The sequence below is a fragment of the Atractosteus spatula genome, chromosome 9 (assembly GCF_055471065.1).
Source record: "Atractosteus spatula isolate fAtrSpa1 chromosome 9, fAtrSpa1.hap1, whole genome shotgun sequence".
NCBI classification, from domain to species: Eukaryota; Metazoa; Chordata; class Actinopteri; order Semionotiformes; family Lepisosteidae; genus Atractosteus; species Atractosteus spatula.
Window position 1 is genome coordinate 50,005,377 of NC_142714.1, and position 72,089 is coordinate 50,077,465.

Consider the following 72,089-nt stretch of genomic DNA (forward strand, 5'->3'; position numbering starts at 1 on the left):
TATTTATATTTATATATACTGAAAAGATTAGCATGAAGCACGATTCTAAAGCACATACAAGCACTACAGCTAATAACAGAGAAAGAGTAGAGAAAAAACTCAAAAGCATTTAGTTCTCTTGCTGTCTGCAGTGGAGGAGAGGGGTCTTGGTCAGATATGGCTTTGAGACAACGAGGACATTCTTCTTGCTGTGTGGTAAGCAGCAAGCCAGGAAGGGCACCAGGGTTGTGTTTATAACTACCCATACCAGCAGTTATTTCTATATAGAATACAGTGTAACTGTCATCCTAACTGTCCTTGACTTGCCTTACCAGTCACACTTAACCACTTCGCCGCTCATCAGGGAAGCCCTGCTGAGTCGCGTGACTCCGGGCAAACAGACTTTCTGCTGAAAACATTTTCTAGCGATGTGCTCTCTCTCTCTCTCCTGGCATGGGCGATTTTCATTACATCTGACTGACATCCTGGACAGGGATGGTGGCTTGTATGGCCCAGCAATTTGCAAGGACCCCCTTCGACTTCCACTGGTGTAAGTATTTGCACTAGACAAACAGAGGCACAGTACTGAGTTATTCACGCTGCAGTGAATTGTTTTAGGCACACAAGGATTTACTGGATTCATCTTCTCCATACAGTATTAACATACAGAACAGCCACAGTGGGAGAAAAGTGCTAAGTTTGCATTTTTGCTGTGCGCATGCATCTATGTGAGGAGAGTGTAATGCACTGTCCCTCTTTTTCGTTTCTCACGCAGCTGTCCACTCATACATGTAGTGCTTGCCTCTGCTAGTCTACAATCTTGGACTGTATGAAGGCTGTGAACCAAAAGCTGGGGTCCAGGGGTCTCTCCCCTAGCAACCCAAGAAGACTCCTCTCCACCTCTGCTAGAACACAAGCGCCATGGCAACAAAATTATTGGCTTCCAACACTATCAAATAGCATCAAATGTACAATATCGCACAAACAGAGCCTGTCTCCTGGATTGGGTTTTATTTCTGTATGTGTGTGTTTTGTTTCCAATTTATAAGGACTAAAAATTACTGTGTTCAGGTTGATTTTGTTGTTGTTTTGACCGGAAAGCACAAAAACTATGGTTTAAAAAAAAAAAGGAAATGAAATAAATGAGTTCACTGCCTGAATACTTGTATAAGAGTTCTCTACTGCACACTGATGCTGGTAAAGATTGTTAGCGTAGATTTTTTTTTTATTCCACACCAACTGCAAAGGGGTTCAAAAGGCACTACCCGATGCTCAGTGAAGACGAGACACGGCAAGGGTCTGGCATAAGGCCTCTGCGGTCCCACTCCGAGACATTCTAATGGAGCAGACCAGTAGGTGGTGCTCTTCCCTCTAGCTGAGAATTTCCAAACCCATGCCATAGAACAGTGAGTGGGATCGCCGTGTTGAAGAAGGTGCTGACATGAAGTGGACCACTTGGTTATTAAGGTCCTGTGGGGGTGTTAATCCTGGTTACAGACCTTCCTTGGCTTGTACAGTCTGGAGTTCCTAAATATCCCCTTTAATACAGTCAGAAACGTCTCACTTCTCCACCTCACCTGCTGTGCTGCCATGCATCACCCCCGTAGGGGCAGCACTTCAGTGGAGGAAGTGGGTCCCCTCCTGTATGGAGGCCGCTTGGGCTGAAAAGCGCCACAATCAAGGCCAGGAATTACCTTTACCTGTGTTTGTGAGATCATGGCAAGGGCCACTACTTTTTCAGAAGCCATATCAAATTGTTCAAATCGATTTTCTTTCACCTCATTTTGGCCCAAAATGGTGCACCTACAATAAGCCGTACTATGACCAAAATGGCCATCTCGGCTTCTGGATTACTTTGCTTGCCGCTGCTTTATCAATCAAATATCAGCCTTTAATCCAAAAGGAAAAAAAGTTTTCTTAAAGGTTCAGAGCCCAGTTCCACCCTGTTCTCCACTTTTCCCCTGAACTCTTAAAACGAGCTTCGTCTTCAGGGTCTGTTTTAGAAAATGCATGATCACACCGCGAAGAAAAGGAGAACCTCACCCTCAACTACCATGATGAAGCGCAATTATGTCCGCGCTGCGGAAAACCACGTTTTTTTCCCCAATTAAAGTTTAAGACTCACTGCCATGGGTGTCAACAGTGGCGCTTTTGAAATACATCTGCGTACGGGGGCCTGGAATGGCCTCAGGGCAATGCAGCGCGATGCACACTGAACAGCCTGCCCAGGGATCTTACAAGCAGCGTGTCCAGAGTTGGTCTCCCTCCCATGTGTGTGTGCACTGCAATTTTCTAATGTAGTACCACCAAGCATGATCTCAGGTTTGTTTTTTTGCAGTAATAAAATTAGCATATCGTTTTCCTAGGGAAAACCCGATTAGATTTTTAAACGACGTGCTTTGCGGTGACAGCAGGACCTTCATACAGTACAGACACCCACCCAATTCTGAGGAAAATGGAGCAGCCTGATTTTGACTGAGGCTGGCCTCAGTTATGAGCAGGTTGCTGACACCCTACCCCTCCCCTTTCACGACGAGTAAAGGAGGAGACTCAAGGTTTTGGGCAGAGACACCTTCAAGTTCCTTTCCTTGGAAAATCTAAAGAAAAGAACCCAGATAAACTTAAAGAGGGACAGTTCCGAGCATCAGTGACAGTAGGACTCTGTGTGAATGGACCTGTAAGTCACATTTTTAAGCTATGGCAAACTACAAAGCTATTTATTAAGATTTTTTTTTTTTAATTTTAACAGCAAAGCAATGTCATGCTTTGAGATAAGGACTATAGCAAAGGAAAAAAAACAACAAAACCCTCAAAAGCCATAGTAGCATCTATCTCTTTTACAAACTCTTTGCCTGTATTAACAACAATACAGTCCTGTTTTTTTCAATATTCAAAATAAGTTCTGAATATTTCTTTCATTATTTATGTACATAAGTGCAAATAGGGTGAATATCACACATTCGTACACTATCTGAGTCACCTGGGCTTCAGCAGAAGCCAGTGCCTTCAACACAGGGGGAGGCAGGGGGAGGATGACTTCACTCCGGCCGGCTGAAGCCCACACAATAGGGATCGCATGACTGCACCAGGCCCAAGCCCGCTCTCAGTGCCACTGGGGGGCGTGTGGCCTGGTGCACGCTTGCACGCTCGCTGCCAGTTCTGCAGGAGCGCCGAGCGAGGCCTTTTCCGCGGAAACTGGTGGCAGGAGCCGGAATGCTTTGGTGTCAAGAGGACAAGCACAAAGGCCAGCGTCAGAACAAAGTCTCCTCACCCCCACGACTGGTCCTTGCTGCTGTAAAGCCCAGATGCTAAATCCAAATCACAGAAAACTCCTGGTTTTGTACATAACCAACCCAAAAACAATAAAGCTAAAAATAAAAATAGAACACACCTGGTCTCCCACAAGGGCCTTTGGATTTTTTTTCTTACAAAATATTCAATCTGTTTATCTGACACTGTCTAACTGTACCCTTACTTTTAAATAAGTTAATGCTGTTGTACATTATTTAAATTTACATGTGAAAAATTTCACAATTAAGGTATACAAAGGTAGCCATGTTGTAGTTTTGTTGCCATAGCAACAACAACTTAATATCATACTTAACAATGAATCTATCATTGTAAAGAGTTAACATACAAATTTATTTTTTTAATTTTGTTTTTTTTTGTTCTTAAACTGCAAACTACACAAACTACGTATGAACTTAGTTAATATTTCATTATCATGCTTTCAGATATTATTATGTTCAGAAAATAAAACGGCTATAATTGTTTAGAAATACATATTGTTTGAAACCCCTAAAATATCACTTACACTCCTTCCAAAATATTAGTCACTACTTAACTGCAATTTAGAAAATAATGAAAAAGGCTACAAAACAAAAAGAATAGAATTACAGAAAGTAGAATTCAGAACCTGGTGGCAAAAGATTAGGAGAACAGTTATAAGTGTGCTATAATTGTATTTACACTTGGATTACTCTAGCTAAATAACTCCTCATGAAGGACAGTACATTTTTAAAAACTTGTACTTGAACATCTAAGGCCCCCAGAGAGGCACATGGTTAAAATCAAGTAATTTTATTCCCAGCAAAACTGCAGGATTAGAAAGGCATGGTTTGCAGTGAGATTCCACCTACCAAGTCTGATGGAATAGCATTTCCAGAACAAAAAACAAAATTTTTTAAAAACCAAACCGACATGAACATCGACATGAAGGTGAAGGTAAAACATTTTTTTTAATTGGGATAATTGACACAGTGTCTGTGTGTGTGTGTTTGCCCTCCAGGCTCATTGGCAAACCTCCCCGAGGGACACACTAGTGAAAGAACAATATATCCGAGCTCCGGAGAGCTTACCTTAAGAAAACCAACATTTTTTTTTTTGCTTAAAAAAAAATCAATAAACTGCAAAATTGTGAAAGAAAGAAAGAGGATTGCTGCGTGATGTACCAATCTTCACTGGGAGGCAGTGTTTCCTCATTTGAAATTACAAAAGCAGATGATCTGAGCATTTCACCGCCAGTTTTGTGGGTACTTGTCTCCAGAATACAGAACTGTTTCAACTGTTGAAGCGGAAGTGATTTTTTTAAACTTAAAATCACAACCCAAAATGGACATGCGATCATAAAAAGGGTACTGTCTAATCCCGGCAATTCGCAGGATTGGTTTTCCTCTGCTGGCTGTTGAGCTGTTCCCACATTCCCCAAACGAGACGCACTAACGTCACATTACAGAGTAAAATGGTCTTTGCAGAAGGATGTTTGCTGCCACATCAATACTCAATCTTATTTTTTTCAGAACTATTCTGATCAGATGTGCATTCTTCCCTTCTATAATCTTGTGGCACACTGTCAGTAACAGAATGGCAGATCTACTGTCAAGTACTTTTAAAAAATAACTGTAATCCCTCCCATCACAGACATGCACTCACTGAGGAAATTAAAAACGGATCGTCACCACCATCCCCTCTTGGCTGTAACGTGCCCTGCAGATCCGCATGGCTTGAATATATGGTTTGCATAAGGCCGAAAGAAAGAGATCAATCAAAGCAACAAAATGACTATTAATAAGAAAGGTAACAACAACAACAATAATACTAATACCAATGTCCAAAAAAAAACAAAAAATAAATTAAACTCAAAAGCATGAAATGTAAGAATCGGATTTCTTTCTTAAAAAAAAAACATTTACAAAAATAATAATGTCCACTTCGGACAGTGTTTCAGTAAATATTTAATTCCTTGATACGTTGTTAAATATATTTATGTCTTTTATCTTTGCAGGAGCAGGCATTGCAGCTGGTGCTGGCTGTGTTTGCGTCAGGAGGGACCGAGCAGAGGCCTGGCTGTCAGGTGTCAACAGGACATCCCATCTTAGACCACCCTCTCCAGGGCTCTCAGGGGTCTGAGAAATGTGGAGGCTGCCCAAGAGTCTGCTGTACTGATGTATTAACGGGCCTTGCAAAAAGCTCTTCCGATCAGTTTGTCTGTGTCACAACCTTTGCTGCAAACATATAAGAGTGGAGTGCTACTAAACTAAAGCAGTTCCCTCACTTCGATGCAGCCCACGTTACAACGTTTCCAGGATAAAAAAAACGTCTGTCATACCCCTCAGAAAGCAGGGAAAGGCTTGTTATACACACCTTGTACTAACTGCTATACAAAAAAATAAAAAAAACTCAGGAAGATTTATTTATAACTGCAGCTGCAAAGGGAGCCTGATAATTAGGCTATTATGTATATAGACACGTAAATATTTTATTTTGGGCTTTCAGTTTAGAGCCTCTTGAAAAAAACACTCAAGCAATAAGTTCTAGGGGCGAAAGTCTTGTACAGAGGTATTAAAGTTGACAGCAGACTACAGCAGTGACACGAGTGGGGAGTTTCAGCCCAGGCTGACTCTGCTTACAGTTTCCCGGCTCTCTGGCCTTGCGGCTCTGCTCGGCTGAGCCCCCCCCGGACACTCCCACCCAGTCCGGCTTCGCCAGACCTGCACAGCGCCAGCCTGCGGTGGCCATTTAGAGTCGCCGTCTCAATTGGGCGACTTTTGAAAGCAAAAGAACGCACGAAAGATTAAGATCCAATTTAAAGTCTGGAGGACTTCATAACATTGAAGACAATTAATAATTAAAAAGCCAAAGAAAACAAAAGGAACAAGAAAGTGTAGCAAGTGATTGCACAACCAATTAAAATAGTGCGACCTTAAGATGATAGTTCAGGTAATGTCTTTTAAATTAATTTTTTTGCTCTTGAAGTGAGGACACCTCATTTTTGTACTTCAGAGCTCTTTTTCTGCCCTGATTCTCATTTGGCCTCAGATCTCCAGTCCCAAGCTGTCTAAAGACTAGCAGTAAGGAGACGGATGATCCACCCTGAACACCCCTATTCCCATTAACATTACCAACCCACAGGACATCCCTGAGGGAGAAAGGGTAAGACGGGCATTGAGGGGGACAAAAGCAAACCCATCCCAAATAATTTAAGCCCTGTTTTCCTACAGGTGAGCTGCACAGTCACACAGCTCACCTCTACAGCATTATCAACACTCCAAAGCACTCAAGCAGTACAGCACACACACACAAATCTTCACCCTCCCTCTGATTGTACTGCAAAAACAACGTCAGGCAGACTTTCTGCACGCACCTCATTTAAGTTTCAATTTAAGGTTCGAGAATGAGATTAAAAAAAAACTGTCACTGTTCAGAGCTCCAAGGCAAAATCAAGTTTCATCATACAATACAGAAGCTTGAGCCAAAATGACAGAAACATGAGGTGCGTTTTCACAGCAATTTCTGCTTTACCGAAGATTTATACATTTCTTTCTCTTAATTTTTTGGACATCTTAAAAAGATTAACAACTCAACAACCCCCCCCCCCCCCCCCCCAGTTTACCAAAAATGTTGAAAAAGCACCGTGGGGAAAAACAGGAAAAAGATACGAATAAAACTTCCTTTCTGTACAGAATATGTCCAAAGGGACAGCGAGTGTCAGATCCTCCCACCCTCCACCATAACCAACAAGAAACAGTTTTTGTGTATTATCTTTAAGTCACTCCTTTCTCAGGCACTAAAACAAGCTGCTGAAAAGCATGGGCTCACGACATCAGGGCTTCTGCTCAAACAGCACGTGTTTGAGTGTTGGCACACTCAAAGAACGTGTACAGTGCTTTCCCCACATTGTTTCGTGTCCACGGGTTTAAACGGTGACTGGTGCTGAAGGAAGAAGGGCCGAAGAGAAAGCCGACAAAATCGTAATATCACTCGTGGGACCGTTCTTCTCAAACGGGACCCTTTTCGTAGTTTGGGATTCTCTCCATGTCCAGCACCAGAAGGGAGCTGGTCTGCTGTCTGCAGAAGTGTTTTGATCCATGTGAGAATCGAAAGGCATGATGCCTTTTTATTTCAAAGCCATTTTCCTTTTCTGTTGTTTTTCTTTTTCTTCTAATAGGTAGGTGAGGGGAACCCTTGTTCTATAATAAACCAGAGATGAGACACCAAGCTGGACCCGTGCGTCAGCAATACGTGCTCGAGTGAATGTGAGAGAGTGCGAGACCAACACGCAGGCAGCGAGTGAGCAGAAGTCCTCGTCTTTCGAGTCCCAACGCAAGAATATACAGACATACGGTTTGCGCAGCAGAGAAACCCTCGACCATCACCTGCACCCAATCACACGTGTGGTTAAGGCTGGGCTTTTACTCCTACAACCCTGGTCGGGTGACAAGAAGCCACCCTTCTGGTCAGAAGGCCAGCTCGAAGCATCGCCCCCTCCCGGACCACCACTCCCTCCACCCACCCCCCCAGGCCAGGCCCTGCGGCAGCACGACGGGGGGCAGGCGGCTCATTAACAGGCCAGCGCAGACATCCCACGAGCAGCACAGGGCCCCTGCCGAAGCCACCCCCACTCACGACGCGGTGTCACTGAAATGATCGCCAGAGCAGGGCAGGGGGTGTTGATCTCAGGTGGTCGCCTGCACCCACATCACTAGTGATAAAGCACTTGAGGAGACAGTAGTGAGACGCACGCTGGACTTGATCACTGGGAGCTTTTTGGTGATGACTATCTCAAATGAACTCTGTGGGCACTAAGAAATATATGCTGTTTAGGTGCTAAGTGCTCCTCGTGATTCACCTGTGCATCCTATATATCTACATTTTTTTCCCTGTCCAATCAGTTCAATACCAAATGGATTGGCCATGCTCATCGGCCCTATCTCTAGTATATATACCTGTACATGTTTGGATTTTTTTACCATGAAACAAAACGTACTTTCAATGTAAACATAACATAATAACACTTTTTTTAAAAAAAATCAAATCTAATAGTTACAGCACGATTTAAAAAATACCCACGTATAATCATGCTCTTAAAAAGCAACAGTCTCTTTCTTTTCTGCGCACAGTACAAGGTCCAGTCTTCCCGTCTCCTCTGTCGCTGGCCTCCTTTGCTAACATTCAGGTCCGCTTGGTGAGGGAAACGTGTCTGCCCAGCGGTGAGACTACAGGGTGGGTTTGCACTACCGTACCAGTGGGCGGCTCCGGCTAACATAAGGGCTGGATCAGGCTTACTGTGGAGACGGCGGTGGGGCCCACTGGCACGAGCTTGGGGAGTGGGCTGGGCTGGGCTTCCATGGAAACGCACTGGAGGTCCATCACGCTGCCACTCAGAACCTCGGGGGGGTCTACTGGAAAGACACCGGGGGGCAGGGGTTAGGCGAGGCGACCTCCGGAGTACAGGCCAGATTGCTCTTGCATCTTACACAAGGCTAGCTTGACTGTGAGCTACGGCTAGACACTGGGCGACTGGGACAGTGCAGAAAGCGGGTTTCAAACAAAGGAAAAGTCAGTGATCCCGTTTAAATCCGACAGGCTGTTTGCGTCTATGATGCTTTGAACTGCTCAAGGCTTGGGCCCCTGCCAGTCTTGGGGCACATGCACATCACTACCAAGAGACACGTTTCATAGATCTTGAACCGTTCTCATGCTCAACGGGGCATTCAATCTCAACTACAACATTGGAGGACATTAAAATGGCACGAAATGAGAACTGGAACCCACAGCAACTGTTGCGTGTTTAATGCCCCTCCTGCACATGTTGTGTGTTCATACCAGAGGGGCCATAATGAAAATCCAAAAACACACGAGTAGTGTGGAACAGTTAAGATTCCACTGAGAGAGTGACGGAGCACTGCGCGGTCGTACGCAACGATGAAATGTTTTTGTTTTTTTAATGTTGCTTTGGTGCTCAATGCTCGTGTCAGACATGCATGCCCACAGATGTACTCCTTATGCGTGTCTGGAGGTGCCGAGACCGACACAGCTCCTGCAGGTCTGTAAAGGGGGCACCTGCTCCACACGTCTGCAGGAGAGGAGACGAGGCAAGGGCAGGCAAGCCGAGAACATTCCAAAGGGGAAAAGGGAGTCAAACATCATAGCAAGGAATTCAAAAAGCACATGCCCCCCCCCAAATACCCGCTTTGCAGAGCAAAGCAACACATTCCAGGAACAAATCTAGTCACAGGCAGAATAATCTCTGAGGTTGGAGCAGTTGTAACATTTTCACCCAGAGGGATTCTCTTGGCGGCAGTCTAATGACAAGTGAGTGTTGCTGTATAAGCGAGAAGCCAAATATAACAGCAAATAGAGAGGAGAGTAACGGAATAAAATAATTAAACTGGGGGTCGCACTTTCCGAACAACAAATCACTGCTGAATTGAATTTCTCAAAGAAATTGTTAATTAAGACGGTTGATTTTTTTAGATCCGGATTCAGCTGTTAAATTTAAATGTAAAAGTTACAAATCGTGTTTTCATCCAAATCTCATTAAAACGAAAAAGAAATTTGATGCATGTTTCTTTTGTTGCTGATTAGGTCATTTTTAAATCTGGCTTTTCCGCTTGAATTTACAATCGGTCCCTGAGCTAATACAGACCAAGACATCACAGCCCTGTCATGAGACAGCCTTGCAGGGAATACACTCCAATTCAACAATTTATTATTGATATAAAATATAACTTACTGTTCTATTGGCAATGGTTACATCTGTGAAACAAACATGTTGCTATTCAGTTCATCTACAGATAATTGGGAAATCTACAGTGAGAAAGACTTCATATTAAAATGAGGTTCTCTAAAGAAATAATTTTAAGATATACAATGGCAATGCTTAGTGTAAATAGACAAGAATAAGGCATTCAAACATCAAGATAAAATACTAATTTCAATCACATTGTTCTATTATTAAGTTACTTTTTCATTACATTGCATTCATAAGAACACATGTACTTCAGTTTCTTCCACACGAGCAAACAATGGTAACTTCAGCAAGCGCTTCTTGGAGATGGAGTGAAGGCACTGATTGAAATACCACAGACCAGTCACTTCCACTATCTCCGTTAAAATAGTGGGAGAGCAGCAACGCAACAGCGACACCTAGCAGGCATGAAGTGGTACTGCATGTGGTCTAGGAAACCTGAGCATCCTGCAAGCGAGGCATCTCAGCTTGAGAGAGATGGCAGTTTAAGAGACCTAATGCCGGAATCACAAAATCTTGAAAACAAGAAAGAGTCGCTTTCACTGTCACATATGCTATAATACAGGCATGAGATGAGGGAAACCTCCACAAGAATAAGCTTTGCAGTGAAACCATATCATCGGTAGTCAAGAATTTCCACGTGTTCAATTTTGTGCAAGTTAACTGGTGAATTATTAGACAGAAGGGAGTCCGAATTAAAATAGCAGAAACACCGAGGAGGCACTGCCGAGTCTTAATGGCTTTCATTTCACCTTGGATGTAAAGAAGCGCCTGCTGCTTCTACCTTTCTGACAGCACCCAACACAGCAGACAGGACAGACAGACAGACAATGCTCTACGCTAACAAAGCCATATGAAAGGGCAAACCTGATTGGCTGCAGCAGTGTCAGCGAAAGGGACACTCGTGACAGGTGTTGTTGCCGACGTAACAGTGGAAGGCGTAGCACCGTGCATCATGGGAACTTTCAGAAGGGAACCATGGGAGCGAGAGACAGGAGGGGTGGAGCGTTATGGTAACCATGGCAACGCGTGGGGTGCGGGAGGAGGAGGCGTGGCAGGATTCGCAGCGACAAGTCATGTGACACCGCCATGATGGTTTAACGAGGGCACAGGCATGCAAAATGAAAATAAAAACCAAACAGAACAGAGCCACCAAAATAAAAAAGGCAAAAAAAAAACACAAAGAGAAAAAAGGGAAAAGCGGATTACAATCATAATAAGAAAGGAACTGAAACCATTTAGTACATTAGCACACAATAATGATGTACATCTGAAAGTTAGGTATTTAGTTTTGTTTGGATGGTTGCAAAATCCCAAAATAACCGAATGTAGGAATTAAAAACATAACTAAAAAAAGGGGAAAATAATGTCGTTTTGTATCACAAAAACACGGACAGATAAAGCCATCATCCTGGCTGAGGGGGGATGAAGGTTTTGTAAGGAAAGGAGGCTAGTTAACAAACACACTGTTCCTCTCTGAGGCCCCAGACAGTGCGTGTTGGCAGCCCTTGGACTAGACTGATGTTACAGACTGTGGTCGAGGTCAGCTGATCACGAGCCACTGGACGCTGACCGTCGCCTGTCGGCCAGGGTCTCTGATGCTGGTTGAAGTTTCTGAAGAGGACATCCAGGTCTCATTTCTCATGATGAGCGTTATGGGCACTTCATTGTTCGCTCCATTAGTACATACAGCATATGAGCAGTGCCCTTCTGCCTCCACAAGTCTTTTGCGTTATCAAAACAGCTTTCTTTTGGCTTTGAATGCAAAAGGAGTATATCCGGGAATTTCTTTTTATAAAAAAAATAAATGATCTATGTGGAGAAATTTGAACACTGGTTAGCATCATAAACTTCTCAAATGAAACTTGGCAAGTTAAAATATGTAATAATTACATTGATGGCCCTTGATGATACAATATTCATATTTTTTAAATAGAACAGTTATGACCCAATCTGCTTCATCTCACAGAAACTCTCTTAACCAGCACGGGAAGACCCCGCCTTAATTTGTAGTTCATCTCGCAAATGTCCCTTACATTACAACATCACTACCCTCTGTCTATACGATACAATGGCCATTCCCTCTGTAATGTTTTGCCCACAGAGGTTTATGCCCATCTTAAAAATACCCCCACCAGTAGCAACATACCTCCCCGGACACACATCACACACCACACCTTACAGCAGCCTTGGCTCGGGACAGACTAGACGTTCCACCTCTCTTAATTCAGACTCAGCTCGGGGTTTTGTATGAGGCGTTTATAAAGCACATGGCACAATGGGGTGAGACCATGCATGGCACGCCCACACAGTGTCTACACAACAGACAATCGTCTGCACAGTCGGGCAGGGCCCGTGGTGGCACTGAGAGAACTGCTCTCAGCTCTCGAAACATTTACGGGCTGGCTGGGGAAACTGAAACACTCCCAGAGGCCACTGCTGTCAGCACTGAAATGGCTACTTCTTTTTTTTTTCCTTTCCTTGCCCCCTGGCTGACTTTGCCCGTAAGGGGACAAGCCTCATTCCGAGCCCAGATAGGGCAACCCGGCAGCCCCCTCTGCTTGAGGGAGTACTGCCGACCGGTGGGTTTTTTTAGTGGGGTGGGGTGGGGCTCCTCTGTTGCCTGCCGACAGTGCAAACAGAGAACCTGGCGCGCAGTCAGAAATGCCTACGGATGGTGGAGGTGTGGGGAAGACGGACCTCGAGTTGCCCCTCACCAGTTAACCCCGGCACTGACAGGGAGCGGCTGGGGCGGCTCCAGTCCCACCTCTGCCTGTGGCGCTCACTGCACTGGGGGATCTGAGGATCTGAGTAGCCCTAGGCTGAGGTGGGGGGGGGGGAGGGGAGCAATACAGCCTACACACCAAGTCTTCCTTCCTGCAAACACACCCTGAGGAGCCATTCAAGCACAAGGCACTGCAAGGACCAGGCCAAAACAAACTGAAAGCTGAATTCCACAAAGCCCACTGTGGCACATTATAGGCCTCAAAGACGTCCTTGTGTGATCTGATTTGCACAGGACCAATCTTTAACTGTTCTCAAGCGTTAAGTTTTGAAACCTTCAAGCTGCAGCACACACACGCTCGTGTTCGTCTAAGCTGTTTAACTTGAGGGGCAGAATTCGTTACACAAATTTGTGCACATTCTTGCTGGTGGCTGCGAGTGTGTTTGAATAAAGAGAGAGGGTGTTAGTTCCCTTGTGAAAGACCTCCGTCTCCTTGCTAATTCCCCCCCGAGAAAGGGACATGTGGGAGGGTTTTTCCCCCCCACAAGCTGAGCTCTGAAAGGAGGATCGAGAGGACATGATTTTTAAGGCAGTGCCAAACTGCAGCAAGAACAGGAACGCCTCTGTCAGGCAGCAGTTGAGGAAGACTGTTTTGTCCACTGTACATGTGAATCAGGAGGCGATCACGTGATGGCTAGCAGTATGCACACCAGGCCCATCCCCTACACAGGCACACAGAGCAATACACACTCAGTAGCACACACACAGGGCACGAGGTGCACTGTACAAGTGTGCAAAGACAGACAGAGGATCGGCAGGACTGTATCTGGGCCATGCTGAGCTGTAGGGCTTCTACAGCTGGGCATTGCTGTAACTACTGCTCGGTATCATTTGGTTTTGTGAGGATTTTTTTATTTATCCTACTGGAACGAACAGTAAGCTGTGTTCTGTTCTGAATTTTCACTATGTAGTTTTTTAGAAAATTGATGATGTCCCTCAGGATTTACAGGTGTTCCAAGATACATTTTAATCCATTCCTGCGGAGTTATCCATAAAAGCAAGGTCCCGATTATCAGCAGTGATCAGAGTAACTGAAACCCTGGCTCCATCTATACTCTGCAATGTAATGGACTGCATTCTGCATAACACTTTACCTAGACCTGGCCCCAGCTATGAGCAAGCAACAGCCTCTCGCCACCTCTGCACCCAGCTACAGCCCAGCGATCTCTGCTGGAGACTTTGAAGAAGGGAACCTACCAACGCCTCCAGTGGGAGTCATGCACAGAACAGAGCCTGCAACATCATGCAGTAAGGCGGGAAAGATGGATTTCAAAAGGACAAAAAACAAAAAAAAAACATATTGGTTAGTGAGTCTAAAGTAGTGTAAGCAACAACAATACAACCCCCCCCCCCCAAACAAGAACACAGAGTCTAAAGGCTGCTGTCAAAGGCACAGACCGGTCTTCAGTCACGGCTGCTCTGGGGTCTGTTAGCTACACGTGCTCAGGCTCTGGGTGGCTGGATTAAAGAACAGCTACGGCAGACTGTGAAGGTCTCGTACATCTGCGTTCACCCCACGGCTGCGGCAAAAGGGGTGACGCAGTTAGACGTATGGAGCACGTACGTCTGTTTTTTAGCATCTGCACATTCCCTTGGGACAGCTCATTTCAATAAAAGGGGAATCATTTTTAAACTAAAGAGATCATAATGCACAGGTAAAAAACATACTGTTACATCACCCGTACAGAAATACAGAGAAATTCAGCTAATTCGGCATTCAGCTAAGTCTTCACTTCCAGCATTTTCAGCGTGTTTAAAATTAAAGTGAGCAAGCAACCCATCATCATCATCATCAGTGTGGCAGTGCTAGGGGTCCGTGTCCCTGCATACCATTTCTATGACAGCAGCCAGATGAAGGTCAGACCATACCCAGAGTGCATGCAGAGAGTGTGATTTCTAGATCAGACAATGTTACTCAGTGATACTGTCTCTTTCCCAGATTACCCTGCATCCCAACACCGTACCTACCTGCTCCTTTTTCCGGGAAGGGCATAAGCTCAAGTTTACAAACTAGGCTGCAGAGCCAGTGAATACGAGCTCCTAGTACAGTCTGTCTAGATGACTTCCCTTCACTCAAGCCTCTGTGTACAGCATTCAGGACACTCTTTGCTCTTGACACTCCATCTAAATCTAAAGACCTCAGGAAGTCTAAATCTTACCAAGTACAGAATGACTGTACTATCAAATATTTTATACTTCTATTAATTCTTGAATTCTTGTGGATTTGCTGATTATTTTCAGCAAATTATTCTTGAGCAGTTTAACTGCAGCAGGAAGATGGGAAATACTGTCTTAATACTGAACTGGTTTAGCAAGAAGCTCTATAGCGTACGTGAAACTGACAGCACCCTCTTTACAAGATGGATGTTTTCAGCAGTGATTCAGTGAAGCTATATAAAATCCCAGTCATTTAGAAACTTTTAGGCTGAAAAACCCATATCCAAACAACATTCCGTTCATGCAAAACACTGTTACTATGAAGAAAACACAAGCTGCACACTAGCAACAAACTCAACAAAACATGTATTGCAACATACTGTGCCTATCAGCAGCCTGTAGGGCCAATATCCCTATGATGGGATATTGAAATGAAAACAGTGTACTAATGCATGTTTAGTCCAGACCGCGGTTCTTTCATTTGATCAGGGTCTTCAAACTCAATCGTGAGCTCTAGATTAAATGACCAAGCTAATCAGTAAGGCATGCAGAGGGTATTTTTTATTTGGTTAAAAAAAAATATTGGGAGATTCAGATCAGATGATCCCGATTTTCAAGATTGACCTGAACTGCGGGACATCGGACAGCTTAGGCAAACGAGAGCGCAAACGGAACAGAAGCTCGGAGGCACTGTAGGCTCTCTCCTGGGACAGAGTTTGGCATCCCTGTTTAACGCGGTCTACGACAACTAAAAACGAAAAGAGGGGAAATCGGGTGGCCAGTGCTCCCTGTCTGGCGGGCAATGAAGGAGGAGCCAGGGAAAGCGGGGATGCAGGAAGACGGAGGGATTCGGAGGCGAGCAGGATTTGGTGCGGCGCGGGGCTCCCTGCTCCTCACTCACCTGTGGGGATGAAGGCTGGCTGCTGCAGCTGCATGTTGGCCAGAGCCTGCTGGTAATGGAACATGCTGGGGTTGAAGACAGTGGTGGCACCGTTGGTTTTCTCGAGCGCCGGCCTCTTTGGTATTGGCTGGAGGGCCCCGGGGGGCAGGGCCTGTGGGCGGGGGGAGACAGAGCCAGCTGTGAGAGGCAGAGAAGTGAGAGACAGGCCAGCTAACTCCACACAGACACGGACACAGGGTTACAGCACAGCCACAGTGCCACTCGGAACGGCAAATTATCGGGATGTGACCAATCGCTTTAAACTTTACTTATAGGAGGTTGTTCCCAATACAGGAGGCCTACCGTATGGCCCAGGTTAAATTAGCAAAGTACCATTGTAGACTTATGACTGCTCTTTGTGGAAGCACATGGAATTTGTGTCTGTAATGTAGCTAATACAACAGCTGGTGCTAACATCTTATGTAACTGCAGAGCAGAAGCATAACTTACTCATTGCAGCTACAATCTGGACAGTGTAAAACCGAAAGACTGTTTAGTGACTGTTTCCCTACTATTTAGCCTTCTTAAAAGCTAGAAATAAGTACCAACAAGATGTCTTTGCTTAAGCTCCCCAGAACATTCATTAAAAATAGGTGCAAATTACTCATGACACATATGATACGTTTTAGGAAAGGCTAAAAATATTTAAGCTACTCCAAACTTGCAAGTATCAACATCTAAAAGCAAGTCTCAAGCAGTGCAGGTCCTTTGAAAAGTCATTTAACAAAGAATCGAATATACTAGACATTTCAGGAACAAATATTGCTCTAGGTAACATATGGAAGAGCCCATATTTTACTGTCATTGAGAGAAAATTAATCTGGCATGTAGGAAATTCATATTTTAACAGCCCAAAATGATTACCTTGCAAGAAACACTTAACAGATTCCTTGTAATTCTTCTTTCTCTTACATATAATTTAAATATATTTCAGAATAAATTGAGGCTGTGTTTTCAGCCTTGCAATGACTTTCTTTCGCTGGCCTGGCTTTCTCCTTGGAGGGTATGTGAACACACCCTTCAGCTCAATCTGTAACAAATGAAACTGCTCACAAGAATAACAAGGCCCCAGGCCTTTTAGCAGTCATATCTAATACAACAGCTGAAAGTCAGCTGGTGAAAAAGTACTGGAAGTCCTAAGCGTCTAAGCCCACAGGAGGGAGTTGTGTGCACAGACTAAGGCTGTAAACAAGCTCCCTCATTAAAATGCTTAATCGAAAGAGGAAGAGGCCTTTTCGCTTCACACCTGTTGGTGGAACACTTAAATGTTAAATGTTAAATGTTTTCAGATACTTCGTCAACTAGGATTCACTAGAAAAATATTATAAAACATTTTTTCCATGCAAAAATATTAATCATAATGTCTCATCTAAACCACTTGCAACACAGGTCTGAAATTTTCACCTGTAGCTCCTGGCTGCTAGCAGTCTAGTAAGAACAGACAATACCAAACATAATAAATGTTTCTCCTTGAAAATGTTTGCTTGCGAATTTATATCTGAGCTCGAAAGTTCACACTAACCATTTGATTTCAACTACAAAAATGGAAAAAAATAATACAAAAAATAAAACCGCATCCACTCTGGCTGTATCTATCAGGATATGAAAAAAACAACCGTTTTAGGAAATAAAATCAGACCCTAATTAAGCTTTGGAAACAGGTTAGGTCAGATGGTCAGTGGCTGCTTTAAAGAGGCATTGTTTTTTTAACAGTTGTAGGGGAGTGAAAGCAGCTACCAGACCAGCTAATACCTGGGTTCGTTTAAGAAATAACTGCATGAGATCCTCAGAACAATTAGCTACTAGCAACTAAACAGGCCAGATGAGTCAATGGGGATTTCAGTTTCACCTATGTTATTACATTATTTATATTTAAGTAACACTTTGAAATCTTTTGGAAATCTTTTATGGATGATTTCTTCAAAAACAATTATTAGAAAAAGAGTATACACTGTATATTTCTTTCATGAGTCCAAAATATCTTGGCAAGCTTAAAAAGATGGGATATCAACTATGGCAACAACTACAAAGGATTCTGGGGAAAAACAAGCAGTGTCCTAACAGGGTGAGATGGCAATAAATAGGTCACAACACACAATGAGCCTGGTATGCAAACTACACACAGATACATGCAAAGCAAGAAGGTGAAAGGTCAAAGTACCAGGTCATAGGTCGGCTGCAGGGTTCGCTTCAGGGGTCGAGCAGCTGGCTGGGTCTGGGTTAGCAGGCAGCGAGCACATGATGGCAATGAGCCAATGGGGTTCAAGCATATTAACAGAAACAGCAAGCAGAGGTGCGTCGGAGGGAGAGCAATGCATTGTGGGGGAGGTGAAGAGGACAAGGAAGGAGGGAGGGGGGGAAAAAACACAAAAATGTATTAAACAACATGAAGGTGGTTACTATTTTAAACAAAACAAAATCAAATCAAAATAAATTACAGCATGATGAGTAAGCAAACCCCCAGGGAGAAACCCTGAAGGAAGGCAGGTAAATACAGCCATTAGAGCAAACCAGAGGATTGGCAGCGCTGTGGAGTGTCACGATTAATGGCTTTGTTTAATTTCAAAATCCCACATGTTATTCTCTTTTAACCCAAACACCTCTTGCTCATTTTTGGAACCGAGAACGAAACTAGAAAAAAAGTGCATTCGTGTAAGATCTGAAGAAACGACCAGGGAATGAAATACTTATGTACACTGGCTCCAGCTGACAACAAGCATTTCAGTAGGGTCTCTGCTTTGAAGTGAGCAGGAAAACAGACTGTGCCATGTCTAGAAATTCCAGCTAAATGTAGCTCCTCAACATAAGAAATATTTGTGTTAAATACAGCATTCTTGGGTGCAGAAAACAACTTACATTTCTAAACCTGTTGGTAATGTTTCTATAAAGTAACACTATTGAACCAAACACTCTCAATGGCCTTCTGTTGTTTGTAACCTTTGTAAACTTTTCTTTACTCAGAAAAAAGCAGACACAAACACTTCCATGTTCGGTAGACTGCCGCCGTATGGAACGCAAGCAGTCCAATAACAGCTTCTATACTACAATAATCAGCAAAAAACATAATTAATTCCAGCTGATTATTGTTTAACATTTTCCAGCTATAGGAGATGTTTATCCGACTGAAAGGAGACGAAAAGCCTCATCTGTTGCCCAGTGTAACACTACAGAAGGATGTCTACCTCCACTTCACTCTGCCTGATTAATGCATGAGGTAGCATCACTGCCACCCATTTGTGGTATCAAGCCCCACGCCTTCCCTTGCTAGGCCTAATTTCTCACATCCTGCGACAACACTGCGGATGGTGTGACACTGCAACGTCAGAGATCTGCCGTTATTTAAGAATCGCAGGGCAGACAAAGCCCTCGCACAGCCCTTCCAGGACCTTATGTATTATTTAACATGCTTTATAAAAGCCAGAATGCAGAAGATTTGGAAAGAAAAAAAAAACAAACTGCAAAAAAAAGACGCTGGCAAATCGCAGATTAATAATTAACATCATGCACTTCAGAAAAGACAATGGGACCTAATTGGCTGTAATATCTGACGGGGATCGCTAATAAGACATGACACCACCAGCAGGAATGGCATTTGTTATTTTGCTGACAACCTGTGGCTCACAGCATTGCCCCAGTCAGGCGTCCTTCCTTATCGAGCCTCTAGGGTTTCTCCTGAGAAGGATGACAGTGCCAGACATCAACGGGAAGAGTCCAGGGTCAGTGGTGTACAACCGTCACTGAATATTTCTCATTTTCTTTAAATGGGACAAAATGTAAACGTGACAGAGCTATGACCACCCCCTCTCCCCCCCTATCGGCCTGCGCTTCCAAACCACCTGGGAGATTTATTTATTATCAAAACATTGGTCATGTATCCTGGATTGTGGCCCCCTGAGGACTGGAGACGTGCAGCACTGTCACACGAGCAGGCTGGTCAGAGTCACACGTCTCAGAATGGAAGAGTCTGGAGGCAAGGAGCTGGAGAAGGCAGCAGCAGCAGCAGCGACTCTTTTTTTCCCCCCCAACATTAGCTGGCAATGCCACTGGGGCTTTATACACAAGAGAAAGAGGACTATCACATTTCCCAGTGGAGAAGTGTCGAAAGCGAGGGGCTGAGCTTACGTACAAAAAACGCTGCGGCTTGCAGATACAACCTCGCAGCTCTTTTTCCAGCCAAACACAAGCACAACTGATGTTAGAAAAATTCTCAGATCGCCCTGACTACCCCAGCTACACAACCTGCGCAGCTCTCAGCTGCACTTAAATACCCTCTTTTTTTTTTTTTTACTATCCTTAAAGGACGAAAAAAAAAGATAAACACCAGTGTCAACCTGTCTTGGAAAGAGAGATGCCCAAGACAGGAAGGGGCCTCTGCAAAACAGGAAGTTGACAACGAAATAAAAAAAACAACAACAAAGACAATAGAAGAGGGAGAGTGAAAGAGGGGAGAAACGATCTATTTGAAGTCTGTGTGTGTGTGTGTGGGGGGGGGGTGCTTTCACTGGTAAAGTGGGTACAGCTGGCACAGGAGAAGCTGTAACCCCTCCCTTTGCCGGGCCGCGGCACCAGGGCTTGGGGAGGCTCTCACCATGGCGGCAGCGGCAGCGGTCTGGCTGGCCTGGTGCTGCGCGGCCTTGATCTTGGCCTGCAGGTGGGCGGGGGGGTGGAAGTACTTGCACTTCTCGCGGGAGCAGCGGCCCTTGATGTAGTCCATGCAGACGGTGACCGAGTTCTCGCTGCCGTCGATCATGGCGGCCTCGATGGGGTGGGCGTAGCGGCAGTCATTCTCGCCCCGCGTGCAGTTCCCTCGCTGAAACTCCCGGCACACCTGCGGTGGCAGCAGGTGCGGTCAGCATGGAGACAGAGCACCACAGGGTCCAATACACACACACGCACATGCACGCAAGGCCGAAAGCACACACACACACACACACAAGCCCAAAACACACATGCACGCACGCACAGAAGGCCCACAACACACACGCGTGCATTGTGTGGCCCGAATCACACACGCACAGATGCAGGTACACACAAGGCCCGAAAAACACTTGTGGACACACAAGGCCCTAAGCACACACATAGACCACTTGCACGCAAGGCCCGAAGCACACACATAGACCACTTGCACGCAAGGCCCGAAGCACACACGCACAGATGCACACGCATACAAAGCCCAAAACACACATGTGCGCACGCACGGAAGGCCCAAAACACACACGCGTGCACTGCGTGGCCCGAAACACACACGCACAGATGCAGGTACACACAAGGCCCGAAACACAAGTGTGGACACACACTGCCCTAAGCACACACAGACCACATGCACGCAAGGGCCGAAACACGTGTATGCAGGATTCAAAATACACATGCAGGGTCCAAATCACTCCACAGCAACACAGATATGCTTCTGAGCATTTATCACCAGTGTTTAGTACATGTTGCTGAAGGCTTTAAAAAGCAGGGGCTATTTTCCACACAAAGGTTATGAATGCACACCACACAGGGTACCTGAAGAGAACTACTTTCCCCAATGAAAAACCAACAAAAGAAAGCAGCTGTGCCAATTTGCTACCAGACTGTAGCTCGGTGAAGCATTAAAGAAGATTTGCCACAAAAATAAAGTCATGTAAGTAACGAAATTGGACTGTCTTGAGTTTACAGTACAACCACCACAAGGTGTTTTCTCAGGCCCACTGCAATGTCAGGAGCACACTGTCCCAATGGATGCTCGTTCAGAACTGAAAAAAAATGCATCAGTGCCCAGGGGAAGTATTAACCAAGATCAAGTGATGTAAGCTCTTTACACATCCCAAAAGTGGTTCAGGCAAAAACAGCACCCTGGTGAGCCACCTGCTGCCAGGAAGAGACGAGTGCTGTCCCATGATGGGGACACGTACCGTACCCTTCCATACCAAGTGCAATGTTATTTCAAAGCCACCACGAGGCTGAGAAACACTCTTCTTCATTTTTGAAAGAAGGATTTTTTTGAAAGAAGGATTTTTTTTTAGATAATTTTGTTTTGGATCACATGCGCATAAATAGAAAAAGGACAAAAAATGACAAAAAGGTTAAGAAAAATAAAGGAAAAAGGAAAAAAAAGATGGATTCCAGAGAGACAGCAATGTAAGAGAGGCTATTTAATTTATTACAGAATCAATTAATAATGCATTGAATTCCGAGATCATTTTTTGCATGCAAGTACTGACACAGTATCTTTTTTTAATATTGCTAAGTTACATTTTAGATGTTTTATTTTAACTATATGCTTTTAATTGCTTTATCTGCTGTGACCCCCCACCAACAGATGGAAGATGGATGTCTATGCGGTGCCTGGAGCATCAGCGCACACAGAACGAACTGCAGTGAAAAGACAAGTCTGCAGCGAGACAGGGGCGTGTGAGAGTGAGAAACACATGTGCGCAGCCTGGAGCCTCACACTGTGAAAAGGGTGACGGCTGGGAGTGACAGCGATAATTGCTGAGAGAGGAAGAGCGAACAGGATGGAATGGCGCGGGAGAGCAGGGCCAGAGAGAGGGGGAGGAGGACAGTGTGGAATACCTCCAGCTTGTCAGTGCGCAGGTGCTTCTGTCCGGCCGTGCTGCCCCCCACGGTGACCGTGGGGCTCCCCGAGACCAGCACGGGAGTGTTGGGCAGCAGCTCGGGCATCAGGCCCATCCCAGGGCTCATATGGCTCAGGTACGGGCTGAAGGCCATGCTGGGGCTGGTGGCCAGGGAGGGTGTCACAGCAAACGTGGTCTGCAAAAGAACAAAAAAAAAAAAACAACAGGCAGTGAGCCAGATGGAAAGAGCCACAGAATGTCTGAGCTGCGTAGTTTACATCCAACATACAGTCTGTAGCCTTTGCTAAAAACAGAAGGAACACTCTTATTGTGATCACTTTTGGCTAGCATTCATCCAGTCTCTGCACAAAGGATGATGCAGTGGCTACAAGCCTTAAAAAAAGAAAGCAACAAGCACAGGGGTTTACCATCCAACCTTTATTTGCAGCCTCTTACTCAGGGTTAGTTAAGCAACCCGGCAACCTGGAGCCCATCCCAGGATACAGGGCACAAGGCCGGACAACACCCTGGGGGGGACAGTAGCCCAACGCAGGACAAGCTTACACACAGGGGCACAATTAGAGAGACTGTTCAAGCTGGCAGGGATGTCTCGGAGACCTTTGGGAAAAGGGAGAACCCAGAGAAAGCCCATGTGAACGCTAGCATAACAAGCAAACTCCACACAGAATACACTTCCACACCTTCAAAGCCAAGAGAGAGCTGTGGAGCAGCGGTGTGGACCTGCCGGGGAAAATCTCTAGAGGGTGAGCCACAGTGAACAGGGCCTCTCCTGCACCACTATCTCCTTGATATAATGAATCAAATAGTTGTTACAGAAGCCAGTTAACCCACCCGAATGTTTTTGGACTATGGGAGGAAACTGGAGAACTTGGAGGAAACACAAACACACAAGAGAAACAGAACATACAAACTCCACAAAAAGCACCCCTGGTCTGGAATTGAACCCAGGGCCCCTGTATTGCGTGGCAAACTGCCAACCCCTTTGCCAACGTGCTGCCCCAATGATCCACATGTTGAGTGAAGAAATAATCACGGATTGCAGCTGGCCATAACGAGACAAAGCAAAGAAAGCAGCCTAATGATTCCGTCAAGGACTAATAAGCAGGATACAGTTGCAAGGCACTGTCTGAAGCCTCTCCGTATACACGGGATCAACACACATGTATTTGCATGAATAGCTGTTGCAGGGCGTGTTAGAAAAGTCAAAGCTGACCTTCTTGAGGTCTCAGTCTGGGGCTTCCCACACTGTGGGGCACGGGGTGGTTACGCCAGCTCGCCACTCCCTGGCTGCAGAGGTATCCACCATACCAGCCCAAGAGGCTATGCCATGGATTGCTGGCTACAGCTATACAGGACATACAGTACAGAGCAATTTCCTTTGATCAAAATACTTGCAGAACGGTTAGGCGCCTGCTCAATTAAGAGGGTAAAGCCACCTCTTGTCCCAACAAGACATTCAAGACCACCAACTGTTCCCCTGATTATACGGATGCGGATGCATTTTTTCAGGTGGCGTTAGAGAGAGGCGATAAAGCTTTCGCGTTCGGTCACGGTGATGACACTCGCGGAAGAATGACCGGCTTTCCAGCGCTGCACTGAGCCGGTACCCCAGCTTACTATAGGCTGAAGCTGAGCTCCGGGCAGCATGAACTGCATCTGCTGCGCCAGCATGGCTGCAGCTGTCTTCTGCTGGATGAGGTTGTTGCGCCCGTTGATCTCCAGCTGAGTCTTCAGGTGCGGCGGTGGGTGGAGATACTTGCAGTTCTCTCGTGTGCAGCGACCCTGCAGGAGGAGAATAGGAGCACACCTGTTACACCACTCTGACAGCGGCAGAAACTCAATCAGAGCACTGATGCATCTTCGGTACATTGAGGTCCCTGTGGTTATCAAGCCTAATCCTGGAGGACCCCTGTGTCTTCTGGTTTCTGTTTCAGCTGAGCTCACCCTTCACTGGTCAATTTTTTGTGGGCTCTTTTATTGTTGAACACAGTGTTCGTTCTCGAACATTAGCATCAATCCTAGCAGCCAGCACCTACGTCACCCTGCAACCCACAACCTGGATGAGAGACCTCCTGGGAAAGCCAAAGCTGTTGCTGGAAGAGATGTTAGCGGGACCAGTAGCGGGTGCTCATCCTGTGTTCTGTGTCTGATTAAAAAGGGGCCGTCCCTAAATGTAAAACCCAGGTTGAAACACTGTTCCCCTGTCTGTGGGAATGTACATATGTCCAGAAGTCCCGGTGGGAGGTATGTAAAAAAATATCTTTGATCTTTGTAATACAGTTAGATCCTCATCCCATCTCGTGCATTTTGGGAGTCTTGCCTGTTCAGCTGCCGAACCATAGGGAAGTAGTCCAGCCTGTTCTGATGCTGGCAAGAAAGGCAATCTCCCCCTGGCCGTTACCAATCATGGGAATAATCCCCATCTTTGAACTGGCTTCCTCTCTCTGTTTTCCTCCCCTCTGACAGCTGGTGTGTGGTGAGCATAATGGCCCATTCTGGCTGCCATCACATCCAGGTGAGGGCTGCGCGTTGGTGGTAGTGGAGGGGCGTTCCTATTACCTGTAAACCACTCACTCTATAAGTGTAAGGAATTATTAATTAATCTTGATCTTGATTAATCCAGTTTCTCAGTTTAACACCATTCACCATTCAGGTGTGAAGAATATACGTAACAGAGCGGCTTTTTTCGGAAGAGTTGTCAGACACAGTGTCACTCCCACCTGTGTCTGGACACCATTAATTGGTCACATTTTAAGAGCTGCTTAGGGACTAAAATAAGCCAGCAAACACTTAACAGGCAAGCCAGAGAGAGCAGATGGAGGGAGCCTGTTTCCCTAGTTCCTTATCAACAATACACCTGCAGCAGAGTATTTATGAAATCAAAGAATGATGACTGAGACGCACGCAAGACGTTCTGTGAGCCTCAGTGATTAAGAGTCCAATTGGGATGGAAACCAGAAAACACAGAGACTCCCAGGACCAGGACAGAAAAGCAGGGCTGGCCTGGGAGTGCGCTCTTTGTTGAAGGTGAAAAAGCACTACTGTATGCAGCTGCAGAAAGGAGAAGGGCGGAGAAAAAAAGGGAACACATCGGATTAACCATCTTTCAAAGCCAGCTAGGAGACTTAATTCTGTTTTTAATTTGGCATGCATGGCGGGCAGGACTCACATCCTAACAACAGAACAATTTGCTTACATCTACGTATTCAACAGACTGTGCCAGAGATTGCAGTATGAAGAGCGTGACATTGTCAGGGCAGAGTTAATTTCTATAAATGACAGTTTAAAGATTTAATAGAATATCTGTTAAGTTACCATCAAATGGGTTTTTAAATAATAATTAATAAGGGATCCACGGATATTCAGTAGTGATAATGATGGAGTTAATTTTAGGATTAGGATGAGCATAAGTATGTGTAGGTGCTTTAATAACATTATATCATTATATTAACATGTCATTGACTAAGCCCTTTTTTATACAAATTAACTAAAGCATCACCCATTGCAATACTGTACTGTATGGGACATCTTACACAGCAGTTAGAAGCAGACCCTTACTGGTAATAATCCAGTACTGTAATGCACTGTAAATAAGGGCCTTGTGAGATTAGTACTAGTTTATCGTTTGCAGACATTTCGAAGGTTATTCTTTTAAGAAGAAAATGGGAACACCCCAATAAGAGTGCCGAGCAGAGTCCTCCAATGCACCTAAAACAAAGAAATCGCAAGCTCTCTTTATTCTACCTGCAGAGTTTATTTGGCCTGAGTGGCCAGAAGAATGAGAAATAACGTTCTAGCTTCCATATTGTAAATGGGCCAAGGTTGCATCCAACCGCTTATAAAATGAAAAGAAACCTTCTTTAGCTGAAACTTAATACAAGCTTACGTCCTGCGGCTCCAGCGCTTCTGCGCGGTCTTTTCATTTTAGTGCCGACACCGACGGCATACTTAAAGCACAGCTCACATTTCTAACATTCATAACATGACTTTGACTTTCAAACAGCTCCTAGGTGGGCCCTGTGTCTTCTGGTTTATGATTCAAGGCAGGATGTCTATTAAATAATTAAGTTCAAGCAGGGAGCTGCGTCAGCATGCGTCGGCTGCAAAGGAACAAGTGAAGGTTTAGGTGCGACACCTGAAGAAGGCTCCACAGCCGAAACGCTTCTTTCCTTCTCTTTTCAGCATGGAACACATCTTCACTCGTTCCTATTAAATAATTAGCCTAATTGCCTCGTTAGCCACGTGAAGGATGACAGCTGCCGACTCAAAAACGCTCACTTCATTCAAGCTCTCCAGGTACTGCTGTAAAACACCTCAAGAGTCTGGTCAGAAGTGCTAAAATGCTGCATTTTATTAAACAAGCAACTCAGAGTTTGGGGAGAACAAAAAGCAGAAGGCACTCCTGGACCTTGGAGGAACTGAGTTTGAGACCCCCCCCCACCCCAGTTTATAAATATAACAAAAGGTTTGTCTGAAAACTCCAAAACATGTTTCACAAAATGAAGCTGCTGTTATCTTCTCTGTAGAGAGGAAGTTCAAACAGAAATTGAGCTGCTTTTGTTTTTAGATGAATGCACTTGACTTGAGTGCCAAAGAAAGCAAGTCCTTGAAAAAAAACAATTTAAAAAAAACATGCCTGTTTGATTGTTATGTGTTAAGGCTGTGCCCTTGATCCCTTTGGGAGTCAGTCTAACGACTTATCTTCCACCACAGTGGAAGCCCATGCTTCTTTCTTTCTTCAAAAAAAATCAGACTCTTATTTGAACTCTGAGCCAATAATTAGAAATTTTAATTTTAAACTCCCAGGACTCTTTAAACAGTTTGCGGTTCTAGGGGCTTGCACATAGCACAGTTTTGTATGTCCTCTTCTTCAACAGAATGAGACCAGCTGGGTCTCTCTGTAAGCATAACGTGGTGCATTTTCACTTCTCCAGTCACCCCTGGCAAAGGGTAACAATGGACATGCACAGGTTAAAGCAGGTCTTAACGACAGTCTCTCCTCAAGGAACAGAGCTCAGATCCCGCATTCCAAAGGCACAGGACGAAACTAGTTATGCTGAGATAACCAACCTTCGAAACAGAAAGTGGAGGTGCCGCACTACACCAGTAGGTGGCGCCATTCACTCCGTCCCAGAATTTCCAAACCAGTTGCGCACAATGGTAACAGGGAACACTGTGCTGCAGTGGGGTACCGTCCTTCAGATGAGGCATTAAACCGAGGTCCTGGCTATTCTGTCGCTCAAGATCTCATGGCGCTGTTCACAAGAGCAGGGGTGTTAATTAGCCGGTGTCCTGGCTAATTTCCAGTCTAGACTTTGCACAGTCTGGCAACCCTAAAGCTCCCCCTTAATTCAACCGGCGAGAAAGATTCTCACTTTTCCACCTGGGAGAAGTGGGGGCTACTGGCATGTGTCACTCGGATGGCACCGCCACCTTCCCCACTGGAAACTGAGGTGGGTCCTCTCTTGTATGTAAAGCACAACGTAACTGGCAAGGAGTTATCTGGTTACCTATCACACTGCTCCTGCGAGCTGCCTTTTGTCAAACAGTCTCACTTGCATCTCATGCAGCATCGCGACCCTTAGAAAGGGTATTTATTAACAGGAGAGTTGGGCTCCCTGTTGTTTCACAGGTCAGGATTGCAGCGCTCCAGTGTCACAGCCTTGGCGATATCCATCTCAGCTTCCAGTTTTTTTTTTTTAACGCGGCTTGCAGCATACCTCAAAGCGAATCTGAAATGTTGTGCTGGGTTTCAAGAGGTTATCTGGAAATCCAGACACCCAAGACCCCAATTGCCACCGCCCAGCCTTATAAAATAATTCCTTAAGTCCTTCAAATACTTTAATTCTAATTTTTGGCTCACTTTTGAAATTATCTTTCAACGTATCCTTACTACCACCATATGCCCTCACTTTGCTTGAACATAATCTGTTCCATTCAAATCGAGCAAGGAATGAGTTGAACTGCCAAATACTAAATCACACTAAATCTCAACAGGATCGCGCCAGATCATTTATACAAATCAACCAGCAGTTTGTTAACCAGCAAACAGAAACCACCACTGTAGGCCATCAGCTACAACAACACAATCTATTTCACCTCACAGTGACCCTACTGACAGAGGGTACATTATATACATTATATATAGCACATTCTACACAGTACTAAGTACTGACAAAAAAAAAATAAGTTTGAAATTTTGTAATCTATGTGGATCAACTCCCTGGGGCACTGACAAATGAAGCACTAGATCTGATACAGCAGCTGTCAGACAATGAATTTGAAGACTAAAAAAAAAAAAAATTTCAGGCATTCAAAACAATTGTGCCAGGACTATTTAAAAGGGCTTGTTTTCCTCAAACAAACTATTTTTTATTTTACTGTTTTGATTTACTCAGCTTTCCAGGTCGCAGTTTCAGAAGAGTGCATTAGGCTATAGCCATGTGGCTTCCCTACCTAATTCACACTAATTCACAAAACAGGTATATTTTCAACATAATAGCTATTACTTGCTGACTTTACGGGGCAGTAACACTGCCAGGTCTGCAGCAGAACGAGGGTGGTCAAGGAGACTGTCACGGTTCACAGGGGAGGACACTGACTCAAATGGGCAGGCTGGGACTCTACCAGCTGCAGCACACTTTTCCAAAGGCTGTACATACCTGCACAAGTCCCGCAGGCCGCACAAAACAGAGGGGCGCTAATTGCAATTGCAATGGCTGTAAAGCACTCTCCATCATAATACCAGAACGAAATGAGGCTGAACTGGCGATTGATCGATTTCGGCCCACCGGGATTTAGACAATATACGCTCCTTCTACGCAGAGCGGCTTTTTTTTTTTTTTTTTTTAGTGGCCTATGCAGAAGTGCCCAGTTTCAGCTGGAAAATGAAAAAAGAAGCCTCTGCAGGTGCTGATCATCCTCACCGTTCTTGAAAACTGTACCGATTCGGATAATGTGATCCCTGGGCATCACGGTCTCCAACACAACGGCTCAGCCGTCTTCGGCAAACACGCCTCACACTGCGCACGTTGCATCACCCACATATGAGCCCAGGGAACTGTGGCTAATAAACCCGTACTCCCCAAGAGTCTTTACCCTGTGCAGCCTCACCCAGTGCCTCCACAGCCTTTCGTCCAACCATCAGGTATCAAAATCTACGCCGTGCAGAATGCAGTACGGAGTTGAAGGGAGTGGCTCCCTGTCAAGGAAAGGCTAGACGGTATTTGTCAGCGCAGAACAGGCAAGCTAGAAGGCTCTGCCCCTTGGATAAGGAGAGGCAGAGCAGACTCGTGACCTTCAAGGCCAAGAGGACTGGGCCTCGAACCAGGCAACAACAAATCAGAGCCAGGGGTATAAACGAACGGCTCGCAGGGTGGCACTTGAAAACTGTTGCAACAGGCCACATGCAGTTAAGCAATGTAATAATTATAATAATTATAATAATTGCTTACACTTATATAGCGCTTTTCTGGACACTCCACTCAAAGCGCTTTACAGGTAATGGGGCTCCCCTCCACCACCACCAGTGTGCAGCCCCACCTGGGTGATGCGACGGCAGCCATAGTGCGCCAGTACGCTCACCACACACCAGCTCTCAGTGGGGAGGAGAGCAGAGTATTGAAGCCAATTCATAGATTGTACTCCGCTGATGACCCATGGTGCTCAGCCAATATTCCCCAAAGTCCTTGCATGAGGATTTTTGCTTTAGATTCCGTTATTCTACTGTTACACACTACAGCACATCAAAAATGGGTTTACCACACAGGTAAACCACACAGGTAATGCGCTCCTAAAATCTACCAAAAACACAAAAAGAAAAAAACATGGAAATGAATAAGCCAACAAAAAGATGTTAAACAAGCAAAAAAAAAAAAAAAGAAAGTCTTGACAAAAAACGACAGCCTGGCTGCAACGGGAAGAAAAAGTATCCTAGTAATTCCCAACTTTAAGAATAACTCGTCCGAGGAAAAATTAAGGTAAAGGACGAAATTTTGAAACCGTTCCAACTCCTCGCCGACACTTTTATTTTCCAATGCCGAAAGAAATTAAAAGCAGTCAGTCATGTCAAGTACCGCAGATTAGGTCAGGGATCTCCTCCTGGTAGCCATGGAAACGCAAGAGCTACAAGAGGATTTCATGTGTCGTCCTCAGCTGCTGAAAGCAATATCAGATTGCGCGAGAGACGGAAAGTGAATAAAGACTTCAACCCATACACAAACCCACCCGGAGTAATTATACATCACAGGAAAGCAAGGCTAAGCACACATACTGTACACACACCCAACTCTGCGCTGAGCGGACCCTGCCTGTGGGGAAAGCACGCTTCGAAACCACTCTGCCAGATACCTTCATGGGGGGATTCACTCTTTTTAGTCAATGCATCTAAAACTCGATTAGAAAAAACTACATTGGACATTTCACTAATTAAACCACCCCCCCCCACACACAAATTTCTATCCTGCAAAATTAGAGATGCAATAAGGGCATCACTGACACCTGAGGAGGTTTTTGTACTTAAATGAAATTAAGCTGCTGCGTTCAATGTCAGAAGTGTGGTTCATGGACTTAACTCTCCACAGCATTAAAATTCAAGTTATAATGACTTCACAGTTTAAAAAAAAAAAAGAAGTTTTAAGCCCCGAAAAGACAGCAACAGGCTTTTGGGCCTCGATGCATCGAGGCCCCTTCTAGATCAGATCACTTCAACGGCATTGAAGATGTAACGCGTTACTACAATATAAGCATCTAATCATAAATATGTGTCAAAATCATCTACAGCCTTAACAAAATAATGCAGTTTTAATGGCACAAAGGTTTTTGGTGAAGTATTACATCATGCAATAATTTCCCCCGCACTCGAGTAAATAACTGCTAGTGTGTAGGTGTCTCAGAAACATCTCTGGAGTACAATATATCTGGCACAGTCCCCAAGCCAATCACAGTAAGAAATCAGACTATGCATTGTAAATGCAGCGTCTGACAGCTGTAGAATCAGATGTATTGTACTGAACCACTACAGCCTGCCACGACTGTAGTGTGCCTTAGTACCAATGCCTTCAGAACTGCAAAACGTGCTTATATAGAAAAGTTCAGAGCATCTGAACAAATCTCCATGTCTTCCTCTGCCTCATCAGCAGTGAACTATAAATAATTAAGTCCCCAACCACAATAATGGATTCAGCCCTGTCAAATCCAGGCTCACTGCAGATCTCGCCTGTCTGAAAGCTTCTGTCTACCGAGTTTCATTAGAATCAATTTCCTGTCATTGCAGCTCCACAAAGAGGGACGTATAATTCATGTTCTTCCCCCTTGCCGAAAGGTTAACTGCCTCCAGCGGCCCTCTTCACGAAGGCGACAGCGACAGACGCCAGCGCGCATCACAGGCCGCGCCAGCAACACCTCCGAAAAAGGACACGTCACCGCTATCGCCCCAAATGCCAATTAGGAGGAGATGGCAAAACAGGCCGCCTGCCTGGGATCAATTTCCTCCCAGTGTTGTACAAGGACGTGCATATATTACCAGGGTAATGAGGAAGGCCTGGCCTGAAAGCTACTGTGACGCCACTAGCTATGCAGATTTCCAACCATTTGTATTTTGCATAGCACCTTCACAGAGGCTGCATATGACCTTATAATCACAATTTATAATCCATTCTGATACTTTTTCCGCATGGCATGCGAACACCGATCAACACCCAACCCTGACGCATGCTATGACTGCTGCTGACGCACGTCTTGGGTATTATGATGAAGTCTTATGTACCTGCCGTGTCTTCCAGGACAATGGTCAGAAATGAGTGCTCTGCTCTCCACATAAGACCAAATTCAAATACAGCCCTGCCAAAAGGAAAAGAAGGAACATCTACAAACATAATGTACAATAGGCTGACATTTCTGAGATTTTGAGATTACCTGTATCACCGTGTCAAACTCAAGACAGTAACACCTGCGTGAAATACAACACAGCTACACAACTGGCTGAGATAAGCAAAAACGAGCAAACCATGAATTGCTTTTTCCTCAGTCGTCTCCATGCTGTTCTTTCCTATTCAGATTATTTGCCAAAAAAGGGCTATAAAGAGACTGGCTACTCTTGACAGACATACACAGCCAGACGGGTAATACCCACTGGCTGTTGCAGACGATTAACAACTCAAGTCACCGCTCTCCAGAGGATGAAGCAGTAGAATCCGGTTGTTTCACAAAAACTGCCAGATAAATTAAAGGCAATACAGAAAAGTAAATGAATACATCCATGCAGCATGACTACCACTGCAGTTAGGATTATTCGTAATGGATAGCTGTTCTGTTATTACCGCAAAAACTGTAAACCTACGCCAACTGAGAAACTACACCTGAGATAGGCAGCCTTGGAGCCGCAGTCCTGCTGATCAGGGTTATAGCTTTGGTTTCATGAGGCACAGGTGCTGCAGTACATGACCATGGGAACCCAAAGCCATCACAAAGTTGTAAAGAGCATTTTCATTTTTAGCACAAAAGGCTTGCGAGCACAGCTTAAAAAAATATTAATAAATTGGGATGAAGCTAGAAGGCCTGTCATTTCGAAGTGCAGGATCTTGAAATGGTGCTTTTACGGTCATTTCCGTCAGCAAAAGGTTTATGAATTCCAGGTGGGAATGGACTAACGAGCTAAGAAATCGGAGGGTTTTTGTTACTTGTCAGGTTTCTATTTCGATTGCCGAAAGCTTGACCTATTCTTCCTCTTGCCGTCGCTCTTAATAGACGCCATCCATCCGTTATCAGAACACTCTGGGAAGGCCAGTAACAAGATGGAGCCGACGCTGGAAGCAGAGGGCACACGGAACGGTGAATGGACCGACGAAACTTTATGGACGCAGCAAAAACCTACGCATGAACACGGAGAGAGCACACAGCATAAAGACACAGACCACCAGAAAACTAATCATTTATTACCAACGTGACAGCTGGTTCGCAGAGACAGTAGATCCCTTGTCTCTTTCTGGAGACGAGCAGACACATGTTCTGCCTGGTGCTAAAGCCAAGTGTTTCACAATAGCATTCATCTCGCAATACAGAAGGGGGCTGGAGCTCCACGTAGGAAGTCCACGTACACCAAGGGCACTCGTGTCCTTTTCCGTTCATGCCGCAGGTTTCAGCAGCCAGGCCGGTACACCACACAAAACAAGGTGGTCCCTTCGCCAGTTCCTCTTAAAGAACCATGACCTTCTTTTAATCTCCCCCCTTGGAGATGCGTAGATTCATAACAGCCCATCTTCTCATGAATATAAGCCTATGCTCACCGGGAGAAGGGAAAAGGCAAAAAGACAGCATATAGCCCGACTGGCAATAAACATTGGGGCCTTAACTTAAGAGCAGTGATACCTGCCAGAATATTATTTAAGAATGAAAAAAAACTGCTAGACCAATACATTAACTCAAGCAGTTTAGTTTAGACAATAAAGGGCTTTTTTCTTTTACTGTTACGGGTATTATTCATTCAGACGGTGACGCCGGAGAAGATGAGGATGGGGAAGAGTGCAAACTGTGAGATGCAGAGTCATCACTGACATCACTGGGCACGATGTGATTCAGCGGTTTGCAGCTCCCGGGCCTCGTGGGACGGCTAACAGCCTGGCTTTGTATTTCAGCCTGTCCACGCAGACTTGAAGTAAGTCTGCGGCGCTGTCAAGTGCAACAGAAAAAAAAGGGGGTCTGGGCTTCAAGAGGGCACCCTGCATGCACTGCAGGACGAGACTTCTCAACCGGTGCGATCCGAAGCCGACCCCGATTTCCTGTGACCCACAACAGCCATGCCTCACCTGGCTCAACAAGCACCCCCTTAGCAAACCTCCCTGCGTGTGCGAAGTCTTAAAAGCTCAATGCCTGAAATGGCAAAAGTTGGCAAGTTACCCTGCCAGATCACTACACGGATTAAAAAAAGAAAGAGAACACGGTCAAGAAACAAAATGACAGCATGGAACTCTTGTGATACATTTACATACATGCCGATTGCAGTTCACATTTTTCTAAAGGACACAGTCTTTATTATTCTGAAGCGCGTGAGGCGAAGGAGGACAGAGCCTCCGCACTGCTGCTCTCCCACCTGGCTGCCCAGGCGCGTCAGGAGTCACCGTGGTGGACGCAGGGAGGAACGCAGCCGTCCAGAAGGATGTGGCTGAAGGGCAGGGTGCGTGTGTGTGTGTGTGTGTGTGTGTGTGCGTGCACACGCGCGTCTGTGCGTGCGTTTGCAGAACCGAGAGGCGCAGGGCGCAGAGACGGGCTCCTCTTACCTTGAGCGAGTCGAAGCAGGCGATGACTCGCCCGTTCTCCACGTGGCAGCTCCGCGACGGGTGGGCGAATTTGCACTCGGCGTCCGAGCGGGAGCAGGTGCCCCTCTGAAATTCCCGGCAAACTTCCAGCGTCAGCCATTTTGTGTCACGGCCCATGGCTACATTCACAGCCATAGTACGGGACTGCAGTCGCAGGCGCTGCCCCAAGAGCAGGGAGGGGACCGAATCGATGAGCCCCCCTCTCGACAAGCCAGGAAAGCCAAAAATACTGTCAGGTTAAAAAAAAAAAAAAAACAGCAAAGTCTTTCAGAAGAAATGACCTGTTGCCTGTGTTCACACTTTGGTTAAAAAAATATATAGATTGTTCCTCTTCTGAAATGCGTGCTGTATCCCAGTTCTACTGGTCACAGATAAAATCTCCCGAGAGGATTAAAACGCAGAGCCCAGCTCTTTCGAAAAAGTGCATCCGGGGAAAGTTACGGCAGAGTCACTCCCACATGCTCTGTGGAGGAGCTGGGGTGGTTCTGGGATCAAGGCCCCCCCCTCCCCACCTTGATAACCCTGGTGACAGAGAGGGAAAGAACAAGGAGGGTTAATAAAACCCCCGGCTTCCCTGTCCCAGCAGTGCGGTCTTCCTCCTCGTGTCTGTGTGCCCGACTGGCTGGCCGGAGGACTGTCTGGGGCCCGGACGACCAGGAGTCTCTCCGAATCTCCTCTAGATCTTTTTTTACTGTCTTCCAGTTGGTTTTTTTTTTTAACCCACAAAAACTCCCTTAGCGGAATCGCGTCCAAAAACACCGAAACCAAAAATAAATCCCAGAAAAAGCAGGGCTGGCGTGCTGGAGAGGAGTGGGGTGGGGGGTTGTCGGGAGTGGTTAAAGGTTGGGAATAGGGAGTGCTACGACAACAGCCAAAAACAACTTTGTTCTCCTTCCCGGTAGGAGAATCGGGGGGGAAAAAATATATATTTATATTTTTTTAAATGATCAATAACAACAGCAAAAAAAAAAAGAGATGAGGCAGTCCCGTAAGAATTATTATTTTTTAAAAAGTCTTCCAACGCTGGATTCTGGATTCTGCAGAAGGAGGAGAATAGAAGCCAGAGGGAGAAGGGATGACTTCTCTGTCTGGCCGAGAAGATGGTTGCAAAACGAGGCCAAATTCTCCAACTGAACACAAACACACAGAGGGGGAAAAAAAAGGTACTAAAAATTGGAAGGCCAGGAGAGACGGGAGAGCTGTATGGCGCAGGCAGTTGCGACTGTTGCCGTTTTTGGAGAAGGCACTTCTTTTTTTTTTTCTTTCTTCTGACTTTCTCTCTTCCGATTTTTCCCTTTTTGTTTTCCCGTCAGCAATCTGTTGTGGAAAGACAACGAATAGTGTAAAAAAAAAAATCAATCAAAACAGGCCCTGGCAGCAGTCAGGTCGTTTCAGGCAACTACGGATCGGCGGCAAAGGTCCACAAAGAAAGATAACATTTTACAGATACAGAGCGACAGAGAGAGAGAGAGAGAGAGAGAGAGAGAGAGAAAGGCAAGAGAAGTAAAAAGATGAAGTGAAGCAGGAGAAAGAGAGAGAGAGAGCAGCAGCAGCAGACGGGCATGCAGGCAGGGAAGTCGGCTTCTCGGTAGTTTGAGCCTCCCTGTAGCACGTCCCTGGAGCAGATGAGGCTGGCTGTGCTGCAGACTACGCTGTAGACCTGTTATCTAAAGTAGAAGCAGGAAAGCCCCCGGTCCAGGCGGCAGTACAGAGCTGGCGGCTCACGGGAGTCTGCAGCCATTGTAGAGGTTTGGGGGGGGGGGGGAAAGAAAGAAGAAAAAGAGAGAAAGGGCATTTCTCCACATGCAGCTGCTGCTGCGCATGGTACGCGTCTGTAGCCAATCAGAAGCTCCATTGCAGAGAGCGTCTGGGCAGAGGGACCAATCAACGGGGTCGTCTCATATCGATCTTTTTTTTTCTCCCTCTGGCAGACACTCTCATTGCTATGCCCGCTGCACGGAAAAAAAATGCGCCTGACGCTTCAGACTTCTCTCTCTCTCTGTGTGTCTCTCTCTCTGGTGCATTAGAGAAATATCTATGCAACTCAGCTTGTAATGGGGCTTCACTGCAGACACTGTGTCATTGAAACGGAGGCGAAGGGATGGGTCGAGTTGTAATACTGCTTTAGCTGATAGTGCCTGGAAGAACTCTTGAATGAGAGTAATACAGCAGTGGAGAGGAGATTCAGAACAAAGTAATATGGGAAGAAGGGAGGAGGGGGGTGACAGAGGAAGGGAATGATTAAGGGAGCCAGACAGTGGGAGACTGGGTGGGGAAAAGGACAGAAGAGGCAGACAGAGAGGATGTCAGAGACACTGGCGAGGGGGGGCTGGGGGGTGGGGGATGGCTGGGGTGGAGATGTTAGCTCAGGTGAGAGCTACTGGAAAGTAGAGGGCAAAATTCATCACCTGTGAAACAACAGCTACCAATTTGTTTTTAAATGTTGGGAGAAAGAAAGGAAAAGATAAACAAGCAAAACATTGCAAAATGCACAATCCAAGGGTATAAACAGGACACGCAAGAAGCAGAGCCGTGCAGGAAGGTGGCATCTGACCCAGACAGATCTGCCCCCAGAGCAGGGAGCAGAGAGATGCACTAGATGCCCCAAGGTAGCACTGCAGTAAAGGGAGGGTGGAATTAGATACAACACCCAGCCCACTTTCAGACACTGAAACAAAGGCATGCACTGGGAGAAGTAAAAAAAAAAAGGAGAAGCAAGAACGACCAGCTTTTTTGGCCCTCCTGATCAATAGAGATCGTCTCATGGGAGCCACAGTGTCATCACCACCGCATCAGACCAGAGACTGGAATTTGAAACACATAGGAATATAATAAATCACTTCAATATGCATGAACAAGAAGGGCCTAAAAGATCTCCATGCAGCTTCCATATAATCCTGACACAACCAGTCTGATCACCACCCCCCTCCCCCAAGTCAGCACTTCTGCTAAACCAGAGCACAACCATGATCTGCAATCTCATCACAGCTATGGGTTTTACAGCCTGACCCCGCAAGATTTGAGATTCGGAGAGTGTGTGTGTGTGTGTGTGTGTGTGTTGTGTGTGGGAGAAAGGCTGAGCATGTGTGTGTGTGGGTGTGAGTTCGTGTCTGTGAGAGACAGAGCGCGTGTAGGTGCATTTGCTTCTGTTCCTGTGTAAACAGCTACAAAAATCTGGATCATGCAAAGCGCAGAGAAAAGGGAGGGGTGATAAACACAAAAGAAAAGAGAAACACAAAGATGTGTTGTTTTTTTTACAAATTACAGAATTTGAAGTCTGAAGATGCGCACTCAACAGCAGAGAAAATGAGCGATTTCCTGCTGAAAACCTATACAAACAGCACTAGTTGCAGTGTTACTAAATCAAATTGTCTATGTTTTGCAGGCTTTTTATTTTTAAATCCAAATAATTTATGCAAAATTGTACTGTATTTGCTTTCACAGGTCCCAAACCATAACCACACATGGATGATTTAATGCTATAATACAGAAGGCAATTTAGTCCTTCTCTCCAGTGGCGTAGAATTAAGGTCTATTTAGATTTAAGGAGAAGGCTGGAAATATTCAACACTCCCTCTGTGCACTACTGAATGTGCCTTTCCAAAAAAGCAGTTTTACTTATGTTAATCTCAAGGTAAGATTAATGCTTCTGACAGAGTTATTGCTAGGCCCACTGATTGGTTGGGACTGGGGAGGACAGAAGCAGTGGGTACCATGGAGACTCCAAAGAAAACCTGGATAACACTGGCTCATAATGATGCCGCTGATGGCTGGTCCTTCACCACTTATAATCATCAGTGTCACCACCCTCTTAACCTCAGCAGAAGGTCAAGCAAGCAAGGCTGGACCCGGTCAGCACCGGGATGAGGGACCTCAAACGAAAAAGCAGACTGTTGCTGTTGCAGGACCAGTAGGTGGCTCTCGCCCCTCAAACAGTTTTCAAACTAATGTGACTGAGGACACAGCACTTTAGGAAGCAGTTTTATTTGCCCTAGCAGACGGCGTATGCTAGTAGCTACTGCCTGCTATGAGGAAGCCTAAAGACAGGGTAACATTTTTTATTCGGTTCTGTGACGGGGAAAGTAGCTTGGTTCAACACTACTGCAAGTTAACCGAATTGGACATTTTTTCTACAAAGTGGCGCTCACCCTCACATTCCAGTCAATAATGCTAATTTACATAAAGTTATATGAATTACAAACATGTTCTAGTGAATACACAAAGAATTATCCGTAACACTCCCAATCTTGAAGAAAATCATAATCATAAATCATCTTTTAATCATAAACAAAAATGAAAGGATATGCACGAACAAAACAAAATATACATGAGAATATCATATCGTAGGAAGTGTACAATCTGACAACATGAACCTCAAACAGAATTTCCAAAATAATGTCCCAGTATGGCAACTTAGGTCCCGACTACCAGGTTATTAGAGATCCCATGTTACCTTTCATAACAGCAGGGTCATTGTACCTGATGTCCTGGCTAAATTCCACTCTGGGCTTGTACAGTTGGATCTACAGGACCTAAAGTCCCCCCTTAATTCAGCTGATGAAGCAATTGCTCACTTCTCCACCTGATCTGCTGTGCAATGGGGCTGCAGGTGTGTAATTCCTGCCAGATGGGGGCCATGCTTCTGCACTGGATGTAGTGGGTCTCCTATAGGAAAGGCAATTCTGGGACACTCTGGGATGAAAACCTCCGGCATAAAACCGCACACCAAAACCCATCCCACCTGCTGGTGCCAAAGAAAGCAAAACGTATTCTAGAACAATACTGCAAAGCGAAGTACTCTTATACCATTGAGCAGCCTCAAATTATAAGCCTGAGAGAATGCACACCTGCTGTGCAAGGTCACCGGATGCGATCTTGGACTCCTGATATGCAGTCCTTGGCAAAGCAGGCGGCGCAGTGCTGCTGACAGTGTCTCTACGGCTCTCAACACAGCCCAGCTCCTGCTTCATTTACAACAGCAACAAGCAGGAGCTATGATGTGGTCGGTCCCTCTGTTCCTAGTTCTTGATTCAGGTGATACCAACCTAGGGATTATGCAACTGGACAGCGCTTCAAAAAGGGGGGGGGGGATAATTACAGTCCTGCAAATCATGCACTCAGTTCCAGGGGATGGGCTAGAAACAGTATTCAGCAACCCATGACTGTTAGCCTAAACTCGAGTACCTGGATCTGCAGGAGAAGTGAAAGCCAGGCTTTCCTGCGGGCTTCTGTCAGAACCCAAGTGATTAAATAAATAAGAAAGGGGAATTTTACACTTAGCTGCCCCTGTTTAATAAACATTAACCACCACACACAAGCTTCTGGATTAGCTCATTTAATTCACTTGTAATGGCGCTAGCGCTTCAATAAATCAGCCTGCGTCTTTCCATCTCCATCCGCGTCTGAACTTTTCGGGTTTCGAAACTGCCTCCTCAGCTGCAGCCCCGGCGATTGACGCCGCACACGAATCTCCCCGGTTTAAAGCGCCTCGCCATTTGTCAGCCCGTGCGAGCATTACAGCGCATTCACGCGCGGCCGAGAGCAAGCAGGAGGAGGGCTGTGATCTATGTATACCTGGAACCCTGGAGAGAGCACGATACAGGATTCCATGGCATTTCCATACTGATTTGCATTAGAATCCCCCCTGCATTCAGGAGACATGACATGCACTGTAGCCGAGTTAACCACTCCTGCATCTCGGGCAAAGAATTCGGGCCCCGGAGGAAGCGCTCTCACTGCACAGGGGCGGGCCAACGCATCACCGCTATCCCCCCCTCCCCAGCCACCCGACACAAAACAAAACCCCTCATAACCCCCCCTGCCCCGCCACCACCACCACCAGTCTCTCTCAGCTGTGCTCCCTTCTGCGTTTCTACATACGGGACCCCTAAAATACAGAGAGCCAGAACAGGCTTTAGCTGCATCAGCAGCAATCCAAGTCTCCGCCACCCACCCACCTCCCCCCTCCCCTCCAGCGCCAGGAGTCAAAAGTTCCTTGTAAATAATGTCAAGGCAGGCCAGGATCCATTGCAGTGTGTGAGCTGAGGCTAAATGCCTACGGCTTCCAGCCTGGCTCAGCACAAGACTGGCACGTAGGCGCTATCACTCCTATGTGAGAAAGGGGCAGACTGTGGGTTTTTTTTTTTAACTCAGCATGATATTTAGAGCTAGGCGTTTCAATCACCTGTGCTGGTATAGAAACACTGTCCGTTTCTGCACTGAGCCCTCTGGAACCCGGTTGGAGCCAAAGCAAAACAATAAACTAATAAAGTAATGAAGGTCTGGAAAAAAAAGAACTTATGCATCACCTATCATCAAGAGGTGAACTGCCCCCTTTTTTACAAAAAAAACAGGAACTGCGTATAAAACTGATCTGAAAAAACTGATAAAACTGAGAAGTTTGAGTCCCACTTCTAAAAAATACCCCAGTACAGCATACCACCAGTGAAAAGAAACAACTTGTTTCCTGCAGTACCTATCAACGACAGTGCTGTAAAGTCTACGGCCCAGACAGACGGGGAGCAGACCCGACGCAGACCCAGACACGTGGCCGCGGAGGCAGCCGGAGCACGGCGTGAACATGTGTGCGCTCGGAGAACAGGCTCCTTGCAGTACACATTTCCAGCTGTCAGGAGGAATAAGGCCTGTCAGCCATCTCCGCTCCCGCAGTGGCAGCGCACTGCTGCAGGAGAGAAGTGGGTCACCCCCGCCGCCACGCGCAGTCTGGCGCTCGGCTCCCCGGGCTGCGGCAGTGACCCAGACCTGCAGCGTCCGACAGCCCTCCGCAGCCCTCGCTCTCTCTCCCCCTCCCTCCCGTTCGCCCCGTCCGCGCGCTGGCAAGGCAAACAAAGGGCACGCAGAGGTGGAGACGTGCTTCCAGACACCCCCCCGGTCCTGGCTCCGGGAGGCCAGCCTGGAGCTGCCGGCGGCTGCAGGCCCCCACCGAGGACAGGACCGCGGGATGAGCACCAGGACAGTGGATTTCCTCTGTGTGTGGGGGGGGGGGGGGGTCACCGACACACCACACACATGCGCCTGAGGAATACTGGTCCCCCAGTCCAGGGAAGAGCCGCACAACACAAACACATCAAGGACTTCGGGGAGCACGCACACCCGGGGCAAGAAAGTGAAAGTAATCACCACACGGCCATCTTTAAAACAGAGCACGAAACGCATACTCCTTAATGCATCTGCAAGGAAACCCACACAATATTCAGGCAAGTCAATAAGAAAGTAGACAGAAATATACATATACGGTATATATTAAGGACGCCCTTTTCTTCCAGAATCACAAGGTCAGCTTATCACCCCTTCTGTCTATACATAGAATTACACACCTCTGGCCTCCTTCTGTTAAGCAATAAATTTGATTAGAAAACGGCCTTGCAGCTGTTAATGCGCATCTTGGTTAACCAAAGAAAACTTTTCTCTGGGACGCCCTGCAGTGCATCATACTGCAGGGATAACCAAGCTCTGGGCCCTCAGTCCTCTCCGGGGCCTTATTTTCCTAACCGGATGAACTGTCCACTTAAGCGGCCTAAAGTCTCCGCCGTTTCCAGGCCACTGGCCACTCACGATTTAAAGATGCTAAGAAAACAGAGCTCGGCTCTGGCTCTCTAGTACCTAAAAGAACAGCAGCACCGATAAGAGCAAGCATCCAAGATCATAAAAACAACAATCCAGAAGATCTCCAAAAAAAACAGGACATACTGACGGCCCCAGGTCCTTCCAGAGGGAGACCAGACAAGACTCAGATTGAACCTGCCATCAGCGTACCTGGAACTACTCCTAGAGCAGGGGGCACAACTCCAGCCCCAGGGGGGTGGAGGCAGAAGGTGTCTGGTTTTCTTTCCACCTGGTCCCCTAACTTCCTCATTGAGCTCATTACTGTCCTAACTGGACAAGCTGAAGCCTCACCTTGTTCTTGGGAAGCTGGAGATTTAAAGGGACCTATGAGCCCTGCTGGACAGCGGCCCTTGAGGACTGGAGCTGGGCTGCCCCGTCCTGGGGGGACAGTTAACTGCAGAGGACAGACAGAGGAGTGACCTGCAACCAGACCGGCCGCCACAGGCCGACCCCCGACCCCCGACCCTCGACCCCCGCCTCTGCACAGGAAGAGCGCCATTCAGACAAGCACCTCTGCACCCGGCTCCACCCCACGGCAACTGGTACTTCAGGCCTCAAATGATCTGTGAATCCACAAAGGTCTCAAGGAGGGAGGGAAAATAAAACCATCATCTCTCCTAAAATTTACGTTATATTTTTGGTTGAGCCAAATATATAATTAAAAATGTAGGAATGCACTGAATCCTAAATGTTGTATGGTATGAATCATATCCTGACACAGGACATGAAGCACCGTATGGCAGCTTTCAACTGTGCCCGCAAACAAGTTACAGAAATGCAAATAATAAGGATTTAGATCCTATTTAGCATTTCAATTCCCACGGGAGCAAATGAAAATGCACCCCCCCCCACCCGTCACGAAGGTGTGCACAGTGCACAGTTGCTATGTACCGAAAAACCCTCATGCAGTTTGGTTGAGAGTTACAGAGTTTTGCCTTCCACTGCTGTATATAGATGGTGCTCACAGATAACGGGCTATTTATAAATACAGATATGTTTGACTTGCCCTCCTGTTTAAAGATTAACAGAAGGAGAAGTCTAATGATTCTAGAACATTCAGACAAACACGTCAGGCCCCCCCACCCCACCACCCCACCCCCAACCCCCACCCACCGCTCTCTCCAGGCCAATCAAGAGGCAGCTGGACTCCGGGCAGGAAGTGAGACTGAGACACCCCGCTCTGGCCTCACTGTAAATTAAGTCGGAGTGAAATCCCCTACTGACCAGCACTTCCTGACTAGTGCTTATTATTCTAACACGCCGCAGCGAAGATCGAGCTCTACGCCCTCGGCCAAAGCCAGCCCTGGCAAAAACCGTTGCCCGCCACTTTTCCACGCCGCGACCAAAATGGCGATCACAGCAACGCAGGTGACCCACTTGCTGGCCTTGTCAGCTGGCCTCACCAACAGGACCTTTTCGGCAGGACGAGTACTGTAACGAAGAGGAAATGTCACTTTGCTCTGCATGCAGACAGAGGGTACTAGAGGAGCTGCCAGACTTTAAATCCAGGTGTTGAAAGCCTGTTTGCCATACGCACCCAAAACAAAAATCCCACGCCGCAGCGCTCGCGCTGTGCAACCTCACTTGTACCATGGTGCCGTGGCCTTCATCCAACATGAAGACCCTTGGACAAAACGGGTGAGCTAGGTGCCAGGAGGCTCCAGGTTTGAGAATAAACGTTGCACAGTCCCACCACGTGTTACCCTGATCAATTTACTTCCCTGCTTCGTGCTCTGGCCTTCGAAAGATATTTAAAACTCAGGTCACTGACAGACTGACAGACTGACAGAGACTGCAAGCTATCTGCTAAATGACAAATGGTCGCTGGAGGAGCAGTTTGTATTGTTAGTAGGCAAAGGTGTATAACCAGTTTAGCACTAGAGACTAGAGTTTCTACAGCTCATTTTAATGTTGAGCTCCACTGAGAGAGCAGCTGTAACAGAAGGGGAAGAATACGATTAACAAAACCCGTTTCAGTTCCCCAATCAACAGCGCAAAAGAGGACTACAGCACTTCTGTAGAAGTAAGAAAATCACTAGCAAAGTGGTAACACTGGGCCATGAAGTCAAAACTGTAAGGTGCAGTGTACAGCAGTAAGGGCACAAGCAAGCTCTCTGGCGTTTGCTGAAATGAACAAAAAAAGCTGACAAGCCTTTTGCTCGACTGGGCGTTATAATAATAGGTTCATTCTCAGAGGCGGAAGAACTCTTAAAAGGGATACTTGAAATCACAACCGCAAGATTAGGCAGAAGGCAATCTTCTTTTTGTAAATCTCACCTCGAAGAATACAAACGTAACTTAACTAATTTTCTAGGTCACCTAACCTTTGAATATTTTCTTATAAGTCAAAGACGTCTGAAGCTTTGTACAAATATTGATTTTAATTGTTTCTGGGCTGAACCATATTAACAGAAATTGAGCTGACAAATGAACAATTTGGAGGTAAATAAAATATAACAAAACAACAGCTGACTCAAGACAGCATGCTAAATATAGTACTATTTTGACACGCTACGATGATACGAGTGTTTCTCCCCTTTCGGATAACGAATAATGCCTTCCAAGAACAAACTTCAATACTTCTTCCAAAAAAGAAAAAATTGTATCATGTAAAAACATGTACCTGCACTAAATTTTTAGATGACTGTTTCAGAGCACTGCCTTTTGCAGAAAGCGCCTGACAAAGATGGCTTCTTTCTGCACACCCAGCATATCCCCTACTGGCCTATCCTGGCCATGTTTGAACAAGCCTCTGGGGGCAAGACCAAGAGGTCAGTGCTGAGCTGGTTAACAGCGATTATACACATGGCAAATACAGACATGAACTTATTTAACCTGTTCTCTTGCTGTGTGCCAATACGCAGCCTGCACATGGAAAAAAAAAATATGCAGGATTTTTTTTTTTTAAATGTCACTTGCTCGTTCGGGAGTAGGCCTATTACAACGAGGTACGGAGGAGTTATTTAATCACTCGCAAAATCTGTCTCAAAAAAAGAGCAGACTTCTGACAGAGTCCACAGTGAAACACGATCACAAAGCCAACAGTGAAACAAAGTGGAAGCTGCAGGGAACTATGTTTAAAACCAACAACAGGAGGCACGTGTTTAGACAAAGGGTTGCAGGCGTCTGAAACAAACTATCCAGCCAGGCTGTCAAAGCTGACACCCTTACACTGAAGAAACAGCTGGGTGAGATCGTCAGATCGATGCGCTACGATAAACCAAATGATTTAGGCGACAGAAAGGCCTCCTCTCGTTTGTAAACTCTCACTTACTCTGGATTCACTTTCTCATTACAGGAGCCATGTCAAAGCATCAGTCCCTGTTCATAGACGTAGAATTCTTTTTTATTTTTATAAACAAAGCACCACAAACCACAAGAAAAAAAAATTCAAAAGAGATCTCATACAGTCTGCCACAAGCAGCTACTGCAGCTCTGTAAAAAAAAAAAGGGGAAAGGGGGTGTTTCTGTAATTCATACAGCATTGACCTTACGTCTTAAAAACCAAGTGAGCACAAATACTGTCTCCCTCTTCACAACACTTTCCCATCAATGTGAGAAGTTCCACTCCGTCCCCATCCAGCACATTTCTGGAAATGACTCAGAGTGAGTATGCCTTGAGCACATGAGACCGTGGAAAAAGAAATACAAGCTGAGAAAGAAAGAGGTTCCATGCAGTCCTTTCTCTGCTCTGTGAGGATGTAAATATCACTAGGAAGGTCTACATATTCTCAAAGTCTCTGCAGTCTAATTTCATCTGGGCCTGCCCTACTAAATAAAAAAAAATTAAAAAAACAGCCACACTGACACAATAGTCCCTTCTATTCGCTGAGCACCACAGCAGAACTATTACTGGACGAAAGGGGACTCTTCACTCTAACCCCTTGCATACAGGGAAAATCACACTACCGTTTGTCAATATATTTTACGAATCGATTCAGACCTAAGCGCTCAAGGAAGAAGGACAGAGCAGCACTGAGCTGGGAGAAAGAGCAGGGAAGGTTTGCCACTTAACAGCGCAGGGGAGTGGTGCTTCTGGGGAAAAAAGCTGAGTCTCCCACCATCACACTCTCACTCTGGGCTGGACACCTCTACAGTAGTAGCAATGGCCGCAGCCCCCACTACTAGCCCCCACTCTCTGCTTCTCTCTCTCTCTCTCCCTCACATCCTGCATGATGCTTCCGGTATGTAGCCAAAATATCCTTTTTTAAGGGTCTCGGAGCAACAGAAGGAAAGCACAACAAGGATAAACACTGTGCAATCCAAGAAAAAAAAAAAGCGCTCCCCTTTGTCCGCTTTTTTCAAGGCTGGTCAGTGCACGCGCGCCAGCAGAACTCCCTGGGAGCCACGAGACGGAGCAAACTCTACGCCCGAAACGAGCCCGGAGAAACAGGCGAGCTGTGGCGCACCCACTTCCGCCTACTCCCCGCAGAGTGAGCGGGGAAAGGAAGCATCTTCCCCATGGCCAAACGCATGGCTGAGAACACACCGGCGTCCGACGAGGGAGAGGGGGAAAGGAAGCATGGAAAAGCACAGGGAAAATCCCGAGAAAGAGAGAGATAGGGGTCGGGTGGGGGGGGGCGGAGAGAGAGAGAGAGCTAGGAAAGCCGAGCACAGGACAGTGCGACAGAGAAAGACTGGAATTTCTGTAATCCTTTTACCTCATGCAACTGTCGGTGCCCGTGTCCCATTCATAAGAAGCCACAGACCATGCTGGGATGCAGCAGGAAGGGAGCCCAGAGTAGCAACAGCTGCAGCGCCTCTCTCGTGCTTATTCCCCTATCGCCCAGCTCGAGCTCATCTGCCTGCACACTCAGACGCGCGCAGAAAAAAGCTTCATCCTCTCCCTCCTCGACTGCGGTACTGTGTTTTACACCTACCGTGTGCGTGGAAAAATTCAAAAGAGAAAGCACACACGCGCGCGCGCGCGCACGCACGCACATACACAGACACGCGCGCGCACGCACGCTCACGTTCAGAAGTTTTCTTTTAAAAAAAAAAATCACAGCCACACCCACTCCGGGGGCTTGCGAAAGGTAATGACTGCTAGTGCCGCCAGCCAGTCATTTGCTCAGATGTGCCGCCAAAATACCGGGCACAGTCTAGGGGGGAAGGCCCGCCTCCCAAACAGGATGACAAGGCTGAGCAGCCAGAAGGTTAGAGGAGGCTTGCTCACTCTCTCTCCGACTCTCTCTCCTTGCTAATGATCACCGCACTGCGCCTGCTCGTCTCTCCCGCTCTCATGCACAGACACCTTCCTTCCAGCACCAGCGCAGGCCCCCACCACGCAGCCCACAGTGCAAAGACGCCTACACACCCTCTCTTTCACTCCCTCGCGCACGCACACACGCACGCACGCACACACACACACACTCAGGATGACACTTTCACTCCCCTCCCACTCAAACAGACTCCATGCCTATACAAACGCCTTTCAAAAAACATCTTAACATGCTGATCATACATGCATGAACAAAAACAAAAACAACAGAAGTTAATCTTCGAAGAAATGTCGTACACACACGAACACCAGCGATTCTCTGCCCTTCCAAGCTGCAAGCTAAACCAACAGGGCCTTACGTTTTGAGGAAGTCACTCTGTCTTTAAACTATGCCCTCCATATTCCATGTGATTTTCCATTTTAGTAAAAAAAACAACAAACCTGTCCTTCCTATTTCATCCAATACACATCCACAAGTTTATGCTGCAATGGATAAAGCATCATACTTATTTCAATCTTTTGTGAAAATTTCACAGTGGAAAATAACTATTGCAAAGCCAGCTCATCCTTCAAGGGTGCAATAGGCTGTGCACAGGAAGTGTTCAAATGCTTAAGATATAAACATGACTGAAAAATATAGCATTAATCAAAAGTAGCACCGTTTTCACAACGTTACAAGGCAGAGAAATACTGTAACCTCAAGGGTAATGTGTTCTTTAGACCACTGCTTGCATGCATTTCTTTTTTCAGGAATCATGCTAAAATCTGCACTCACCTGTGCAGAGTAAAACTAAATGCAACACATTAGATTAATGCAGTAGCACAGAAAGCAGGCAGACGGTTGGCCTCAGGCTTAAGGTGGGTTTACAGTAATCTGGGTCTCACCCGTACTCACGCAGATGTTGAAGGTGACATCCCAATGCAGGGGTTCAGACACAATGACATCTCTTTTGGGGCCTCACCAAAGCCACAACAGATATCACGCAGAGGAAGGGGGATGTGAGGGTGTGTGCCCCAATACTCCAGTCGCACATCTATTTTTTCTTAATTCAGTAAAACAGCGTGCAATATTATTGCAGCACTATCCACCCCCATTTTTTAGTAAAGACATGAAGTGTATTTGTACAGAGTACTGATAATGGGGCTTATTATGCAACACTGCAGCTCCGCAACCATTTGTAGCAAAGATGCTTGTGTTTTTAAAAGCTGTAACAGGTTCTGTTTAAGTCAGACACTGTTGCGGCCAGCTGGCAGAGAAGTGACCACGCAGCAACTCTAACGGTAACCAAAAATAAAAGTGTGTCCATGCATAACCATAGCCACTGGGCACAGCAACGCTCCTGCGATATCGCGTTTTATCTTTACCAGGCTAGAAAAAAATGGCTTGGAAAGTTCAGAGTCCATGATCACAGAGCATGCACAGCACACAGGCTCCCTGCACCCTTAACCTTTCCAGCTCATTTTCAACACTTTACTGACGGACACCATGCCATATGCATTTGTTATTTCTGTACAATGCCAAGGACTATAGCTGTACACGCCTCTCTCCCTTGTCTGCGCAATTTCATTGGACGCACAGGTGCCGAGTGTGTGTGCTCAGGGGCCTCTCTGCTGCTCCCACCTGTGTGTCTAGAGCCTGCATTACCCCTCTATTTCCTCTTTTTGTCTACATTGCTTATATACACAGTGCCTGCTTTTCTGTGTGTTTGCTGCCTACTTCCTGGACCCGAATGTGTTTGCGTTTAGCTTCCCTCTCTCTCTTTTTTTTTTCTGGCCAGGAAAGTGAAAGTGCAGATAAGAGAAGTCAGGGGTTTCAGCAGCAGACACATGCTTTGCTTCACAGAGGGGAGGGGGAGGGGGAGGGGAGGGGGGGGGCTGGGTATCTGCACGAACAGCTTGCCGAGTGTGCCACCAGCTCATGCTCACTCTCACCTCACATGGCACACCAAGCCCTTAGGACCGTTTAATCCACTCGTCGGCGGTTTAAACAGCGAGCAATGACTCCACAAGCCTGCCCTGTCGCTCCTCCGCTCTCGCAGACTCCTGCCGTCTGCAAGCTCAAGCGACGCGAGGCCTGCCTCGGAGGCAGCTCCAGAATAACGTTTTATCTTCGCTCCACTTCTCCAGCGTGGAGACAAAACCTCATGGGAAACCATGCTGTTGCATTAGTGATACGACACACTACCTGAGCAATTAGCATGGCGGGCAGATCTCATACACCACACCTGTAGGATCAATTACAGTGCTGCAGTTTCCACAACGACAAAGCTTCTGCATTCGCAGAATTATTAAAACAACAGGCAAGCGGCTTGGTAGCGCAATAGTTTGGATATCTTTAATTGTACAGTCTGATTAACTCTACACAAAGATTACTTCACCTCTTTGCAAGGCTTAATTGCTTTTTAAGTGGCAAGCCTCAATAATTTGTGCAAATCAATGTCTCAATTCAGTTACACAGTCACTCCTCTTACCATGCTGGTTTGTTGTCATATACAAGCCCTTAGCTTAACTCACCATGTGGTCTTCTGCAGAGATATTCCTTGACACCAGTAAACATGCTGCATGTCTGCCATTCTTTGTGAAAGTAAAATCAAGCTAGCTGGGAAGATATTTCCTAACTGTGTGTCACTTCAAGCTTATTCATAAATATTCATAAGTCAGCCGGTTTCTCAAGCTCTGGTTTGCACTACAGAGGAAGGCATTGACACCTCTAGTTATAAATAAAGGTATCAACTATAACTGTTAAAAAAAAAGGAAAGCCATTTCTTTCATTTATATAGCAACGGACTACTTTGTTTTTAATTTCTCTTTCGATAGCGTATGAAATTCAGACTAGGCTGACAATGTACATGAAGGAAATAAAAAGTAACAACACAGGACAGCAGGGAGCTTTAATTAAAATTAATCTGAGCACTTTTCACCTAGAAACATACTGGCAACTCTGCACATTTGCATTAAAATACACTGCTTTCTGCCCATATCGCACTGTAGTACAGACATGAGCCAGCTTATCCACTAAACCTGTAGCAATAATTGTCTGGTATTATATCAGTGTTTCCCAATTTCACAACACATAGAAAAGCAAACTGCTGAAATACCTTCGGAAGCAGTGCCCCTTCAAACTACCCGGCTGACAGTTAAAGTTAGGAAACCCAGGTCTCTGAGTGACACTGCCATCCACCCCAATCACACGCAGCACAGAAATATCGAACACGCGTTTTACGAAACCCTTATGAGTCCCTGCCAACAGAAAAGGGCTAGCAGCACACGTCACACCTGAGAGCACTGGCGGACATGCGATACAGCAGAAACGCCGTGAAGCCTGTTAGCTCAGACTCTAATTACAGGAATACACCATTCCAGCAGCTTAATTACCTATTACCATACAGGTGTCAACACAGCTAACCGTCGTGTAGCCCTAAGCTAAGACTGAAAGACTAAGCAAGGACACGGCCAGGGGCGTGGCGCCTCGCGAGCTCGAGAACGAGGGAGACGAGCTGTGAGAATCCGGAACACCAACACGACCCAACCTCCGGGAAAGAAGGCGGAGGAGGGTAAGCGGAAAACGGGAAGAATGAGTGATAAATCCTGGAAGCAGTGCCGCTCGGAATCTTGGCGGGGAAGCCGCCAGGCCAGAGCTCGTCTCTTAATGAGAGCTACGTAGATGGAAGGTAGCATGGCGTTCGAGTTCGTCTGAAAAAGATTTAGCAGCGCGATGGTTTGGCTGTGATAAATGAGGCACAGGCTGAGGCTCAGTCCACTGGTCTAGCCTGAGAGTGACTGTTCAGAAGCAGTGCTGTAGAGTGGCATCTGTGAATGTGATAATACAGCGCATACATCTCCTATTAGCAGGCAGCACAGTAAGCACCCTATACACCAATCATGCCTAGAAGAGCCATCATTGTTCCGTTTAATAATATCCTGTGCTCCCTGCTGTGAAAAGATGACCACATTATGAAACACAGCAAAAAAAAAAGGCCTTTCATTGCACTGTTTTCTAAACTTTGTTTGTGGGTTACGCGTAAACAAACTGATATGCAGAATGCCTGAGGAATATTATTTCAGCCACATTTACAAAATGCTCTCACGTGCCAGTCAGCTGCAATCCCTAAATCACACAGCAAAAGCCCCACATGTATCTGTTTATGTCCATCATTAATTGTTCGCCCAATAAAACTCAGCATTCATTTCGGACACCAGCATACTGTATACCTTTCAACATTGTTTTTTTGTTTGCGCGTGCTGGTCCTATATTCTCACTTCATAGCTCCCATATCAATCGCGCCTCTGTCACTACACAGGAAATCGCACTCCCAAATTAGACAGCAGTGCTTGGGTGTCCTGGACTCACGCTACCTGGAGTGTTACGGGTTCAAGTCCCAGCTGGGACACCGCTCATGGACTCCTGAGTAAAGCAGCCTCCTTTACCAAGACTGTGCCGGCAAAACGCCCAGCAGCACAGACCCATACAACCGTAAATCTTTTTGGGATAAAAGTGTCAGACGTATAAATTAAAGACAATAAAACAAGGCACCGAGTCAGTCAGTCATTTCGGCAGCTGTGACTCCGGGTCCGCCCAGCCCGCGGATTTAGAAACATCCCGAAAGGAATTAACAGTTATCTTCAACCACCGCTACGCAAACTGTAGTGCAGCTCTGGAGTGGAAAAAAAAAAAAGACAAGAGGAGCTGTGCAGACCGTTTGGGAGCACCTAACCGCACTGCAATGGCTGATGCAGTAGTGTCCTGCTCGTGGAGGTCAGAGACTCGGTAAAACCGCGGACCCACCCGACCGGCAAGGTGGGACCCTCCAGCTGACGAGCTGTAAAACAAACGGGCTCCACCCTCCTTTCACAGAGCGCACGACGGCAGCCCAGCACACTCCTCCCTCAGCGGCAGACACCCCGGGAGAACGTCTAGTCGAGTCGAGTACGTGTTGCTCCTTTTTATTTTTTTTTTTTTTTACAAGCTCAGCCCGACCGGGTCACCAGGTAAAAAGGAGCAAGCAAGACGTGCGGCCCCACCCCCACCCCCACCCCACAGGCCTGCGTGGGTAAACACCAGGCGGCCGGTTCCTGTTCTGCGACAGAGAGATCTGCAGCAAGCTGTAACAGTGCAGGCCATCCGCAGAGCCTGAGCACACTGCCACAGACCGGCTGGGCCTACCTCGCCCCGAGACTCGGAGTCTGCTCTCGGGACACACAAACACTGAGGGTGTCCTTGGGCCCTCGTCCCCTAGATCAAGGGCTTCCTGTCCTGGAGGCCTGAACACACACACACACACACACACACACAACAAACAAACAAACAAACAAACAAACAAACAAACAAACAAACAAACAAACAAACAAACACAACACCTGCTTTGGCTTTGGTTCCACCCAAGCCCTCCGTCACGCAATCGAACCCTCAGCCGACTGGGCACTAACAGGATCCGCCTGACCGTTCCCGGCCCTCCCAAGCTCCGGGACGTCGGCCGCCGAAAATCCCAAACTTTTGAGAAACTAGCATGCTTGTTTCTTTTTATCCCCCCCCCCCCCAATAACCCCGAGCCAGCGAGAACCATTAATCCAATTAAGTCTTCAATTTGGGTCATTAAGCTTGGGTGGGGGCAAATCCCAGATTGTGAGGGATCCCCCAGGGACTGGATTGGGAATCTGGGGAACCAACCCTACTCATGCAGGAAAAAAAAAAAAGACACCTGTTGAAAGTAAAAACTCCTGCCAGAATCGCAGGAACTGCTCCTATCCACCTTGGTGCTGCAGAGTACACCTCCGGACAAGCAGCCCCAGGCCTGAGGAGTCAGGTTCCACCTGGTTTTAGGGTTAAGAGCTGGCAAGCACAGCTCACTGACCTTCCCATCCAATTCATTCGTCCAATTAAGACATCAAGGTGCTCATGTAAGCCAGGAACAAAGGCAGCACAGCAGGGGTGGAGCTCCTCGCCCCTGGCTTACAAGCAGGGGAGAGTTTCAGACAGATTTCGCCACCCCGAGCATTAGGGTTAGGGCTGGAGTGGGCATATTTGTCACCAGCCCACGCAGGGGCGGGGGAGGCAGCGGTTATCTGCCGCGAAGAGATCGACAGCAGCACGACCCGACCCCGCAGGAGAGTGGAGATCACCTCGACGGCCACCTGGCCGAAATGTCACACCTATCGCCGCACACCAGTGCAGCACCTCCTTCAAAATCTCAAAATCTGCAACAGTGCGCTAACCTGACAGGGACAAACAGGGCGGTAGGATCAGCGCTAAAAATGCATTTCTACCGTATAAAGAACAGAAATGCACACGATACGGATTAACCACCATGACACCTCAACAGCTATGACACCAGCTATAGCCGAGATCAATTCCCTGAAGAACACGCACTCCGGACTGAAACTGCGAAGTTTGTTTTTTTAAAAAAAAAGCAGCACAAATGCTGTATTTTGGGGGCATTTTAAGATGGCACCTCTAACATACGTTCAGGACAGTTATTACTTATCAGAACTTGGAGATGCGACCTTAACTGAAATTCTATGTGGGGTGGAAAAAAACCACAACTATTAGTTTTCTAAGCGGTGCGATGTCGGCGCACTGTCACATGTACGAACTGGTGCGCAACACGTATCTTCCATTAAGACCCGAGAGCTAAGAGCCAAGGTCTCTGTCACAGCTGTATATAACCTGTCCGGCAATGCATCACTGCAGCTGCCCGCAGATAAATAAACGTCCAAAGGCATCGGCTTACAAGGGGAAATGTGCTTTTTAAATGACACGCAGGGCTCGCGTTATGTCTCAGCCACAGCTAAATCACATGGACCCAAGCACGACGCGCGATAAAACTCCACAGAATTCTCACCTGAATCCTCCCTGCCCGCAGAATTCAATCGACTCCTCAGCCAGTCTTCAGCGGTCGGTCCGCACTTCTTCTCTTGTATATTTTTAGTTATAATAACGTCGAGACGTCACGGCTGTTTGAAGCTAGGCTACACCGTACGAAAGGGGAGAAAAAAAAAACTGGGGCTCTCGCGAACCGCACCAGAAAAGAAATATATATATAAAAACGGCCGCGCTAAAACTGAGCAACCAATGTAGCTGTAAAGCTGACTAAAAGAAGAGGGGGGCACGCCCTTTAAAAAGTCTAGACGAGCGGTGGGGAGAAACGCTGGTCAGTTACCGTTTCATAGCGCTAGTACGCAGTACGAGTCGCCTCCATTTTAGGGGAATCCCTCTCTGCGCGCGGCTCGAGGGCGGGGACTCCAGGGAGCACGAGCTGGCTGCCATGCGAGCGCCAGCCTGCGCGAGCGAGCGCGCGCGGGCGCGCGCCGGTCCCCATCGATCCCCGCCGCCCGCCGATTCCCGATCATCACGATGACTGATCGGGGCAGAAGGGGGGACGGGGGTGTGGTGGGGTTGCCGGGGGCCGTCGTCAGCCCGGACCTTAAATCGTGACAGAACCGATGGAGATATATTCAGGGACATCAAGTTTCTGATCGCTTCTCTGGGGGGTGTATCAAAGCGCCGCTTTCTCTTATTGTTTGATTTGTTCGAATCTCCCCTTCCTCCCCTCCCCATCTTATCGATTGAAACAAAACGAAAAACAGCCAACACCTGCCCCCCCCCCGCTCAGTCCACTCCGCGAGCGCGCGTGACTGCGCCCCGGCGGTGGCCGGGGAAGGGCTGCTGCTGCCATGGCAACCGCCCGGCCTGACCCCACCCACGCGCCCCGGCCGCGAGGAGACACGGGTCGACCCGTATTGAAAGGGCATCCGTCGCTAATGTTAATTTTTGCTGAGTAAAAAAGGGTGAAACATTTCGTGAAGTTGTTGAGCTATAGAGGTCGGTGGCACAGCGTACTGCGAGAGATGGATGCAGTGATGAAAGTCCGGCAGAGCCTTCTTGAAACCCATCGTGCTTTCCACGGGAGATGTGTTGTATGATATACGATGTCGTTTAACCCAATACTTCAGCAGTCTGTTACTGACTTTTTTTTTTGAAAAAACAGCTTGACACACAGATAAAAACCAGAATGTATTGAGTCGTTGTATGGATGCTCTACATGTCTAAACTGGGAGAGAACAAGAAATGGGGATTCATAATTGAAGATTAAGTAATAAATAAATGAGTATTGCACCCATTTTTGTACAGTAGAAGGTGTCAATAACAGGCTCTGTTATACAGACAGGGGGTATGAGTTTTAGGTAGGTCTTGACATCCTCAGAGTTTACAGGCCTGGAACAATTTCACCTTGATCAACTCAACAGCGGCTTTGTTCACCTGAGTAATGTAAAGGTGATTTGGAACAGATATCAGGACATCTTTCAGCATCTAGCTTGAACTGCCCAATTGACCCATGGTCCAAACAAGTGTCCCTAATCAGCAGGTGATTTAAGGGGGACGTGTAATATCCAATGGACTGCAGCTCCTTCAGGAACAGGGGCTAGAGAGCTCCGAGTCGGAACATCGGAACGTCGGAACATCGGAAAGGTTACAAGCACGGGGAAGCCATTTGGTAGTTAATTGATCTCAGGATCTCACGCAGCTCTTTCCTGAAAGAAACCAGGATGCTGGCTTTAACAACATGGCTGAGCGGCTTGTCCCTCCCTCCCACAGCCCTCAGCCTGCTGTCCTCACTTCTAAACGCCCACCCACCAACTCCACCAGCACTGGGTGAAACTATCAGAACTTACAGTCAGGTTCTACAGGGCCAGGAAGGTTAAAAACCAGATTCAGTCTGTCTTCGGTTACCGGTACAGATATGGAAACAACGATGCTAAATCAGAAGAGCTCAGGAAGAGATGGCATTTTAAAGAGACAGCTGACACGGATTTAGAAATGGAAGGTCATGTTTAACGATCTAGAATTCCTTGTGCAAGCAACAAGGACAAAAGTTAGATAACAACAGAGTAAATGATGTGGGATATTTATTATTTAAGAAAGCTTTTGATAAGGTTCCTCATACCAGTTGATTCTCCAGTTAAAAGCCGCAGGAATCCCAGAGAATGTCTGCACACAGTTTCAGAGCAGGATGCCAAGCTGGTGTCAGCAGGGGGTCCGGTTTAGGACCACAGATCTGTTTTAGGCCTGTTGCTTTTTTCCTAGTTTTTTTCCTAGTTATGCGTAGGCTTTGCAATGTAACACTGCAACCTCATTTAGAATACTACCATATTACACCATAACGCATATGATCTTACCACAATATGATATTACATCCTTAACAACAGCTCAAGGAATGGTCTCATGTCATATAGATTCAGGTTAAGGGAGTGAAAGCTCTTCAGTGTAGAATAAAGGCAATAGAGAGGAGATTTGATGAAAGTACTGTACTGTATATAGAATCCTAAAGGGTCTAGTCAGGGTTAACTGAAGGGACTATTTCACATCCAGTAGCAAAACAGGGACATCAGGTCACAACTATAAACTAAAATGGAGTCAGTTTAGGAAGGACAGTAGGAAATGAGTCTCTACACAAAGAGTTGTGGGTGTTTGGAACAGGCTTCCTAGTAAAGGGTTTTTTTTTTTCAAAGTGCTCGGACCCACGTGGGCACTTTGCAAAAAAACAAACGTCTGGACAAGTGTTTAGATTCGCTCAGCCATGAAGCTACCAGACAGGCAGAACGGCCTCCTCTCAGGTGCAGCTTGTGGGCTGCTCGTGCTCTCGCACTGCTGGAGAGGAACGTTTGCTCTTTGCCTGGGGGGGTTCTTGTTGCCTTCTCTTCGGCTAAACCCAGACTGACACGAGCAGGATCGGTCAGGTCAGGACTTCCCCCAGACACGGGCGCCGGTGGCCCATTACTCCCTTTCGCTCTTCGGATTTTCCTCCCAGCGAAGAACGGCTCGTCTCAGCAGAAGTGCTCCTCCTTTTGCAGAAAGAGCTCCGTTCTCGCTGACGCTCCCTTTGTCTTGAGTTCCTCTTCCCTCCTGCCCGTTTCCAAACCTCACTCGGCCTCAGTCGGACAGCGCCGAGCCGGCCTTGGAGCAGACTCTGTCGATTCTGCCGAAGAGCGCCGCACGCTGGAGATTCAGTGCTGCTCCTGTGCCTGGGTGCAGTATTTTTGCTTAGATGCAGCACAGTGCTGCAAGTCTGCCCTCCTCTTGCTGAGCTTCCCCGCACGATGCTCCCAGCAATCATAAGAAAAGGTTGTCTGAATGTTTTGCATCTCTTGTGTGTAATTTGAATGTTGTTTTTTTTAAAAAAAGAAATGGAGGCTATCAGTTAAGAATGATCCTGGAGCCGTGGTTAGGTTGCTGGACGTGTCCCTGGACATTTTTGGGTTCAGATCCCGAGTGGCCCGCGAACAAGACGCTTCACTTTGATTGTACAGTACCAGTAAAACTTCCAGTTGCATGAATGGGAGCCAATGTAAGTTGCTTTGGATAAAAGTGTACACCAGGTTAGTGAAAGGAAGACCCCAATTTGAGCTCCACTGTGTATATTGGCTTTAATATAAAGGCTCTTTTAGGCACAGCACCACTCAGTTGTTACTTTCTTCAGTAGCTTGTTATGGTGATCATGTTCACAAAGCACTTTGGAGTGACAGGTTACAGTACAATGCATATTTACTGGTTCAGAAAAAATCTGAAATGGCTAACAAGCCGTAGACAAAAGTCTCATTTCGATGTATTGAATGCATTTCAGCAGCTTTCTGATAAAGGAAGGGCGCACAGATAAATGTGTTTCAGATTTCTAGCATAGTCACATTGTTAAATCAACCAAGCCTGGTAAGCGATTAGTTCAATTTAGTCATTAAGGTCCCAGGTGAGGAGCAAACCAGACATCCCTGCCACCCTCCCAGCCTGGAGCAGTAGAGCTCTCTTTCTGCAGCCTGCGGCTCCCAACCATAAAGAGCACCACAGCGATTGGTTTTAATGGCTGTTTATCCAGTTATGTGCTCATTAACTCAATATGTCCGTTTCTCTGCTCAGTCAGCCTTGTTATCTGTCCTCACAGAGGCTGCCTTCAGTGCTGGTTGCACTCGGTCCACTGTGAGCCCCCCTCTCTCTCCACACCCCTCCGCTCCGGCCCCTGATCCTCTGGGTTTTGCCCAGCTGACTGCAGCTCATCACGGCTGCATGCGCAGAGCCCATATAATCAATGGTGCACCGACCGGAGCAGTAGCTGGCTCTAGGAGCCCTGCAAAACCCTGCCCATTTTTCAGTTAACAATCAGGCAATACAAAGGTCACATCAGCATTAACGATCTTCACGAGATTTTTCAGAAGATCATAGTTTCAACAAACAAGTTCCCCTTTTTGCACCCGGCGTAGATTTCAATTAACAGAAATAAGAAGTAAAAAGAAGGAAATCTTTTTTTGCATAATTTCTAATAACGTTTTGTCTTTACTGTTTGTTTTTTTCCCCCAATTGTGAAGCAATGACAGCAGCAGTCTTAGCGCCTATAGGGATATTTTCAGATCATCCACTGCAGAATACTGCTGAGAAGATATATGACCTGTTCAATTAAGCCTTCTAATTAGCTCAGTTAAACAATTGATCACTCTGCTGCCCCCTTCTGTCCTCAAGCAAAGGAGAGTGACACGTATCCCCCTAGACAGGCTGTTGCCAGTGGATATTTTTGTCCCTTTGCATTGTAGATATTTCTGAATGTGTGCAAAGCCCATCCCCTCTCCTCTGAAAACACTCATGAGGTTCACCTGCACACCAGGCAAAACAATCTGCTCAGCTAGGATCCATCACGTCTTCACACAGACGAGCAGGGTCTTGGGGCCAGGCAGGGAGGTGGCTCTGGCAGGTGAATGATTTGTCCTTTTAATAATATAATGATATCTAGCCCTCGCCCCACCTGCCTGCTCTTTTCTATCAGTGCAGGGGCTCTTGATGGAAAAGTGACCTTTTAGATAGATAGAGCACTGCTTGTAACCAACAGCTTCATACCTACATGAAAAGAGCAGAGCCCAGTGCAATGAGGTAATGTGCTCGAGGCCATTAATCACAGACATGCACAGCGGCGCCACGCTGTGTTACTGAGAGATCTGTCTGTAGGTGTGCATGCTCGCTCACAGAGCTGCTCTGTGGAAGCCCCCCTTAGCTCATCCACTCAGTGCCAGTAAATTGCAGAGTTGAAACTTAAGAGCTCATTTAACCCAGATGCTGCAGATCACCGTGATCATTAGGGATGGGCTGGAGCACAGACGTGCAGGGGAGTGGATGGGACGGAGGTATCAAGGCTGACCAGAACCCTGAGCTCTTGGAGAATCACCGGTAGGAGCTCCCCCCTGTGGCAGTGCAGGGAACAGCATTAGTCACCACAGACCAGGTCAAAACTCGAGCCTGTGAGTGCTGGAGGCCTGCAGTGTGACACGTGTGTCCGGAAAGTCGCTGTTCCCTGGCTGCTGACTGAGCCCCCCAGAGGCTGCAGGGAAGCTGCACAGCCTGACTGCAGGTCAAAGGTTGCATTAGGAGCTGGTAGCACATGACCGAGAGGGTGCCCCCCTTTCCCACGACCCAGTTCTGCCACGGCCGAGCCCTGTAGCTCTCGCCTGGGAATGGAATTTAACACTAGAGCTTCATGGGAGAAACCCTTGACAGCTACTGTCATTTTGGAGAGAAAGTTATAAAACACAGCCTTTGTGCCAGTACTCTCACAGGTGTGTTTTAAAATCAGTAGTGTTACCAGAATCCTCCTACCAGATAGGTTGCAGTGTTAAAGTCAAGCAGTTCTGTATTTCAGCCTGTCCACCGAGGCCAGTGAAACAGTATGAGTGGATGTCAGCAATATTATTTTGGGGAATAGCGCATTACCTCTGAACCAATCAGTGACCGTTCAGTTTCTCAAGATTGGACCAAACACGCCCTCTCACGCTCACACACTGGGAAAAATCCCAGTGTAAGCACACCCATGCCGGGATGTGGACAACAGGAAAAGTGCCACAGAGGAATCCTGCTTCACTTTCATTCCCAGCATTCCCTGCCCCTGAGCAGCATGGCCAGGGCAGACTGCCCGCTTCTCTCACGAGGGGGTGGACGGGCAGTGGGAGAGAAGAGGGACAGATAAAGAGAGAGAGATAGCTGGAGCTCCCTGTCCGTCTGCATTTCTGATTGAGAACGCGAGGAGGATATGTTAGTGAGGTTTAAATGTCACAACAGCGCACAGGTGTGCTGACAGGAAGCCGGCGCTCTGTGCACCTGCAGTCGGGCCAGCAGCTGTGCCGACAGCCCAGCTACACACACACTCGGGCTCCTTCCTCGCTCCTGCTCTCACGCACAGCCTGTCCCCCTGCAGCCTCACAACCCTCCACCGCACAATCTCTTATCTCGCCTTGCGTGTCCCCCAGCAGTCCGTTCCCCCTCTCTCTGTCTTTCTCTCCAGTCACCCTCGCAGCCAGGAACGACACAGGGGCCTAATGGGCAGGGGATCGCCCAAGAGCCACAGCTCTCCTTTTAAATTGGGCGGTTCGCTGGCAGGCGGTTCGCACCTGCCTCTCGAGCGTCGCCCCCAGGGCGGAGGCCAGCGTGGGTGAAATGCGATCGCGTCTCCGTGTGGCCGGAGAGCTGGCCATCACCTGCTCAGAGCCCCTCCCAGAGCAAGACCAGGCCTGCCCGGACACAGCCACATTCCTGGAGGAGGGGAGAGGGTCAGGGAAGGAGAGGAGAGATGGGAGAGCAGGATCCCTCCTGACCCGGGGTGCGGCAGTAGTGCCCCTGCCCCCCCGCCGCTGGGCAGGACACGTGTGCCCATGGAGCACAACTCCAGGAGCAGACGGCCTCCAGCAGCAATTACCCCCTCCCCACACCACCCCACTCACTTTTCTTTAGAAGCAAAGCACCTGAAATTCACCATGAGGCAGGAGTGTGTTTTCATCGCCGCCCAATTCCAAATATAACAGGCTGTGGGCTGTGCCGGGATACGGGAAGGTGTGGAAGACCCTTGTAAACCTAGCGATCCTGCTCCAGCATCATAAGGGGTTTGGAAACATCTGTATTGAGCCTCCACTGTGTGAAATGGCAACAAAAGGAAACAGGAGTCAGTAGTTCTCAGAGTGCATTCAGAAGCACAATCTGGTCTTGAGACGCTCCCATGCGAGCCCTCGTAGACCCATCCCTCTGTCCCAGCCTGGGCTGACCTACTGACAAGCCTTCCCAGCCCTGAGGTCTAGCCAGAAGCTCACTTCCAGGCACTGAGACGCGGCCATCACACCAGCCGACCCCTTCCCGGCTCGGACTGTTTCTGGAGTCTGCGGAGCGAGGCGCTGAATGATGCCCCATAGCTCACCAGGATGTGTTCTCCAGCACGGGGCCCTCTTTCCTCCAGTGCTTCAAGGGAAACAGCTTTTCCCTCTCATTCCAAAAAAACAAAACAAGCAACCTCACGTACAAGCTTGCACAGTGCTGTACATTTACATCCCAGTATGCAAAACCTGCTTTATTCTGAACTAGACAGATATGTAAAACAGAGCAGGAGTGCAACCAGAGGTCAGCATTTATAGACCCAGAGAGATCCGATCGGGAGATCTCACAGCTGAGCTCTAATAAAAAAAAACAGTTGTTAAATCATGAGATTGTGAAAGGACAACTCTCTCTTTATACATGTACGAAGTACTAAGACATTACCTTAAAGCAGTGCTTCCCGATCCGAAGGGAACGCTGTATGTCCTGGTTATTGTTTCCGCTGAGTGTTTAATTCCAGGATAATTGATTTTGCTATTCTGTCTGGGGCGTACAATCCTAAAAACTCCCTCTATGGAATGTGGCACTCCTCATCCCTGGGGGTGTGGAGGAGGGACGGGTCAGCTCCCACCTGGGTGACACCATGCTGCCATCTATCAGCAGCACAGTTTTAGAGCTGATCTGGAACAAAAACCAGCCCACAGCGCCGATAACCACTGATTACATCTCCTTGTTACAGTGTATCTGCCAGTTCATGATATGATTCTGCTGGCGGTTTGATTAAAGAGGTTTTTCACACTGGCTCAGTTAGTTAAAAACCACAAAAGGTCAGAACAGGACCAGAGGGCACCTGTTACTGCTCTGTCCTCCTGACCAGTGTGTGTGATTGGCCTGCAGATGAAGGGAGAAATCGTCTAACCGCACAACAAGTAATACCAGGTGGGATTCAAGAAGGGCTATTATAAAACACCGTCCTGTTGGAAAATCTAACTTGGGCACTGGGGAAGGAAATTCAAGTCAAAATATCGAAGTCAAGATAGAGTTTACTCTGTATCCAGCGCCCTCTGGTGTTTAAAGTATTAAGCGTCACAGCCGTTCTGTCTGCTGTTCCTGATATCTATGGTCTCCAGTGTCTGTCCTCCTCGGGGCCGGAAGGACGTCACAGAGCAACACCCGAGCGCCACCTGTTGACCAGCTCCGGAACAGCGGGCAGGATCCTACTATAGTCCTGCACCAACTTTCCTTTCCTTCAATCTTGTGGGTGCCAATGAGAAAGTTTTGCGAATTCCTCACAAAGAGGCGTGCAAAGCGCTAGGCAGCATGTCTGTGCGAAGATCAAATCAAACTGCGATGGCTGAAAACCTGCCTGTACAAAAGCTTGGACAGGAACACGCAGGAGACTCTTTTAAAGCGGAAGGCATTTTTTATTTATGGCAAAGCGTACTTCATCCCAGCCATTCCCTATATACAAAAAATTATATATTTACAGACAGAATACAAGATGGGATCCATGCGCGCCACAGTGTACAAAAATAAGATAAAAGCACACAGAGTAAAAGTGTTCGAATAAGCCTCGGTTTCGAGCACCTGTATCAGTTAAGACTCGTCGTTAAGGCTCACAAATTAAAACTTTGTAAAGTCTTGTGTCGTAAAATAGCTTCACTAAACCATCCACGGCTCACAGCAGCAGCAGGCACGAGCTGTGCTTCATCCAAACCCGCACAGGCGACGCCGGGCCAGCGGTGCCAACGCAAGCCACACGGCTCGACCCGGCGCGGGGCCAGGGCGCCGAGGAACACCCTGCACAGGCGACCGGCTGCAGGAACAGATCGCTGGCTATGTCGCTGTGCAGCGACGGGACAAAGGGGGCGAGATAACATAAGATCACCTTATTGGCCGAATACAGTTTCTTTTATTAGGAATTCGTCTTTTCACAGACCCCAGCTTGCTCTCCGTGAGACACACAGACAGGGAGAGAAGCTGGGGGTCAGAGCGCAGGGTCGGCCATTTTTATACGGCGCCCCTGGAGCACCTGGGGTTCAGGGCCTTGCTCAGGGGCCCAACAGAGTAGGATTCCTCTGCCGGCCGCGGCAACCCTCCAGCCACAGGCGCCGATCCTTAGCCACAGAGCCACCGCGCCGCCCCAGAGAGAATCTGGCACACGATGACCAGGGCAGCAGAGCCACACTCACCGGGCAGCCGGTTGTAGATCCCGGCCCATCCAAGCAGGAGGAAAAGACAGAAATAAGGGGGTGCGAAATCCCCCCCCGTTCTGTAATTTGCGTGAACCGGTCTTCACACCTTCACACACGTACTGTAGTGAATACAGACACCTACAGGATGCACAACACACATACTGATCTGCAGTAATAACTTAAGGGAAGAGAAGTCTCCCTGTGGGTGGAGTAAAGGAAAGGGAGATCAAAGTTTGGCCCTCTCTGTCGGGGGGAGGAGGGGGGGATTGTGGAGATCGAGGTCACCACCATCCCGTCGGGAGGCTTTTCCATACTCCGGAGGGAACTCTAGCGTTAAGGTCTTCTAAGTATCTTTAAATAAAACGCCAGTTCAGGACGCTGCGATTCAGTGCTGATAGAAGCGCAGAGGGCCGGTGGGGGTGTCTCCTGGCCGGTCCGGGCCCGCAGGGCGGGTCAGCCCCCCAGGTCCCTCGTTACCGTCGCCACTGGGCCACGCTGCCGAGGTAGTCGCCCCCCAGCCCCGTGGCGTTCTCCTCCTGGTCCCACCAGCCCAGGGCCGGCCCCGCCGCCTCCTGTCCGCGGGGGGGCCGGGGGGCGCCCCCGCCCGCCAGCCGCTGCCGCCTCTCCCGCTGGCGCCGCCGCCGGGCCTCGCGGCGCTCCTGCTGCCGGGCGAACTGGAAGCGCTGCAGGAAGAGGTCGCGGGCGAAGTCGTACAGCTCCACGTCCAGCCCGTTGAGGCGGCGGATGCGCGCCTGCGCGGCGGCGGCCACGTCCACGCTGGAGGCCCGCGTGCTGTTGAGCTGCGTGAAGGGCGAGATGAAGGCCATGCGGAAGGTGCGCTCGAACAGGTACTGCGTCTTGCGCTGGAACTCCGTCAGCCCGAAGAAGGCCATGCCCTGCAGGTTGCGCTTGGCGCTGTCCAGCAGCGCGCGGCCGCGCGCCTCCTCGCTCATCGCCGTCAGGTTGTAGCAGCCCACCAGGCTCAGGTCGGCCAGCATGCGCGCCTGCCGGTTGTTGGCCAGGTTGTGGGGGCAGTCCATGAACTCCTCCAGCGTGCAGCCCGACCAGTCGTCGCCCGTGTAGCAGCTGGGCAGCTCTGAGGACGTGGGCGCCCGGCCGTCGCACACGTGCAGAGACGCCTTCCAGGTGGCCCCGCGCTGCACGTGGCGCCACTCGCTCAGGTAGCGCGACACCGGGTCCCGCAGGATGGTGATGTAGTAGTAGTTCCTGAGAGAGAGGAGAGGAGGGAGAGAGTCAGAGATTCCCACGACAAGCAAAGGCAGCGCGGAGGCTGGGCTCAGGCCGGCGCCACCGGTTTCCTGGGAAAACCCTGCTGTCCCAACGAAGGACGCTGTTCAGAAAGAGTGCTGCTGCGCTCACCCGAGGAGGCCACTCCTGTTCATCTAGAGATGTGGTGAAACCAACCCTTCTGCTTCTACGATGCAATTACACCCATTTACAAATCCTGCGCTGACAGCTCGCCGTGCAGGATCATGCAGTATCATGCAATCGGGAAACACCTGGAGAGGTCAATTTTCCAAACCCAAGACTAAAAATACACAGGTGCTGCACACGAGCGGTTCTGCTCCGAGTGATTGGCCATTCTGCCTTCCACTGACCAGCGCTTAATTCAATACCCTCTTGTGAAAGAATATACACTATATATCCAGGCAATAAAAACTCCCCTTCATGGGTGTTATTAAGAGGCGGCAAACCCACTTAAAGCCACTAAAGCTGTATAAAAACCAGTCTCAAGACCCAAAGGGCGGCTTCCTTCCACAGTTTGAAATGAGAACCAGGATGGGAATACAGACTGGTAGAAATGGTCGTCCTATAATGCCTCGGTCAGGCACTAGGGGGCAGCACAGACAGTATAATGATACCGGAGGAGACTTACTGATGGGGCTTGCTGCTGCATTTACTGAAAAAGATCTGGCTGCGAAGGGAACAATTGTCATGCTGAGAGCTTGTTCTGGTGTGTGCTATCCGCTGTCAGCTGTCAGGGGTGTGAAGCTTTGATCAGACCGAGCAAAGATGCTCGCAGAAAGGGGAAAACGGGCAAATAGAGAAAGACAGACAGCGAGCGCGAAGGAATGGCGAAGGTGAAACTGCAGAAGACAGAGCGTTTTGGCACAGAGAGACTAGCAGCAATTTCCTCATTTTACACCAGGGAACTGGGGGAGCAGGGAGCTCACAACAGGCCAGTTCTGGTCGGAGAAGAAAACTGCGCTACGCTGCAGCGAAAGACAAAATGTTTAAGACATTGTTTGTCATCGTTTAAGACGTCGCAGGCTCCACAGCGCTAAATGGGGCAGAGGCTCGTCCTGCACCAGGACCCGAGACCCGAGACCCCTCTGGTGGACTGATCTCACCCTCCCTTCGACAGCACTCAGCCAACTGTGGAATCTCAGCTGAAGCCATGTGACCTGGGCTCGAACCCGTGACGTCTGGATCGGAGAGCTCCACCAGATCGCTTGATCCCAATCCTTTCTTAAACACTTGTACCCTCCGTGCTGGGGCTAATGAAGAGCGGAGTCCTGCAGTAACAGGTATGACTTTAAAGGAGTGGCAAACGCAGATCGGGGAGGATGAATGTCTAACGAGGGCAGGAAAGTACACGACACAGATGGTGATGTTACTGAAAGATTTCAATATGTCACACAAATGCTGGGACACTGGGATGGGAAATACAGATGCTGAAACTGAAATGGCTGAAATGGGACATTTATTGACCTTATTAAAGCTTCCTGGAAAAGGAACCTACTGGGAAAATCCTGCTGCTACTGATCTAGTTTAGACCACGAACAGGAGGCACGTCTTTACACTAAGAGCTGTGGGAGTGTGGAACAAGCTACCTAGCCATGTATCATGCTTTCTTTCAAGAAAAAGGTGGATGAGAATATGGAATTAATTAGCCACTGACAACCAAAAAGGCTAATCGTGCCACATAGTCTCATCGCTTAAGTCCTTATGTTTTTTTTTCCAAAGAACCGGGAAATAATTAACAGAGGATATGTGAGAGAACCATAAAAAATGTGCTCATAGCATGAGAGCTTTTGATGTACAGTAGATTTTAAATCCCTAAGGTTTGAGGATAGAGCAGGATGGTTTGAGAAGAGGCAGAGCAGGTGGTGAACTGGGAACAGATGGATTTAGAGGCAGCAGGATGGTTATACATCAAAAACAATGTTAAAGGCTCAAAACCAAGTCCTCAAAAAAATCAGTTCAAGTCTAGGAACATATGGGCTAAAGGGAAAATGAAGCAAAATCGACTGGAAGGAAGAGCACGCTGTGCATAGTGTATATACGACTGTAGCACGACCAGCTACAGGAAGAAATGACAAAGATATTAAATTCACACAGAGAGAGAGAGAGCAAAGAATATTGCAACACGGGCAAAAAATAATGCAGGTCGACAATAGCGATGGAAGTGCAGAAGCTCAGGTCAGTAGTTTACAGGATAATGGGAAAATTTAGATTGCTTTCGCTACTAAACTACCAAATGAGCAAGATGGACTCAATGCCTCAACCCCCACGCCCCCAGCCTCTCTCGGGTTCCCACAACAGCAGGACACAGCAGCATGTGCTGCTCAGCCCTTTGTTACACCTTTCTTTAACCTGACCACGGCCCTCCTAGGACATCAGCTCCTCTGTGCTGTGCTGCAGTTTTCCTGTCGGACAGGTCCGTGTGTTCACCTGCTGAAACGCGCCCAAAACCTACATGTCTGCTGAGGTGAATCTGCAAACCCCGGCTGGTTCCACAGCGCTCGAGCTGGGACTAATCTGCTTGATCAGGCGTTTTTGGCCGCTGTATTATTAGGCCTTGATTGCCAGATCGATTTTCCGATCCGCGATGTAGCCACAGCTCTGGGTAGAGAAAGGGAATTACAAACGTGTGCCGGGGACAATAAAGAGCCTGTCTGCTGATCGGATCCACATCGATCCGCGGACGGAATTCCTACTGGCTCCGAGCAGCCACGGCCCCCCCCAAAAAAAAATGACCACAGGCTATATGCAACAAAACGGGATTTGCACTGACATGCGGAATATGGGATAATGATCTCTTGAGCGGTAAAACAATCAAAACCGTAGCGATTTCGAAAAGCGTTGATTCTGTATTTTCACTCTGCTAGGGAACAGTACGAGCCGGGCCCACTAACAGCCTTTTCATTGATCGATTCAAGGCCACGCTCAGGAAGAGTGGCAAAGAGTCACAGCAGCTGCACCTCACCGGTATTAAAACTAGCATTTCAGTGTGACAATGGCAGAATCCTAGTTTATATTCCTCCTGGGAGTGCTGTCAAAGAATGTGTTTTGACAAGGCATGTAAGCAGTCTTAAAACAAGCCAGTAAATACCTCTGACATCGATATTTATGGTTTTACGGGACAAATAAAACAAAACTCTAAACAATGCCGATTTGTCTAAATAAAGCTGTGTGTTCGATCCCTCCAGAGACCATCTAGATCCGTCAGATTCGACTGTTCTTCTCCGGAACGGGACACCTGCTCCCCCTCCGCGCTCTCGCCCCTGGGGACGGGGGGGGGGGGGGGCTCCATACAGCGGCGGTCTTCAGTGCACAGCCAGGGGGCCACCTTTTACTGCTACAGTCAGGCAAGGCTCGCCACAGGCAGCAGGGGGCGCTCACATACCTTTAAGCAGAGGGTGGGGGTTGCTTGGGATTGAGTCTATCATAGACAACAATTGAACCACAGAGGGCTCTAGCAGGGCAAGGACTGAAGGGATAAAAAAAAAAAGATGCAGGAACATTAAAGTTGTGTCATTAAAATAATCAAGAACCAACAATCCAAAGAAGGAGCCAAGAGTCTGGACAGGCAAGGACAGGCACTGCTGCAACTGTTCACATCAGTGGTCTAAACGTCAGCCTTCTGGACGAGCATCTGCACCAGGCCCTGCATCGTGCAGAATGCCAAGGTACTGCAGACACTAGACACGTGTCCATTCGGTTCATCATTACAGCAGTACACAAACACTGCACTGCCAAAACAGAATGTGTAAAATCAAGTACAAAGCAACAGATGTGTGAACATAGAAGCATACTACAGAAAACTGCACGGACACAGACGAGCACACAATATTGTGTTAGAATAAACAATAATACACCTTTGGTCAAGACTGATTGGGAACAGAAAGATGCAGGCCCTTTTCATTCCATGCATTTCAACTGCATTAGCTGCCCTTCAGAAACCTTAAATGTGCTAGACAAGATAGGCATCCACACTTTTAGAGCCCCAGAAACCAGACTCAAGGCCGCCTCAGGATAGTAGGTCACATTCTAGTTCTACAGGCCACATCAGTTATTAATAAAACATGTTATTCCTTCTGTGGGCAGAGACTCCAAGCTTGTGTATTCGTGTAAGTGCATACTGGCACACTGACGATGATTAGTTTCTCTAGAAAGTGCCCTATTAGAAACTGGACGATTTCCTGTTCAGACACTTCAATCATGACCAATTCGACCAGGGCTCAGCATTCTCGGCATATTACAAAAGCCTTTGCAAAGTGACGAGCCCCTAGTCTCTTGGGTAGCTTACAAAATTAATTCCTAGTTTGGCGTTTGGAACAGCATCTCATGATAGGCTAGAAAGATCAAGTATCTGGGCCAAGTGATCTGTAGATCTGGTGCTGCTACATATTAGGACTGTCACTCTCTCTATTCCACAGAGCTGTGTCACTCCCTCCCTCATCAGATGGAAATACTGCAGAGGATATGGCACACAGATGAAAAGAGCTTCAGTCTTTGAGGGCTGAGGCTTTTAAACTCCTAGAAGGGTTCAGAAACGTGAAGCAGCAGGATCAGACTTGGAAACAACAGAGCCCGAGACAAAAAGGGAAAAAAAAAACTCAAGGAAAAATAAAAAGAAACGGACAAGTTTCATCTGATCTGGAAAGAATGTTTCTCATGGTTTGCGTATATTTCACATGACCTATAGTTACTGCATTGCTGCAAATTAATGTCGTGCCTTTCCGAAAGGCAGCCGAGTCTTTCTGAACGATAATCTGACGGGGAGCAGCCATGCGGAAGATCATGTCGCTGCTATAGTCGGCTCGGGCAATTGAGAAATTGACAATTTCTCACCCCATTTCGCTGAAAGTGCAACTAGACCCTCGAAGCCCAAATTCACTCCGTTCGTCACAAGGTGATGAAACTTTTTAAAGTTCAAAACAAGAACAAGGGAAATTTACCAGCTAAAAAAGTGACAATCTTCAATGCAAAACTACAGTACATCTTTACAGCTCTGATAAGCCTTTCCGTCCAATAACCTTTCAAATAACTTCAGATAACCTTCCAAAATAAATCTGCCCAACAAAACCGATTTAACTTTACATATAAACCAACTTGACTGTTACAGCCATGAAAAGTATTAAATTGAAATTTTTCATTACAAAAGTCCAAACACTTTCTTCTTTGCCTCAAAGTGTTTTTTCAAACAAACTGTGACGTAAGCCAGACTAAATTAAGACTACTTTTATGTTTTTAAAAAGACTTCATATATCATTTTGGAAATGCATTTAATATCCGGAAGATACAAAAACTACACTATAATGTGTTGAATACTTTGAATATTTTTCTTGGAAAAGGCAGATCAGATTTATTTTTATACTCGGTATAATAGCTAAGCATTTGTATCGATTCTTCAAAGTCTCTCAGTGGAAGTGATACACTGTGGAAAACTATGAAAATCAAATAGGGCTATTTATGTCATATTGTTGTAGAAGTCAAACAATTGCAAAAAAATGGATAAACATATCCAGACCTATTTTCAGTGATTAGGGATGTTTTTCTATGCATATGTATAATTATACACAGAAATATTAACAACACAAACGCAGATGCTTGCAATGATCACGTGCTGTGTTTTGAGTGCCTTGAAGTTTACTTTAATGCCCCAAGCAGTGTTTTGATCTTTAGGGGCACATATGTGTTTTTAAGTTGAACAATCCTAAAGGTTGTAAAGGTATACAATTGTCCAGCTTCTTCAGGTGCAGATGAACAATACTAAATAAACCAATTCAATGTTTTTTTTTCATTCCATTGATTATTGGAAAACCCACTTATTCCTGGTGAGGGTTGGAAAAACCTGGCCTAGAAGCACAGATATCAGGGCAGGACCACACCCTCAATGGGAAGCCAGTCTACTACAGTGCACATGGATACACACTCAAGAGCCAATTCTACTGGATAGAGTGCCTCTGGGAGCTGGGAAGGAACCAGGGCACCTGGAGAAGACTCACATTACTATGAGAAGAACATGCAAACTCCACACAGACCGTGAACCAGCAATCCAACCCAGGCCCCAAGACCCGTGAGTCAGCAGCACTAACCACCGTGCCACCCAAACTGCTCAATAAGCACAATAAAATAACTGAAGAAAACAGTTAGAAAAAAATCACAATTCCAAGATATAGACTGATCATCGGCCCGTATTGGATTATTTTGTTGAATGGCGTAACAACTCCTTCCTTCAACTTAGTGTGTCAAAAACCAAAGGCATGTTCTGTGATTATGGAATCATAAGACAGCAGCCACTGAGGAGCGAGAAACTGCAATTGTCAACAGTTACAAATCTCTCGGCATTGTTGTTGACTACAAACTAACCTTTGAGGAAAATGCAGATGTTCCTCCTAAGAAAACTTTTGATGTGTGTACTACAACGATAACTTCATGCTATAGAACGTTCACTGTCACTGTCCTAACATTCACTGTGGTAGACTGGCTTGATAACCTTCACACACACACACAATAAAAACAGACTGTGCTGGACTGTGAAGGCAACCAGCAAAATTATTGGCACACAACAGCTACAGCTTTCAGAACTGTACAGTGAAACAAACAGCAAAGCCAATATAAACACCGACTGCCATGACCGCCCCCTGCACAGTGAGGCTGAGCTCCTTCCACCTGGGTTCGGACTGCCCAGACTGAAATTCAACAGGACCAGGTTAACTTCTATTCCTACAGCAATCAGCCAGCTGAATTTGGACAACTGATTGCATATTTTACTTAATATATATTTCTCTTTCTTGACATACATGTATGTCTCTTATTTGCTAATGGGTTCATGGTGTGTTCAATGTATTGTGGATTCTGTTATGTCTTTTACCTGCCTGCAAAGCAAATTTCCCATCTGGG

At 47.1% G+C, this 72,089-nt stretch overlaps 2 protein-coding genes across 15 annotated transcripts in view; both read right to left on the bottom strand.

Annotated features, from left to right (window-relative positions):
• Window positions 1–7,395: 7,395 nt before the first annotated feature.
• On the bottom strand, window positions 7,396–54,863 carry mbnl3 (muscleblind-like splicing regulator 3). 14 transcript variants are annotated; one of them, XM_088925659.1, is made up of 11 exons: window positions 54,473–54,854; window positions 34,748–36,103; window positions 24,090–24,254; window positions 22,450–22,647; window positions 20,480–20,719; window positions 18,053–18,106; window positions 15,853–16,003; window positions 13,992–14,027; window positions 10,877–10,971; window positions 9,995–10,068; window positions 7,396–8,660 (listed from the first exon to the last, which is right to left on the bottom strand). In XM_088925659.1, exons 2-10 carry the CDS (start codon window positions 34,919–34,921, stop codon window positions 10,012–10,014), a joined length of 1,170 nt encoding a protein of 389 aa, XP_088781785.1. In that variant the 5' UTR covers window positions 34,922–36,103; window positions 54,473–54,854; the 3' UTR covers window positions 7,396–8,660; window positions 9,995–10,011. The 14 variants fall into 14 exon arrangements, with proteins under 14 accessions (XP_088781785.1, XP_088781786.1, XP_088781795.1 ...); XM_088925660.1 differs by lacking the exon at window positions 54,473–54,854 and adding an exon at window positions 47,074–47,362; XM_088925663.1 differs by having other exon boundaries at window positions 8,494–8,660; window positions 9,995–10,017.
• An 8,287-nt stretch (window positions 54,864–63,150) lies between these two features.
• The window catches only part of hs6st2 (heparan sulfate 6-O-sulfotransferase 2), a 22,726-nt gene continuing 13,787 nt past the window's right edge, over window positions 63,151–72,089 (bottom strand). The window contains exon 2 of the mRNA XM_088925673.1: window positions 63,151–65,162. Coding sequence (XP_088781799.1) covers window positions 64,409–65,162 — 754 coding nt within the window. The 3' untranslated portion in view covers window positions 63,151–64,408. The remainder of the gene's footprint in view (window positions 65,163–72,089) is intronic.

What these genes read in the sequence shown, in the direction of transcription:
- mbnl3 (XM_088925659.1), bottom strand. Translation starts at nt 34,921, where the DNA reads ATGGCTGTGAATGTAGCCATGGGCCGTGACACAAAATGGCTGACGCTG. An exon ending in GACTCCCACTGGAGGCGTTG is followed by an intron (nt 10,972 to 13,991) that starts GTAGGTTCCCTT and finishes CCCTTCTGAAAG; the next exon opens with TTCCCATGATGCACGGTGCT. An exon ending in ACACTGCTGCAGCCAATCAG is followed by an intron (nt 10,069 to 10,876) that starts GTTTGCCCTTTC and finishes TTCTCACTGTAG; the next exon opens with ATTTCCCAATTATCTGTAGA.